The sequence below is a fragment of the Ixodes scapularis genome, unplaced genomic scaffold (genome assembly GCF_016920785.2).
Source record: "Ixodes scapularis isolate PalLabHiFi unplaced genomic scaffold, ASM1692078v2 PGA_scaffold7__128_contigs__length_106722199, whole genome shotgun sequence".
Taxonomy (NCBI): domain Eukaryota; kingdom Metazoa; phylum Arthropoda; class Arachnida; order Ixodida; family Ixodidae; genus Ixodes; species Ixodes scapularis.
This window is the reverse complement of record NW_024609882.1, coordinates 104,221,744-104,293,832: the sequence shown is the minus strand read 5'-3', so window position 1 is coordinate 104,293,832 and position 72,089 is coordinate 104,221,744. Positions and strand designations below refer to the sequence as shown.

The 72,089-nt window shown below is 47.2% G+C and overlaps 1 protein-coding gene and 4 pseudogenes across 1 annotated transcript; 3 read left to right on the top strand and 2 right to left on the bottom strand.

Annotated features, from left to right (window-relative positions):
• Positions 1-10,541: 10,541 nt before the first annotated feature.
• Positions 10,542-11,367, bottom strand: LOC115325734 (annotated as a pseudogene).
• A 2,072-nt stretch (positions 11,368-13,439) lies between these two features.
• LOC120849431 lies at positions 13,440-14,265 on the bottom strand (annotated as a pseudogene).
• A 2,089-nt stretch (positions 14,266-16,354) lies between these two features.
• LOC120849424 lies at positions 16,355-17,186 on the top strand (annotated as a pseudogene).
• A 24,324-nt stretch (positions 17,187-41,510) lies between these two features.
• Positions 41,511-42,213, top strand: LOC120849425 (annotated as a pseudogene).
• Positions 42,177-43,281, top strand: LOC121045489 (tigger transposable element-derived protein 6-like). Its single transcript, XM_040505000.2, has one exon. It carries the CDS (start codon positions 42,277-42,279, stop codon positions 43,279-43,281), a length of 1,005 nt encoding a protein of 334 aa, XP_040360934.2. The 5' UTR covers positions 42,177-42,276.
• The last annotated feature ends 28,808 nt before the right edge of the window (positions 43,282-72,089 follow it).

Here is a 72,089-nt window from a genome sequence, read left to right as displayed (position 1 = left end):
TGCAAACGTAGAGGACGACGACGACCTAAACGAATTCCTTAGTTTAGATGAGTACTTTGAATGTGCGTTGGAAGCTGTCAGCAATGAATTTAAACTAACCAACTATTGCCAGCTACACTACGACTTGGTTCAGCCTAAAGAATGTAATCTTGCCTGTAACAGTGGTGAGAAAAAAGTTTATCATTACGTCCCCATCTTGAAGGTTGTAGAGTCCGAGCTAAAAAAAGTGACGTGATGTGTAGTCTTCTCGCCAGTAACATATGCCGGAAAGATGGGGAGGGTATGACCGACTGTTCCGGTGGAGATCTTTACCGAAGAACTAAACTTTTCTAGAGTGATGTTTTGCCATGTGTCTTCATTTCTACACTGATGAGTCTACCGTAATGAACCCGCTTGGCGCAAGGAAAACCGAATACAAGATTGCAGCTTTCTACTTTGTTACTGGTAATCTTCCTGCGCAGTATCGGTCCCAAATGAGACACATTCATTTGGCTATGTTGTTCAAGCACAGTTATTTGAAGAACCATACTTAGGGGGAGATTCTAGAACCCTTAGTTTCCAAATTAAGAAAACACTGCCGGGGAACCAGGGAATGTGGACGCGTCTTACATCGGCTTTGTGGAAAGATGCTCTGTCTGGTTGAAATTGAGCCGATTTGTGGAAATAATTGTTGCGACCGCCTGTTGGAAGTCCCCAAGATCTTCTGGATAACAATTTTAGAACTGCAGGAAAACTTTTGGACATTTTACGGTCATTTTTATGTCGACCAAGTGTCCCGCCTACCTAAGGCTAACGCTAGAAGTAATTGAACGCAGCGGCTCGGCGACGACCGAAGCCCCTGGCACTCTCTTCGGAATCCCGCAGTGGAGGCACGCTGACCATGGAGGTGACCGTAGAGGGTATTTAAATTACCCCCGAAAAATTGAGAAGCACGGATTGGATCACAAAAGTGGGAAAGCATGTCAGAGCTGCAGAACCTCGCAAGAGGCGAACTGCGAAGAAGCCAAGATGGCGACGCGAGGGTGGGGGGCAGAGCCGAGCCCGGGGAGGGCAAGAAGATAGCGGTGGAGGCGAAAGTTGCGAATAAGAAGCTGCAGCAGAGGATTGCGGAGCGTTCAATTGCGTAACACCTCTCACAATTACCGGTGAACGACTACAAGATAATTATTCGGCCGAAGAACGGGCTGGCACTCGCAAAAGCTCCGACTACCAGACTGAGTCTGGCATGCGCATGGCAGTGCAAATCTCGTGGGTTAAAGGGGAACTCCGCCGACTTTTCGAGCTATGTAAACCACGAGTGTCGTCCGAAAGCTGGTGGTTTCCCGATTCCGAAATGCTACGTGGTTTTCCCATTCACTCTGGTTAATTAAAAAAAAAAACAATTAGTGAGACACCAAACCCAAGTTGCAGTGACCTGCATTCTCCCTAGAGGTTCCCTAGAGGTTCCCTAGTTTTTCCCTACCATCCAAGCGTGACGTTTCGGATGTGCTTACAATTCCCATCCCGCCTGCCCACCACGAGCCGCGCGAAAAGTAAACGCCTTGTCAGCTGGCGAAAGGTGCAAGTTCAGCCGTAGTGATCAAGAATGTCAGACTCGGAATGCAGCATGTTGTGAGACATAGACCCTAGCGACCTGGTATTCGACTTTGACGATTCCCCTTTCGCCTTCGATCCGTCGGCGTGTCCGCGTGATCCAGACGTCCAGATCAGCCCGAGCTGGCAGGTGCGTCTTCCACACTCTGAAGCTGAATGGTAAGAAAATCCCACTGAACTCATTATTGCAGCAAGGAAAAATGTGTCCACTGATCCCATTATATGCCATAGGTGTGACTACGGCGAATGCCAACCCCAGCTAGGAGACGAGGACCTGTGCTGCAGGGAGGTGACAGTCATGGATTCATTTTGTGAGTATGACTCCATCACAAGGTATGAGCTGTCCCGCTCTTGTGCCTTCACAGAGAACAGCTAAGAGTGCGTGTGTGCCACATCAGCCATTACACGCCAACGTACCTAGAGTGCGCCGACGACAACAGGTGGGTCAATCAACTTATTGGCGATTTCCAGCGCATGACTTAGGTGTACTGGCAAACAAAATTGCCTCGCCAGCTTTGCACTCCTCCATACACCGTAAATTTTTTTCATTTTGCTGAAAAAAGGATTGTATTGAGGCGGGTATAGCTGGATGTTTGCATCGATGTTGCGTATATCCTCCCGGATTCGTAAATGTGTGGTGCGGTACTGTCAGCTTGTGACGCGCAATAGAACGAAGTAGACCTAACTACAACCAGTGACGTTCGAAAAAAAAATTGTCTTAAAACGTGTTTTTGCATTAATTTTCAAGATGCTCAGGTACACGGCCTATGGATTGTTGGTACGGTGGGTGTGGGGTTACCTCGGAGGAGGAAATCGCCAAGGTTGCCAGGCTGCGTTCTGAGAGCGATTCAAGAGGCTTTCCCCTCCTCAGAGTACAGGATGTTCTCATGGGCCCAGGGTAAGAAAGAAATAGACCTTATCCTATGTTTATGTATTCCATCTTATGAAGTTGAGAGCCGTGCCCGGGTAATTTACTTTATTGTATAGTATCAAAGTATGTTGTTCATTATGAAAATGTGCATGCCATTGGAGAAACTAAATCTGGTGGCGAATTCGCGTGGTTCTTTCTGCGCGCTCTCGAGCGCTCTTTCCAGAACACACGAAATCTGGTGGTTGAAAGAGAGTGTTGTGGCCTGATCGGGTGGTTCATTCCGAGGGCGCCTCTCCCTCTCATACCGCTCTCTGGCACTCCGTCTTTAGCCGTCGGAGTGCGGAGCGGCGCAGGCGTCACGTGGTAGCTGGACGGTGATCACGTTGTTTTGCTGACGATGGCCGGCAGTGGTCTGTAGTGGTGTGCAGGGTCCAGCATGACGGTGATTGATGTGTGGTTCTACAAAGTGCTTGTGCATTCGACGGTGCGAGGATTACAACAGACGGGACGACATTCGTTTGCGACCGTAACAGGAAAAGCCGACGTGTGAAGTGTTCCCAGTACTTTCACAAGATCGTTCATCTCACGGGGGTGAATCCGCTAAGCCTAACCGACGACGAAACAGCTCGTAGAGCTCGCCGCTGTTTTACCGGATTTTGTAGTCGCCTCAAGAAATTTCTTTTAGGTTTGGTAAAAGTGCGTTCAAAGGTTTGTGTTATAAATAAAGGGAGAGCCGAATATAATGCACTGTGATTTGTGTCGCATTGCGATGCTTGCACGATATTTCGCCGTGAGAAAAATGCGGTTTATTAACCCTTTTATGTTCACCTGCTCAGTCGTACCAATACCAACGCGTTGGTCGTGCGCATGACCGCTATCGCAGCGCTATCACTGTCGAAAACGCGATGAGTTGACAACTGTTTCCAAGCGTTTGCTTTAGTTCCGTTCTGCAAAAATAAATTCGCATACTGTTGTTTTCTGTTTTTTACATGCCGATGAGTAAAACAATTTACGTCAAAACTGTTATTTCATCACGTTGCGAGCGTAAATTTTGCTCAATCGTCCACCGTACGCTGTAAGATCGTGTTGTTTTTAATGCATAACCAATGTCCAAAAATTTCAATTCCGTGACTGGTCTGAGAATCTCGGAGCGCTGTGAAGCCAGCAGTTGTGATCGGCTGAAAAGGATCCCGAGTAGCTCTGGCGGCGAGGAGGGGGCGCTCTGCTGAATCGAGGTCAGAGGAGAGAGGCGACCACCCGAATTCACCATGGGACTGCTCGCACTCTCAAATTATGAAAATGTCTATAGCTACTGTAAGGCTCGTAAGCTGCTCTATTCCAGTGCTGAAGGATCTGATTCGATTATGCCTCAGGTGTGAATGCAAATTCTGCATATGCCTGAGCGATGTAAGAGCCTTGCACTTTAGGTAGAATGGCCAGGTGTGTCACGTGGAGCAATACGGATAAACTGAACGAAAAACAGCGTCCACTGCCCCACAACTGGTTGCCACTTTGTTGCCACTTTTATTGTACTAGCTCGAAAATCTGTTGTGTAATCAACAAACAAGAAAGTACAGAACAGAAACGTAGCATAGGATTCAATTACACTACACAAATACCAATACTGCACAACAAAAATATTCTAAAAAAGTGACACAAGTTTTTTTTTGATGCACCCCCTAAAAATATTGCATATGTGGTCAAAGCAGTAACATAAAAAATTTGATCCTAGAAACAACAGCATACTCGTAGAATTGCAAGTGTTTGAAAACTCGCAAGAATGAAGCTACACAATTCGAAACAATAATGCACAAAGAGATATTAAAAAAAAGTGACAGGGGTTCTCTTTCTGACACCCCCACCCCCCTCCAAAAAAAAAAAAAAGCATAATGTGGTCAAACTAGAAACATAAAACGAGTACCATGGACGACGCAGGAGACAGTTGCACTGATTAAGCTGTGGTAGAACCACCTGGGAGATCTGCGTCGCACGAAGTGGAATGCTAAAGGTGTAGGCCGCAATTGCTGAACAATCTTGTGCGATGGGGTTCAAAAGGAACACAAAAAAAGTACAAAAAGACAAAACCATGACAAGAAGCACAGGTAGGTTTGCCTTTTAGCTATGAAAGTTTCCTCTTTTGTAATCTCACGTAATAGCTAGTGGTACGACGCATGGTTTTCTTTGTATTGAAATTCAGATCACTACAGGGAAACCAGATTTTGTGGGAAAATATGCACGACTTGCACACTATGTTATGTTCTATCGATACTGTCAATGCATCGGGATGTGAGTGTGTACTTTGATAGCTCTCTCTCGTTTAGTTGCCATGTCGCTATTGTCTGTTTGGCAGCTGCAATGCAAGGAATGATTACTCGTTTAAACAAACACTTTGTGAGTCCCGCTTTCTTAATTGGCTTATTTTGCTCTCTTGTCAGAACCAGACTAGAGTTTAGCTCTATTGTTTGGAATTCGCTCAGTGCATGTATGCAGCCATAATTGAGACAGTTCAGAAGCTCCTTTTGGTCGAAGGCATTTTTATAGCCGTGATCTTCTACTTGATAAACTCGGACTGCAAGATTGATTGACCACACCGTGGTCAATCAACATACTGTGGCACCATGATATGTTTGCATAAAATACTTCACAGCAACAACCTTCACAAGCTTTTATGTATAGTGGATTTAAATGTACCTGCTCATTCTAATAGGAAAGTTCTTACTTTTTGCCCACACAAACAACATACATCATCACTCATAACAAGAATGCAAACATGCATGAATAATTTTAGTCATGAAAATCTATGTTTTTTAAAACTACACGCTAATTTCAAATGCAAACTACTCAAGATGGTTTACCATCTTTAGTTGTGCATTTTTACTTTTCATCTGATTGTCACTTGCATACTGATTATTTATAGTTGAGCATGTCTTATGTATGTATTGCTATTTTTACTTGTGCCACATTACAGGTAGGTTGCTTAGGGCACAGAAACAAACACAATGATGAGCTATTTACTTTGCTCATAGGCTTCTTAGCCGGAAGAAGACAACAGGTGCAGGTGGGATGACGTGGACATTCTACTGGGACCTCAACCGTTTCCTGGGCTCCTTGCCTGTGTCATGGAAGTGTCCAGATGTAGCAAAGGGGACTTTGTTGAGCACGTGACCACATTCCTGGGTCAACCACTTTTCTGGGAGCACACAGACCCACAGAAATATAAACTTATTGTGTATGTAACGGTGGATGGCTAAGCTAGTTTGTTGTTCAACGACAGGACTAAAAAACAGTGCAAAAAGACGGGACAAAAAATAGAAGGAGCACACAGGACTTGGCAGTTGGCATCTGTCTTGTGTGCGTTATTGTGAATGAGTGGACTTTACTTTAAGTTGTCCGAGCCACGGTGTGGAAGGTGCTGTTAAGCGGTAGCCACCGTCCGCATGGGTGAAGTCCGGCGTTTTGGGCGTGTCAATTGCCACTGCTGGTGCTAAGGCAAGGATATGTCCATGCAGTCGTTTAGCTGCAGCCATAAAGTAGTTCGCAGGTGTGGTGGTAGTGCAGTCAGCTGTCTCGTTTGTAGGGGATGCAGGGTGCTAGCTGTGTTTGTTTAAGATGCGTGGCAAATTTTGTACTCTCAGAGATTTCCAGTAGGCGAGTCTGTTGTCCACAGATTGTGCCGTGCAGACTTTGCATCCGGGTCGTCCTTGGAGGCCATTTGCAATTGTCTGCTGCTCAAAAAAAGTGAAGTTTGCATTGCTGGAACTCGCAGTGGTAGCCATTCCAACTAAATTACGTTCTCCAATGTAAATATTCCTCTAAAAAATTATTTTTTCGCAGAAATTTTGTTGTGTTATGCCCCAATTTAATTGTTTAAAAAAACCTATTTTCTTTGCAGGTCATCCTTTAACAAAAAAAAAACAAAAACAAAACGTGAGTGGGATTGAAGCTTGTAAAAGGATATTGAATCAAATCAAAATTGGTAAAAGGAATGGGAAAAAGATTTTCCCATAGACCTCAGAGCAGTGTGCCAATGTTTTACCAAGAAACTTGGTGAAATGTCAGCAGAGCCACTTTAGGGCCTACTGAAAGTATTTCTCCTCATAGTTTGACTCTCCAAGATGCGCTTTAATAATCGGAGCCTTCAATACCTTTTTTTAATGCTTTGTGACCTATACAAATTACTGGCAGCAATGCTTGCAATGGGTTCATACACAATCATTGGGTGGCCTATACGAGAGGTGCGCAAACTTTTCAAGACCGCAACACCTAAAACGAAGCCTGCCCCAGTCACCCTTCTGGGCCGATAATACTCATAGTAATGAGCAGCTTCCAGATGTGTCACACATCATTTTAGAGCAAAGTAGAAAAGCTTGCCAAAATAACATTATGCACTGCCTGCATGCATGAAAAGACTCTATGCGACCTTCATTGCTCACCACTTGAAAGGAATGACAGGTAACACGGGTACCTGCAGTTTCTTTGAAATGGCATCAACTCCCGATGCAACATTGCAAATGGCTACTTCGATGTTTGGTTCTACTAAAGCTCATGAATGATTTTTCTGCCTAGTTTGCAGCAGCCAGCATCCCCTTGTCATCTTCTGCTATACAATTCCTTCCCACATCCAGTACACTTCTCAATCACAGATGTCAAGGTATCTTGTGGACACCTTACTTCTGTTTCCATTCTTGGTGTTAAGAAAGTCACTGTTGTGTGCAAGCTGCATACATATATTCATTCGAGCAACCCTGTGCGTGAGGGCACATGGGTCTAAGCAAGACCGCCATGACCACGACGTTGCCGCGATTGTAACCGGACTCTCATTGTATGCCGAAATGCGGCTCCTTAGTATGTAATTAAAAGTGTTATACCAAGACACGACAGTCACCACGGGCCCTGGATTTTTTGTGGCCCTGTGCCCTAAACTGCCTTTCAATATTCCTGAGAAGCATGTGATGCAGTAAATTGTAGAAGGCTTGCTTGTCCAAGCTAATGCTCGAAGATTTCAAAAAGTGGCATCAGCCCTTCAGCTTTTCGAGGCGCCTCAATCCCCCCTCCTGGAATTACATGTCATTAGACATTCAAGCTCAAGTAAAAGAATGAAGAGCTGTACAGGCTGCACCAGAGCTTTCACGCCTACCCACACCAAAGTGACATTAAAGGGAAGCTATGGAGCTTCTTGAAAAAAATGAGTTAGAGGTGAATTCTAGTGGATTTTTACCTTATGAACCCGAACATCCAAACCATTTGCTCCGCAATAATTGTTAAACGCGAGAAAATGCGAAAGACAGTCGCTGTCCGTGACGTCATCGACGGATCTTTAGGCTGCCCAAGGCTAGGAAGGCAGGGCTTCAGCGCCACTTTGAAATTGCTCTTATAGCTTTCCGACGCGTAGCATTGCAATATAATTGTGATATCTGTTATTCTAACAACCAAATGAACACAAATTGTTTTTTTCTCAAATGCAGGAAGGAAGGAGCAGTGGCAGGAGGAGCAGGAAGGAGCAGGAGCAGGAAGGGCAGAAGGAGCAGGAAGGCAGGAGCCCTTTTTTTGCCGGTTGTGCTTGGAGTAGTGTACAGTGAACTGCTGTAAGCTTTGCAGTCATCCCTTTTCCACCCTGGTGCATTATTTTAATCACTATAAATTTCACAGTGCCATAACATGTGCTTTGTGTCCTGCACCACATTGCAGTGCTTCCTTCAAAAGCTATACGACTTTGACCAGCCACTTGAACAGGGTCCACAAACGGAGTCGAGTTCCTTCAGAAAACGTGCTGCTAACCTGTCCAGTGGCAAATTCTGCCCAACTGGAATCAACATCAAGCCTGACCTCACATATTGCCGACCATCTCAGGTTTGGAAAAGGGCCCACAATGTGCCCCTTTACTGGCTGCCACAGAAAGATCACAAAACAAAAGACCTTCCAAATGCATGTTTCCCATTTTGATTATTCGCAGAAAGACCCTTTGCAACTCTGCCAAAGTGCACAGGACACTATGGCAGTGGAAGTGTGTGAATACAATAACTTAGTAGATATCGCTGGAAAAGACCCTGATGAGCATGCCCCCCCCCCCCCCCCCCCCTCCCGAGAAAAGTGCTGAAAAAAACCCTGAAGAATGTCTGGAGCAGGGAGCCTGGCTGGATAGTGCTGAAGAGATCCCTAAAGAATTCTGTGATCAGAGGAGTGTCTCAGACTATTAACTTTTCAGGGGCAATGTAGCTTTGTTTTTACACTCATTACAAGCTGTGGGAGCCTCTGGCTCCCTTTCCCTGATCCGGCCTTCTGGCCGCGGGCGCGACGTCGGAAACCACTTGGCTTCCGACCGGAGCGTACCTTATCGTGGCAAGGAGAGGCAGCCATCTTGGTTGTCTACTCTCGCCACTCCTCCGTCCGCGTCCCTCCCGCTGGGGGGGACGTAGGGAACTTCCCTTTGGCGGGCTCGCCCACCTCCCGGGGACGAGGCTGAAGCCGCCAGCGAGGGAAAGAGGGAGAGAGCGTGTCCTCTGGCCGCTCGGAGAAGGGTCTGTTCTGCTGGACTTGAAACTGTTCGGACGTGCGGCCACGCACTCTGCTGCCCCACCTCCGTCCAGGCTCTCGGGAAAGTGCGGCAAGGTAAGGACACCCTCCCCCTTGCCGTTACTAGTCTTTATATCTTTGAATTTATTCGGACAAATAAACCCCGGGTGTCCCTCTATTCTGTGTGTCCGTGTACTCCCTTCGTGAGTCCCGGCTAGCGGGTGCAGCCAGCAGTCGAACCCGTCGTAGCGGTGACTCTGATCCGCTGCGGGGTGGTGGTTTCGCGGTCGGCCTCCTATCCGGACGCCTCGCACCCCTTTGAGACCTTCACATTCGGGTGCCCAACGTGGGGCCACAGCACCTATCGTTGTCGTGGTTTAGCGTAAACTTTGTGGTTGCCCCGCTGTTAGGGTTTCTTGAGCCATGTCCGCAGATCAGCCCGATTTCGGAGCTTTGATCACGTTGGCGGACGTGGCTACGGGAGGGCAGCCCCTGGCCGCCCCACTCCCACCGGACGGCTACCCGGCCACCGGCTCTGTCGGCGGCCGCTGGTTTGCGCCGCCCTTGGCCAGCGGGCTCTCCCGTGAAGTACGCACCTTGGCTGAGGACCCCCTGACCCAATCCCCTATTAGAAACCCCGGCCAGGCGCGGCCAACGCCCGGCGCTCATTCCACCCTGGAGGGGAACGCCGTTGGCGACGTGAGCGGACCACCCAGTGGTTATAGCGCTCCGTCTCTTCATCCGCGCGACTCGGTGTCCCAACGGGCCGATGTACTGCATGACGACGCTACGCGGGTCTCCCCTTTGCGAGAGAGCATCCGCGCGCGACCCCGTCACTGCTCCCATCGGAGCGAACGCCGCCGGCGACCTCATTGAGTTGCCGGCCGACGACCCGCAAGACCCGCCGAGGCGCAGCATCCCTCCACTTGGAGGTGAGAGTTTGCCAATTGGCCTCTCGGGAGTCTCACCTTTACAGACTTTTCCCCATCACAGCGGGCGTCCGCAGCGACCCACTCGGGCAATGATCTCGCGGGCTCTCATGACGCGCTGTTGCAGGAGGCGACACGAATCATTGAGAGCCTGTCCGGAGCGATGCAGGCGATCTTGCCAGGCCCGAGAGGCATGCGATCGCCTGTACGGATCCCTATCCCCAAGTATAAGGGGTATGGTGACTCCATCAGCGCTACGGACTTCCTTGAGGATCTGCTACACTATCAGCAGGCAATGGGGATGTCCGATCAAGAGATACTGGGTCGCATTCTGCACGTTGCCCTGACCGACCAGGCAGCCCGCTGGTTTCGCCTGGCTGGGCAACACGCGCTCACTCTCCAAAAGTTCCGGCTGTCTTTTCGACAGGAATTCCTCCCCGCAGACTATGAGCGGAGGATGCGACGAGAGTTGGAGCGACGGACTCAGCATCCGGACGAATCGCTCCTCAAGTACGTCTGGGCCATGCAGGAGCTGTTTCTGATAGCTGACCCTGCGGCCCCGAACTCGGAGCGAGTCGAGCGAGTGATTAGGCAGGCGCATCCAACGTTCGCCGCCTATCTGCGCGGCAGTCGGTTCAGCTCCCTGGACGATCTTGCCGTTGAAGCTCGCCGCCTACAGGGCGATATCCTCGCCTCGCGCGCCTACAGGCCTCCGCCCCACCCGTCGGAGTCCCTAGAGCTGCGCTGTGCGTGGAACAGAGACTTCGGGTCTCGAACTCGCCGCCCTGAGGCGTATGCGGCATATGCCGACATGCGGGGAAGGGACACGAGAGACATTTCCGATCGTGGCCTGGGCCCCTACACCTTTGGCGTGCGACGAGGCTCCACAGAGGCGCATGCAACCCAGCGCAATCGGGACCGCCCGTCGGATACAAGGCAGCGCAGGGGGGGTGCAGGTTGAGCACCAAGATGCTCCCAGTGAGCGTCCCGCCCCGTCGAGGAACGTGCGACGGGACCCACCCCGCGGTTCGGACGCACGGTGTTTCCGCTGCGGTAATCTTGGCCATTTCGCCCGAGAATGTACTGACCGGCGGACAGCGCCTCCCAACGCCTCGGGAAACGAAACAGGCCGCCGCTGACGAGGCCGGCGGCTCGGAAGAACGCGGGGGCACCCATGATCGCCCTCGTTCCGTCCGCGTATCGGCTCGATTTTTTACCCGACGCGCCTGCTCCGTTCTTGGCCCTCACAATCGCTGGTCGAACGTTTGCGGCTCTCCTTGATTCCGGGGCCAGCGCATCGTTATTCGGCGAGGAAGTATTTGCACACTTGCAAACGCACTCTGTGCGGTTAAGAGAGTGCAACACGTCCTTCCGGCTGGCCACTGGTGGCACCGCCCAGTCGAGCGGTGCCGTGCGGTTAGTCGTGCGATGGGACCACAGAGTGAGGCGCCGCCGTTTCATTCACCGACCGGGGAGGACTTCGGCTGCGACGACGGCAGTGAGTACGCCGACCTCCCGTCAGGTGACGAACTGATGTTGTTTTAGGCGGGAGGCGGCGTACGGGAACTCTGAGGGACGGCGGGGTTGGCGATTGTTTATCTTTTTTAATGTATTTTTTTTGTGTGTTTTTGCTTTTGTTTCATACATTTTGGGGGTATAAGCCGGCAACCCTTTCTTTCCCTAAAAGGGTGCCAACAGTTTTAAGGAGGGGGGAATGTGGGAGCGATCCGGCCTTCTGGCCGCAAGCGCGACGTCGGAAACCACTTGGTTTCCGACCGGAGCGTACCTTATCGTGGCAAGGAGAGGCAGCCATCTTGGTTGTCTACTCTCGCCACTCCTCTGTCCGCGTCCCTCCCGCTGGGGGGACGTAGGGAACTTCCCTTTGGCGGGCTCGCCCACCTCCCGAGGACGAGGCTGGAGCCGCCAGCGAGGGAAAGAGGGAGAGAGCGTGTCCTCTGGCCATTCCGAGAAGGGTCTGTTCTGCTGGACTTGAAACTGTTCGGACGTGCGGCCACGCACTCTGCTGCCCCACCTCCGTCCAGGCTCTCGGGAAAGTGCGGCAAGGTAAGGACACCCTCCCCCTTGCCGTTACTAGTCTTTATATCTTTGTATTTATCCGGACAAATAAACCCCGGGTGTCCCTCTATTCTGTGTGTCCGCGTACTCCCTTCGTGAGTCCCGGCTAGCGGGTGCAGCCAGCAGTCGAACCCGTCGTAGCGGTGACTATGATCCGCTGCGGGGTGGTGGTTTCGCGGTCGGCCTCCTATCCGGACGCCTCGCATCCCTTTCAGACCTCCACATTCGGGTGCCCAACGTGGGGCCACAGCACCTATCGTTGTCGTGGTTTAGCGTAAACTTTGTGGTTGCCCCGCTGTTAGGATTTCTTGAGCCATGTCCGCGGATCAGCCCGATTTCGGAGCTTTGATCACGTTGGCGGACGTGGCTACGGGAGGGCAGCCCCTGGCCGCCCCACTCCCACCCGACGACTACCCGGCCACCGGCTCTGTCGGCGGCCGCTGGTTTGCGCCGCCCTTGGCCAGCGGGCTCTCCCGTGAAGTACGCACCTTGGCTGAGGACCCCCTGACCCAATCTCCTATTAGAAACCCCGGCCAGGCGCGACCAACACCCGGCGCTCCTTCCACCCTGGAGGGGAACGCCGTTGGCGACGTGAGCGGACCACCCAGTGGTTATAGCGCTCCGTCTCTTCATCCGCGCGACTCGGTGTCCCAACGGGCCGATGTTTCGCATGGCGACGCTACGCGGGTCTCCCCTTTGCGAGAGAGCATCCGCGCGCGACCCCGTCACTGCTCCCATCGGAGCGAACGCCGCCGGCGACCTCATTGAGTTGCCGGCCGACGACCCGCAAGACCCGCCGAGGCACAGCATCCCTCCACTTGGAGGTGAGAGTTTGCCAATTGGCCTCTCGGGAGTCTCACCTTTACCAGACTTTTCCCCATCACAGCGGGCGTCCGCAGCGACCCACTCGGGCAATGATCTCGCGGGCTCTCATGACGCGCTGTTGCAGGAGGCGACACGAATCATTGAGAGCCTGTCCGGAGCGATGCAGGCGATCTTGCCAGGCCCGAGAGGCATGCGATCGCCTGTACGGATCCCTGTCCCCAAGTATAAGGGGTATGGTGACTCCATCAGCGCTACGGACTTCCTTGAGGACCTGCTACACTATCAGCAGGCAATGGGGATGTCCGATCAAGAGATACTGGGTCGCATTCTGCACGTTGCCCTGACCGACCAGGCAGCCCGCTGGTTTCGCCTGGTTGGGCAACACGCGCTCACTCTCCAGGAGTTCCGGCTGTCTTTTCGACAGGAATTCCTCCCCGCAGACTATGAGCGGAGGATGCAACGAGAGTTGGAGCGACGGACTCAGCATCCGGACGAATCGCTCCTCGAGTATGTCTGGGCCATGCAGGGGCTGTTTCTGATAGCTGACCCTGCGGCCCCGAACTCGGAGCGAGTCGAGCGAGCGATTAGGCAGGCGCATCCAACGTTCGCCGCCTATCTGCGCGGCAGTCGGTTCAGCTCCCTGGACGATCTTGCCGTTGAAGCTCGCCGCCTACAGGGCGATATCCTCGCCTCGCGCGCCTACAGGCCTCCGCCCCACCCGTCGGAGTCCCTATAGCCGCGCTGTGCGTGGAACAGAGACTTCGGGTCTCGGACTCGCCGCCCTGAGGCGTATGCGGCATATGCCGACATGCGGGGAAGGGACACGAGAGACATTTCCGATCGTGCCCTGGACCCCTACACCTTTGGCTTGCGACGAGGCTTCACAGAGGCGCATGCAACCCAGCGCAATCGGGACTGCCCGTCGGATACAAGGCAGCGCAGGGGGGGCGCAGGTTGAGCACCAAGATGCTCCCAGTGAGCGTCCCGCCCCGTCGGGGAACGTGCGACGGGACCCACCCCGCGGTTCGGACGCACGGTGTTTCAGCTGCGGTAATCTCGGCCATTTCGCCCGAGAATGTACTGACCGGCGGACAGCGCCTCCCAACGCCTCGGGAAACGAAGCAGGCCGCCGCTGACGAGGCCGGCGGCTCGGAAGAACGCGGGGGCACCCATGATCGCCCTCGTTCCGTCCGCGTATCGGCTCGATTTTTTACCCGACGCGCCTGATCCGTTCTTGGCCCTCACAATCGCTGGTCGAACGTTTGTGGCTCTCCTTGATTCCGGGGCCAGCGCATCGTTATTCGGCGAGGAAGTATTTGCACACTTGCAAACGCACTCTGTGCGGTTAAGAGAGTGCAACACGTCCTTCCGGCTCGCCACTGGTGGCACCGCCCAGTCGAGCGGTGCCGTGCGGTTAGTCGTGCGATGGGACCACAGAGTGAGGCGCCGCCGTTTCATTCACCGACCGGGGAGGACTTCGGCTGCGACGACGGCGGTGAGTACGCCGACCTCCCGTCAGGTGACGAACTGATGTTGTTTTAGGCGGGAGGCGGCGTACAAGAACTCTGAGGGACGGCGGGGTTGGCGATTGTTTATCTTTTTGAATGTATTTTTTTTGTGTGTTTTTGCTTTTGTTTCGTACATTTTGGGGGTATGAGAGCCGGCAACCCTTTCTTTCCCTAAAGGGGTGCCAACAGTTTTAAGGAGGGGGGAATGTGGGAGCCTCTGGCTCCCTTTCCCTGATCCGGCCTTCTGGCCGCAAGCGCGACGTCGGAAACCACTTGGTTTCCGACCGGAGCGTACCTTATCGTGGCAAGGAGAGGCAGCCATCTTGGTTGTCTACTCTCGCCACTCCTCCGTACGCGTCCCTCCCGCTGGGGGGGGGACGTAGGGAACTTCCCTCTGGCGGGCTCGCCCACCTCCCGGGGACGAGGCTGGAGCCGCCAGCGAGGGAAAGAGGGAGAGAGCGTGTCCTCTGGCCGCTCGGAGAAGGGTCTGTTCTGCTGGACTTGAAACTGTTCGGACGTGCGGCCACGCACTCTGCTGCCCCACTTCCGTCCAGGCTCTCGGGAAAGTGCGGCAAGGTAAGGACACCCTCCCCCTTGCCGTTACTAGTCTTTATATCTTTGTATTTATCCGGACAAATAAACCCCGGGTGTCCCTCTATTCTGTGTGTCCGTGTACTCCCTTCGTGAGTCCCGGCTAGCGGGTGCAGCCAGCAGTCGAACACGTCGTAGCGGTGACTCTGATCCGCTGCGGGGTGGTGGTTTCGCGGTCGACCTCCAATCCGGACGCCTCAAACCCCTTTGAGACCTCCACAAAGCACAGCCTCATGTTCCTGCAGATACAGTGCAGTATTGTGGATGAGGTGAACAACCTTCAGCAGCTTAGGCAAAAGCATGTTGAAGAAGAACTAGCCAAAATTATTCCTAGTGATATGCTAGGTTCAGTACATTCCCATTTTCAAATCAACGAGCTTAAGGCTGTGTTGTCTGGTAGTCCAAGATCTTCACAACTAAGGCACAGTACTTAAAGAAGCACTTTCTGTTTGTCAAGCCAGTTGAGATTATTTTGGGCACCAACAAGCAGAACTCTTTTTTTGTCTTCTACTTTGTGCCCGTGCATGAGTTGGTGACATTTTTATGTCCAATGCTCCCCCGCAACCTTGCAGATCAACAAGTACGGCAAATTTTTACAGACTTTAAAAGTGTGAATAATTTTAATGTCGGATGACATTGTACAGGTCATATTGTATCAAGATAAACTTGAATTGGCAAACCCTCTGGGGTCTGCGAAAGGGAAGTTTAAGCTGGTGGGCATGTATTTCACTCTTGGCAATTTGCCACAACACTGCGGAGCTTATGCTGAAAGTGTGCAGCTGGTAATGATTTGCCTCAAAAATATATAAAAGCACATTGGTTGAAGAAAGTTGTTGAACCACTTGTTGATGACCTTTGTTATTTAGAGCATTCAAGGCTGGAGGTGAATGAAGAGCTTTACAGAGTGCATCTGAGCTTCATTGTAGGTGATAATTTAGGGAATCATGCGGTTGGTGGCTTCACTCAAAATCAGAGTGCATCTGAGCTTCATTGTAGGTGATAATTTAGGGAATCATGCGGTTGGTGGCTTCACTCAAAATTTCAGCAGATTTGTATATTTTTGCAGATTTTGCCTTGCAACTTGAACAGAGTTCCATGAAGATCCAACTTTGAAAGGTGGAAGACGAACTGTACAGAGCTATGATGCTTGCATCAGACACAAAGATGAAGGCTCCGACATGATCGGTGTTGCGAGTGATTCTCCATTCAACAAGCTAGCCAATTTCTATGTTTGCCAAGACGGCCTGCCACCTTGTCTTGGCCATGACATCTTTAAAGGCATGATCCAGTATGACCTGTCCTTGTTTGTTAAGTACTTTGTAAGCAAGGGCTGGTTTTCGTACAACTATTTGAATACGAAGATAATGAGTCTAAAGTAGAATCCTCGTGATCAGAGGAACAACCCATGCAAGGTAAACAGCAAGAGTAAGAAGCTTGCAGGCCATGCCATGCAAAACTTGACATTTTTGAGGCTGCTACCATTGTATATTGGGGACAAAGTAATTGACTCAAGTGACCCTGTATGGCAGCTTACTCTTGAGTTGATGGAAGTTGTTGACTTGTTAATAGCTCCAAAAATAACTCCTGCACAGCTGGCGTATCTAAAGGTACTAATTCAGAGCTACCTTCACAACCGCAAAAGCTCTTTTCCCTGGGGTCAAACTGAGGCCCAAGCATCACTATATGGTGCATAATAGTAATCTGATTCAACAGTTTGGGCCCTTGTGCCATGAATGGACTCTGAGATTTGAGAGCAAGCACCAATACTTCAAAAACTGTACTCGCTCGATGAGGAATTACAAAAATGTGACGGAAACATTGAGCGAAAGGCATCAGTTATTTCAAGCGTTTTTGGCTTCTCGGTGTCTGTTTGTGCCAGATGTTGAGCTTGTAGAATAGGAGGCTTGCAAGCATCCAAAGGAAGCTTTCCTGCTTTCTGATGCCATTGCAAGTAGGGAACCAACCAGAGATAAGATATTTTACACAAAGGCTGGAATTAAGGGAACAACCTATTGTATTAATGACTATCTCCTTATTTCGGGTAATCATTCCAAAATCCGGTTTGGAATTCTAATTATTAATGAAAGAAATGACTCAGGTGAGGTATTGTTTCTGCTTTAGTATGTTGTGGCAACTTTCCTGCCAGCAATGTGTATGTACAACCTGCAGACCGGAACTCGGGACGTAGTTTGTGACAGCAACAACGGGCTTCTTGATCCTACACATTACCAGCCATATTTTCTTGGACTTAGTGCAGTGGTAAGACTCGATATTGCATAACCCGAGAAATCTTGAGTGTTACTTTTTGACTGCTTACTCTAAAAAAACAATTAAAAGCTGTATATATAATTACTGAAAATAGTTGCTGTACCCTCAAATAAACACTTAAGTACTCCGGGGTCTCGCATTCTATGGTTTGAGAAAGGCTAACAGAAGTATCACAAAATATCACAAAGCACAGTGTATTTAAGCTACTTTACTTCAATATATACTTGGCACCGGTGTACTTATTACTTGACTTGATGAATATCACTTTGTTCTTTTACTTCAAGTAGTTTGGAGATGTAAACTGCACGATCGACACCGTTAACACAAACAAGCCATCACTGGTTTTTCTCGTATTGCCTTCCCAAATACAATTCTTCCACCATAATTACTTATGTGGTGAATGGGGCTCATTGGAGGTTACCAACTTAGGTGGTTAAACATTCCTACAGTCAATTCACTGTTTGGGCAAAACGCGAAACGCGCCAATGCCGTGTTCGCACTAAATGTGTTTCAGTGTGTACCCTGTTGCGGTGTACTTTACCGAACACTGGTTGTATGCGATTATCCTTTACCAAGCTGGCCCCAGGATGCCATCCAGTGCCAAGCTGGTCTGCCATTGTGTATTGGCCATGATTTGTTTGAAGGTGGTGTTCAGTGTAACCTGCCCTTGTTTCTTAAAACACTGTGAGCAAACTTAAGCATTGAACTCATGACTATCTGAATCCAAAGATTTAAGCCTTGAAATGCAGCCCATGAGACTTATAAAAAGGGCCATGTAAGGCGAGTGGCAAGAGCAAACAGTTTGCATATGCGCCATGCCATGCAAGAGTTAGTTATCATGGGTAATTTAAGTTTTAGTAATCCAGGAAACATAATATGTTGGGTCCGAAACAGACTGAAAAAGATAGGCAACAATATCTAAAGTTCACAATTGTTTTGGTAATGGACTAGTAGTTTACAGATCATGGTCAACCAGCTATAGGCAAGCATAGTTGATGTTACTAAAGTTGGCAGTGTGGAAAGAACCAGAAAACAGAAATACTGCAACAGTTCCTTGCTCTCTCTCTTCCATGACAAAATGCTCCTGGTGAAGGTATAGAGCGCAGACACCTCCAAACAAAAAATTGAAAATGCGGCAACAATGAGTGACATCCTAAGAACTGCTCTGTAGAAAAACATATGCCCCTCAGAAAATCCAAAGGTATGATAATTGTTCTTATTACCTTAATCAGTTACTTTCATGGTTGGTTATTTGGTTTTACAGGTCTTTTTGCAGGACTGGACAGAACTGGACGAAGATGTGTTTGGTGAGCTGCTCATGCAACTGCCATTTGATCTAAGAGTCTTCATTCTGACGGATAAGCCACTCTGCAAAGCAATTGAGGAACCACAATCAGGACTGATACTGTTTTCTATGCACCATACTGCGCAATACTTGAGACCCTCCTAATCATATCTTTACTTACCAAGCACTGTCGACTTGAAGCTGTCATTGCAGGCAGCCGGAGTTGTCTAGTTTATCTATACATTATTAACTAGATGAAGTTGTAGGCATAAGAGAAGTCCTTGGTTCATTCTGCCAGAGCACTGCCTTTGTCTGCAGTTAGGAGCACTTTTGACGGTGCTAAAATGTCGAGCCACATGCGTGTCGATGAGCCTGTGCAGCGGGGAGAGAGGCGCTGCGAGCGCGAGCGACAACGGACGCAAATCACTTGGGGTCCGCTGATTTCGTGCCTTCACCCCGCATATTGGGATCCTAGAGTACTGTCATCGAAATTATCGGCTTCCTAACAACGAGAGGAATCCAGAGACACCAACCAGAAGTATGTACGACAAGTTTTTGACCATTTTCGGTCAACTTTTCCCCCCCGCACGCCGGATGCCTCGCTAGGCCTACCGCGCTCCGCCGAAGGCTCCGAGCCGCAGCTGCATTCGCCAGCTGCGCCGCGCCGTCGACCGAGCCCGCGCCGTTGTTCACCATGAGGGTCGCCGTAGAAGGCATCCCCATTTTTCGGGAAGAATTAGCAGCCAGTGAATGGTTGACTAAAGTTAACAAGCTCCGGGAAGCGCGAACAACACCAGGGCCAGCCGTACCCGATTTTCCCGAAGACAAAGCAGGCCGGACCAACCGTCCCAAATCAACAAAGGTCGGGCCTCGAGTGTACCTGCGAGGAAGATGGAAACCGAACCCACGCCTCGGCAGCGAGGACGCTTACTAGCCAAGAATTCTGTAGCTTTGAAACAGCCTCGCTTACCCAGCGACGCTCTCAAGCTGATCGTGCGCCCACGCGACAGACTGCAACTTTCCAAGATTTCAATCTACCAACTACTTGAAGCGATCTGCACGGCTGCTCACTTCATCAGGGACGCCGTGCGTCAAGAAGACCTAATACAAGCTAACCTGCTTCAAAACACCTTCTCGTACTCCGCCCCAGTCGCCGAAAGAGCTGAACGGGTCCTACGACTCAAAACGATCGTCGTCGACAACAAGACGTATGAGGTCTCGGTCTACTGCGTTCCAGACGATAGCTCGGGTCGCGGTGTGATTCGCGGCGCCGACCTCCGCCTGGATCGAGATACAATTCAAGCAGAGTTACAAGACAACCGCAACCCACCCATCGTGGACTTTCGGCGGCTGGGGAACACCACCGCAGTGCTCATCACGTTCGCTCAGCCCCAAGTGCCGACTTGGGTCTACTTCTGCAACAGTCGACACAGATGCAACTTATTCAAGAAGAAGTATGAAGTGTGCTATCGCTGTGGCGAGCTCGGTCATCGAGCTGACGTCTGCGCTAGCCCAACTACCAAATGCAGAGGCTGCTTGCTATCCGATCCGCCAAACGACCACATGTGCAAACCAATCTGCTGCCTGTGTGGCAAGGAACATCTCACGGGCGATAGTCGCTGCAAGGAAATCTTCAGGACCCCTACACGGTCAAGCGCAGGCAGTGGGAGCACACTCAAAGAGCCGAGGCAGACAGACTTAAGACCCAAGAGCCCAACAGGCGGGTCACGCTCCAGCACACCAGCCGATGGGACCGGCAACGCTCCGATAGCCAGCAGAGGCAGCCCCGGGACCGATCGAGCTCTTTTCCACCGCTCGAGTCTCCCTCTACACGGAGGGGGCCTCGACATACCTCCCGGACCAGACCCGAGCCACCTGCAGGCGTCCAGCAGACTCGGGCCTCTCCTCAACTGCTGCAGCCACCCCAGCCATTACTATCAACGCCAGTCCAACGAGAACATCACCAATCGGTAAGTACGCAGGAAGGGACTCCCAGTACTCCAGACACAAAAAAAGCGATTAAGGAACTGACAGCAGTCATCCAACAACTCATACTCCGAGTAGAGGCTCTCGAAAAACCAACCGCTACACTCACTACGTCTCCTTCTGCTCCACAGGTTTCAACTGTGGCGCAACCTATGGAGATCACACTCTCCAACGGACCCACACACAAACGCAAAGCCATAGCAGATAACGACTCCCCGGTGGAGGATTGGCCGACACGTTTCGCCAGAGTCGAGGAAAGATGCGAACTCAGCCACACTCGCATCAAATCTTTAGAAGAACAAATTGATCGCTCACTCTACACACTCGGCTCACAAGTCAATCAACAGCTCGAGACCCTGAGGGAAGCTATAGAAGCGCAGGGCAAACTCCTTGCTGTCGCTGTACCCGCGGCCTCTGCGCCGGCACTTGCTCCAATGCCAGAACTTTCTAAGCTCAATCATGGCGATCAGGTCGGGCAACACCACCATCTGGCAGTGGAACTGCCGCGGGTTTGCGCGTAAGCGTCCGGTCCTCCAACAGCTCCTCACCGCGCGCGATCGCCCTGAATTAATAGTCCTCCAGGAAGGTGGCAAGAACACGCAACTCGCCGGTTTCACTACCTACTTATCGGAACAAGAAAAGCCTCGAGTAGCCACTCTTGTCAAACGAAACCTCACTGTTCTCCACCACAAATTGGATCCCACTCTTCCCAAAAGTTTTTTTAGAAATATTGCCTCGACCTTCGCGCAAACGTCACACTAGTCTGTTTGTGATTAGTATATACAGCCCTCCCCAGGCCCATAAAGACGTCTTCGGGCCCCTCTTCCTCAAAGCCCAGCAGCTAGCGCAGGGGCAACCCCTCCTTATCCTCGGTGACTTTAACGCGCACCACCGTGCTTGGGGCTATCACTACGACTCGACTAAAGGCAGACGGCTCTGGGATGGCTGGCATACGCACCAGCTTACCCTCATCACGGACGTCTCCTACCCCACTAGACTTGGTACGGGCCTACACCGAGATACGACGCCGGATCTTGCCTTTACGAGCTCCGGAGTCAAAGCTACCTGGTGCCACACTCACGAAAACTTTGGAAGCGACCACTTCATGCTCGAAATTGTGATACAAGAGCCCACGAGGCAACGTACACGGCCGGCTCAGGTGATCGAAATTTGGTGGTGCTAGAGGTTGAAGACAAAGTTATATAAAAAGAGTTGTCAGTCAGCGCGGTTTGTTTGAATTTTGCTTTATTTTTTGTGTGTAAGGTGTGAGTGTTGCTTGCTGTAGTGCGCTGTGGTGTGTGTAATCATGTGCAACCAACTCGCCCAAGCTGCTACGTTACGTTACGTTGACTGGGACTCCTTTAGGGTGCATAGGCAAGAGCAGGACACACCTCCCATCATTACTGACATCAAAGCATGGACAACCCAAATTGTCAAACAAGTGGCTCACGCCACGCAAACCGTCGAGCTAGAGGACACGGTCCCTCACTGCGACCACCACTATGCCCATCTTTGGGAGTGTAAGAAATCACTCGAAGCTCTCCTCGCCACTCGGAAATGGGACCGCAATATCCGCCGTCGACTGGCGCGCGCCAACAAGACCATCGAGAATTACGCAATTGAACTAACTCGCCAGAGCTGGCACAACATTTGCGACCAGATGAACAAGACTCCAAACACTCGTAACACGTGGAAACTCCTCCGGCATCTACTCGACCCGGCTGGAGGCAAACTCCAAGCACACCAACAGCTCGAGCGAATCTTCCACCAGTATCCTGGCACGCCAGAGGAACACCACGCCGAGAGACGGGCCGACCGTGCACGTCAACTGGAGAAACGCTTCAGCGGACGTCCGGACGTCACGTATACCGACGCTTGTTACCACCACTTGAAGCAAGCAATGGTGGCGGTAGCCCTCGCCCCTCACCGCAGCTGGCACACAGCCTGCAGCATTCGCAACGCAGAAACGGTCACCGTAGCAGAGGAAGTCGCCATTGCACTAGCGCTAACCGACCCTATTACCAAAGTCGTCATCAGCGACTCACAACAGGCGATCCGCAACTACGATGCCGGCCGTATCTCTCGCCACGCATTACACATCCTTCTTTCTGCTCCACCTTCTTCCTCCTCCCGCTTACTCATTTGGGCTCCAGCCCACGAATCACTCGGAGGAAACGCCGAGGCGCACACTCTCGCCCAAGAACTTAGCTGCCGAGCCGAGAGAGTGACCCGCCTCCCCGCTTTCCCTGACACTAATAGCTCACGTGCGTTTATACTCACCACGTACACAGACATCCTCCAGTACTACCGACTCGGAAGATGCACGTATCCTCCCGCACACCGCGATCTAACAAGACGCGAGGCCGTCCAATGGCGCAAACTACAAACAGGCAGCTTTCCACACCCGCTTTTATACAATAGAATCTTTCCACAACAGATAGCACCCAGGTGCAAACACTGCTCAGCTCCGGGCACCCTCATACACATGGTGTGGACATGTACACACTACAACGCAGACAACTTAAACACCCCAGAGACGTGGGAGTCCCTCCTGCGTACGTCCGAGCCGGAAGACCAACGCCGGCTTATCCAGCACGCGGTGAAGGCCGCGACATCCCAAGAGATCGCTGCCGACCTCCTCTAAGCGAGCGCAACCGGTCCTGGGACTGGTCCCCTGTGTTTATGGGAGAAATAAAGAGTTCACCACCACCACCTGTGCAGCGGGCATGGTTCATGGCTCTCACATTGTCCATTGGCAATGTAGTTTGTAGTTCACACTGGTAGCCCCTCACCCCCTCAGCGACAAGCACCATGGCTGCCTTAAATAATGTGGCCAGTGGCAGCAGTATACTTGGAGACACCCAGTTAAGTATGTAGAAATCCTGTTTATTAAATAAGGTGTTTTCTTTTGTTAGAAAAGTTTACCTTTCCAGAGTTGCGTCGGTAATGTTGTTTTTTTTAGCTTTCTATGTTGGTGTCGGCATTTGGAGGGAGCATTGGCGGGGGTGGAGCGGCCGAGAGGTGGGAGCAGTTCCCCTGCGGTTGTTAAGAAATGCCTTGGGTTTCGGGAGTCTGCTCGGACAGATCCTTGGGACAGCCCATTCTTTTAGCTGTTTGTGGCTGTTAACCGAGTGAGCCTGTGTTTAGAGGGTTTCACCGCTTAGTGTCAAATTGTCGCTTTTTGCCTGATGTAATAATTTAGCTGTTGGCGCCAGACAGACAAGGAAAAATTCAGAAAACGCCTCTACAAGGAATTTGGTTTTGGCGGTCGAAGCGCCAGGCTGACAGCTCGCCGACCGTTAGCTAACAGTGTACCACGTGTGAGTGGTGGAATTTGAAGAGATTGGTCAGTCCTTGAAGGGAAAGGAGGCCGCTAAAAGCCTACGAAAGGAGTGCCGAGAGGATCTTGGGGGATCATGGGATTGGATTCAATTGAGAGAAATTAGGGACAAGGGTCGAGACTCTAGACGAAGCAGAATGGTCTCCCAAGTTGGAACTTGTAACTAGTATAAATAAATGCACATAGGTCTCTACAAGCAGGGAGTCGACCCGTCACTCAACGACGTTCGTGCCACCACGCTCTAGACCATCGGTGCGAAACCTGCCTCCCACACCACCGGGAGGACCAACAACATAACTGGCACAGACAACAGGATGGTGGCGCGATTTCCGGTGAGATGTGGCGGCAACCTGGGGCGAAGTATGTGAGCTTCGGCTGAATGGCGGACGAGGCAGCATCCCTGTGAGAAGCCTCGTGGGCTCCGGCCCGAAGTGACCAGGATGATATCTTGTGAGAGGTCTTGGTGGGTTTCAACCCGAAGTGGACAAGGCGACATCCCTATGAGAGGCTTCATCGGTTTAGACTAGTAGAAAACGAGGTGACATCCCCGTGGGAGGCTTTGTGGGTTTTGACCCGAAGTGAACAAGGCGACATCCCTGTAAGACGCCTTGTGGGTTACGACCCGAAGAGAACGAGCGGACAAAGCAACATACGCGAGAAGCTTCGTTTAATGTGCATCGACGACGCAACATTGACTATGTGAAAAGTTGCGTGGGTTGCGACCCGAAGAACGGACGAGCCGTGCCCGAACCCAGGACCCACTCCGACGGGGGACATGGAGTGACACTGGAGAGACATCGCCTCAAGAGCGGTGCACTGACACAGGTGGGACTGATTTCTGTTTCCTCCAGGTTTCGCATGTCAGTGGTGACGCGGTCAATGACTAAAGGAGCTCGAGGTACAGTGAGTGAGAACGGTGGTAAGAGCACGGCGATGTTGGACGACGTATCAGAAGGGGGAGGGAGCGAAAGGGAGATGTAGCTTTGGATTTTGGATTCGATTTAGGGAGACCACGGACTGGGGCCCACGCTCTAGACGGGGCATCATGGTCACCAAAGTTGGACTTGTAACTAGTGTAAATAAATGCGCATAGTTCTCTACAAGCAGCGAGTCGACCCGTCACTCAGCGACATTTGTGCCACCAAGCTCCAGACTATTGGGGCGGAACCTGCCTTTCACACCACCGGGAGGACCAACAACTTTACTCACCCGTTGCTCTAAGCCTTGTTTTTCTGAAATGCATGCAGTGATAGCTAATCGTGCTCAGCTGGCTCAGTGTCGACCTTTTACTGTGATGCTGCGCTTTCATAAATTTTCTTCAGCTCCTCGAATGTAGTGGTTTGAGTCTTCAGAAAGTGCCAACCAATTGCCTTGATAAACAACAGTGATGGAGCACGAAATGTACCTTCAAGCGGGTATGCCGCCTAGCTTTAGCAGTGTTTACCCAGGAAAAGTTGATGGCAGATCATAAACTTCTGGTGGCCGTGTTTGTGCGACAGGAAGAAGTGGGAGAGCGCAATTGAGAGAATTGACAGAGGTCATAAGGTGCGTGCAGCAAGAACAGTGGCATGAAGGCATTAGCTTTGCAGAATACTTTGCTCAAGTGGATGCATAAGAATGGCACTTCTGAGAGCGATGCGCTCGTACCCATTCTGCTTTGGTTGCACGCAACTTGTTAGACGTAGTATAAATAACTGATCAGAATGTTGGGTAGCCACTGGAAAAGTAACTGAATAAGTAAACTGAAACCTGATCATAAAAGTTTGTAGAACTTATGATCAGGAATAATCTACAGAGTGGTTCAAAATAAAGTTTACTCACAAAACGACCTCCAAAATGCAGCGACTGTATGCAGCAAGTTGTACATTTCCCAAAATATGTTGTTTACTTGTCACATTTTAGGATTAAAACTCAACTAAAAATAGAACAAAAATAAAACCAGAAAATTTTATACATTTTTTAGTACACCATTAAACAATGGCTTGTGGGCTTATGTTAAAATATAGTGTCATCAAAGCCGGATGGGGCTTAAGAGCCTTTGCCACTTTCCGCAAGCATCAAAGCCTGGGGAGAATCCGTTGTCCATCTTATACAAGAAGTCTCGATTAATCCGGTGGCTGCCGTCCTAGTCGGAATGCCCCATGCCAGCTGTGCCCTTTCATTTTGGCAGCTGATCGTATTTCGAGGCTGGGCAACAACTTTCTTCAATAATATTAAACAATGTATTAACTGTAAAGCTCCTGACGTGATATGTATTATTAACTGCACGCTCTGCAATATGCAAAATGTGGGGGAAATTAAATTCGATAAAGGAGCGTTTTTGTAGCCACTAGTCTGATATTGTAAAAAAAAAGGAAAATACACCAGTTGCTAAACTCGAGTCTGACGTATACCATAAGACTAATGCACATCAAAAGAATTACCATCGAGGAAAGTAATTTTAAGATAGATATAACAGATAAAAATAACGAGCCATGTTACATATTGAAATCTAGTTTGATGGCTCCACTTGGGCATGAACATTCTAAAGGATAAGAAATAAAATGAAGAAAAAAAAACGAAAAAAAAAGGGAGAAAAAAATTTTAAAAAATTGTTTGTAACGGGCCGAACTTACTCAAACTTGACTCTACCAGCAGGGCGCGATCTGTGTCTCCACGCCGCTGGCGTGTCGAGTTACACTGAGAAGTGTTTTATGGGTTCCTGTGTTTGTTTCCTAGGGATAAAGGGAATGCTGCCTTTCACTATATATGTTTGCGCTGCCTGTAATCGGTCACAAGTCAAGAGAGGTTTTTGAGGGAAAAGAGGGTAGAGGAGGAGGGGGTGGGCAGGGTGTTGAAGCATTCCGTCTTCAGCCTTCCGTCTGCTTCCTCTTCCCCGGCCAGAAAACTGCCAACACCAAATCCTTTTTTTTTTTTTTTGATGGGTTTGTAATGTTGCAAACATGGCTTGCTGTGTGTGGGTTTGTTTTTGGTGTCGAAGTGAATCTTCAAACTTTTTTTCCCCTCCCTCTCTCTTTCAATCTCCTGAACATCTTACAACTTGTATTCTCTCTTCACTTGAAAAAGAGCAGGCTCTGCTGAAAACAAATGAAAGCTTCTGCTGCAGCTCACAATTTTTTCAACAAGAAATTTATGACTCAAATATTCACTGATATATACATCATCCACATAGTCTCTCGCCTTTTTGTGGTGTATGACTCTGCTAGTTAATCGAACATACTGCAACACACTCATTTTTCAAGTCAGGGACTGCTTTGAGCTTAATTTCAAAATATATAAATGCAAAGAATTGTTATGCAACTTTTTATGAAAAATGTTGCTGTTGGGCAGTGCCACAAGAGCAGTTAAAAATTAACCTGGGAAACAATACTTTACTACTGGGCTCAAATCTCGTGCACTAAAGCTTGACGTATAACATGATTTTTTTTATAAAATCTAAGGTTGGTCAAGTTTAAGTAGGGAAACATTAATTATAAGCAATGCTTTCATTAGTCATAGTGTGTATAATTTTTTTGCAGGACACATTTGCTAAGGGGCTGCAGTCGTGCACTGCCAGGCTACAAGACCACTTTGCTCAGCACTCGAGCAGGATCACTTTGCTGCAGATCATGCAGCAAAGCAAGGCAAAGTGATGGCAAAGGAAAAAAGCATTGCTGCCACAGCTCAGGCACGTCAGCCAGGGGGAAGGGGAGCGGTCCGGTGACCGCGAAAGAGATAGGACATGTGTCGGCGACTTCTCCAATGCTTCCCCGATCTTGGCTCTCCGAAACCCCACGTCTGGCAGGAAAGGACCTTTCCTTTCCTTGCTGGCGCAGGGGGCATTTTGGATGGAGACATAGTAGTTTGTAAAGTAGGGCATTTTGATAAATGCTCTTCGACTATGTCCTTACTCTGGTACGTGTGTCTTTTCTTCTGCTTCATTCAAGACAGTCGGACAAGGTGGTCGATCAACGGCACCGACAGAGGTAGTTTATCGAACCAACCTGCGGCAACGTGGCCTTAAACGACCTCTACATTGCCACGTGATGGGGGGACCGCGCTATTCGGATTGACGCCTCTTTCGAAATTGACACCACTGTTGAGATAATCCTTTGGTTCCTCTATCTGTTCCTTTGTTGGTAGCTAGCAAACCCCACACAAAATGTGCCTTGCTGATCAAAAGGCGGTCGGCCACCAAGAGATTTATGTGGCTTGTGTTGGTTGCCGACCCTGTTTGGAGACACCAACTTTTCCCCCGGTGCACTCACGTCGGCCCGCAGGCTCGTCATTTGTCATTTCCGTTTTAGAATTTCTTAAAGTCTGGCCGACCAGGACCTTGCTCGTATCTCCATGACACCCAATACTCGCGGAGGGGAGCGGCCAGGGATGGCGGGCCACTTTGTGATTCTGGAGACCACCCATCCCATTGGAGGCGTTTGCCAGAAGCCATCATGTCGCCGACCGTGAAGCACGCTGCGTCATCGTCGTCATCACATTTGCCGCCATCGCCATCAGGCACTTCGGCCAAGGTTCAGCGCTGCCAAGATCGCCGAGGCGGGCCGAGAGTGGAGCGCTCACCGCCATCGTCGGTGTCCCGGGCTAGAGATCGACGTGGGCGGCGTCGCCGGGATCGTCATGGTGGCCCCGGACAAAATCGGATCCCAGGGGTGGACGCTGCTTGCCTGCACCACCTACGGCAACTACAGTCGGGCCCTATCTGCCCACCTGGACCTCCCAGGACGGCACTGAGCCCCCTCGATTCTATGTGTCAAGAAAGACCTGGGGGGACCAGAGACGACCAGAGCCAGGGCAGGCACTCAACCTAGTCCCCTGGTCTTTCCGTGGCCGCACAGTGAGCGAAATATACACTCTGGCCCACGGCACCTGCGTCCAATCTTGGCCAGAGGATGTCTTTTGCCACATCCGTGGCGGACTGTATCTCCACGGCGACGGGCACGACCAATCCCTGTTCTATTGGAGTCAGGCTAAAGGCAAGAACTGCGACATCATTGAGCCCCAGTGCCTAGATGACCAAAGAGAACATCCAGACGTCATCCGGTGCTTCAGCTCTCGGCTGACCCGGGACTTCGGGTTTGCTGCCGCCGCCCTGCAAGCAGCCGGACTACAGGGGTGGCTGCTTCAACCTCGGCAACTGTGCCACCAAGACCGCCAACGCCACCCACCAAAGACTAGGCCGGGCCCAGCGGACTCCAGGACCTGATCGACATGGACATTGACCTCGGCCTGCTGTGACCTGGAGACCACTGGGCAGGGACAACTTTAAGCCCTTTTGGGCTCGGGAAAGCCTGCTGTTTCTTTTTTATTATTATTTATGAGAGCCGGTGGGCCTTCCTTTTACATCAAGTAGGCCCACCAAGCGTTTTAAAAAAGTGGGGACCGTTGGTCGACCTTCCCCGATGGCTGGTTTAACGGCCGTGGTTCGGAACGTTCGGCCTTATTGCCGCGAGTTCCAGCCTGTTCGTGAAGCGTAGGAGAGCCGCCAAGCTTGGGGAGCTCTCCTCTTCACTCTTTCGGGGGGACCTTTTTCCGTCCCCCCGTTCACCCGGGACCCTAGTAGTTGTTTTGGGTGAGAACGACACCCGTGGGGGGAGGAGGTCGACGCGCATGCCCGACTTCAGGAACGCAGGGACTCCTCCTCCCGCGTAAGCAATAGAGATTGGACGTGCGGCTAAGGACTTCCTAAGCTCGCTCTGGACTGCGCTCTTGGGTCAGTGTCGACAGTGTGAGCTTCTCATCCGACCTTGTCGGCACGGGAGTTTTGGGACAGTGTGTCTTTTGGTGTTCTAATAAACACCGTTGGACCCAGTCCTTCTGTGGTATGTGCTCCTCCTTTTTAGAAAAACGATCGGTTGTGCGGCTAACGTTTGGACCTGCCCGTAGCGGTATTCTTAGAGAGAGAGCAGCAAAAGTGGGAGTGGGTTTGGCGTCTCCCAATAAGAGGCCACCGCTGTACCCTAAGGTTACCACCACCCTGGCCATCCCACAGGTGGTATCTATAAAACCCAAATATACATAATATGTTTGTCTGTCTGATGACTTTGGCAAATGTTTATTACATACATAAGGTGGTGCTAGTGCTCAGAAGAATAAGTCCTACTTAGAGAGGTGGCTGACTTGTGAGATGACTTGTGAGATTTGGACTACTTGTATCTAGAGTAGTGCAGAAGGTACTAAGCCTATCAACGGTTAATAGCTCAAAGAAAATATACTAAATCAACTAGTAGTTTTCACCGAGTTTCTTATCTAATTTATTCATGTTTATGACAATCAGTCTCTTCAAACAGTATTGAAAGAGAGGTCAACACATGATGCTGTGGTTTACATAAAAGGTTTTCCTTGAGCACTTTGTCAGTGAACTTAAGGTAAACAAATAAGAGATTGCAATTTTGCTTGGGACTAACTAATCCACCTAGTTGGTGGGTTATAGCCCTCTTAAATATAAGCACTTCGTCATAGCTTATTATACACTAACTCACCTATTACGTCACGGCGCGGTGAAAGGTGCGTTGGGCGCACTTCCGGTCTGGGACTATGGACGGAAATCCCCATGTGAGACGTGCATTCCTGCGTTGTTTTGAAAGGAACCAGACAAAAACCTGCCTTCTCAACAAAACGCCGCAACTGGGGCTGTACCAAAAGAGTCGAGAAAGGTTTGAAAGTCAGTTTTCATGAGCTCAGCTCGTCCGAGAACGTGGATATGTGCCGCGAAAATGAAAAACCAGACGCCGTCGGACCACGATTGCTTGGGTGGGAAGCACTTTGGGTTGAATTCACAGATACTTGGGGTCATCAGATTTATTTATTTTGTCCCAACATAAACGCCAGAAAACCGTCAAGTTGTACGGACCGCCTGCGAACTATGTGCAGTCCGTAACGGCCCCCTGATGGTTTGAATTGTCATCTGCTCTTTCAAACGTTTTCTTGTCGTCTGCTCTTTTATACGACACAGGCCCGTAGACAAAACTTGGGCCCGGTACTTGCGATAAGAAGTAAGTGCAGGCCTCATAAGGCTTAAGTTTGAAGGTTCGTAAGCAGGCTCGAGGTAAACAGTAGATACAAGGAGATGTAGATTATTGTTACCAGCGGCCATCACTAACTTGTTATGCCCGATTCACATGGTCCGATTCTGCTTGAGATTTTCAGCATCGACGTCGACCATATCAGCTACGGTTCACGCTTTTGTAGCCCGAGCGACGTCACGACTGGAAATTGCGAGCGAAATCTTATCATGCGAATCAGGCTTTAGCGTATACAGTCAATTGCCGCTACTACAACATGCTACTACAAAATAGCCTGTACAACGGAGCATGTGATTAGGCCTGGCCGGATTCCTACCTTCCTTATGTATTGTGAATTTGCGCATAGGAACGAACGGTACTTTTTAGAAATTTTTACAAGCGAATAGTAACCTTCAGTAAATTACTTTTTCTTGTCGATTTCAGCTGCACAGATGGGCGCTAAAGGTTACCGTTACATAACAAGCATTCAGGTCCCGTAGGCAAAAAGTCATTGTGTCGGAAGAAGATTTCAGGGATGTGTTCCAGATTAGTATCTGTTTATTTGCTCGTCACATGTATTTTGCATTTGTATTTAATTACAAATTGGGTAATGTATTTGACTTGTGTATGTAAATACTAAAACGTGGGTATTTCAAGTACAATTGTAATTAAATACAATTTTGTGGGCGAAAATACATCCCTTAAGTTTATTGTCACTGTCCAGAGCGGGAAGAAAACTATGTTCTGCAGCGAATGCAGTTTCTCTCAATCAAGCACAAGCGTTTAGTGACTTTGTGATTATGGTGCTAGTCCAGGGCAAGAATAGTGACGAAATCGACGTTCGCAGGCAGACTGGCTAAATAAGTGCCTGTGACAACTTGTGATGCTTTCCAGCCTGGTTTCCATCCACATTTTTGCCTGGAATATTCTAAATGCACGGGTTGTCCAGATTTTCGTAACTGGTGCGAGTTGCAACAATAAAAAATTCTCTAGCTAGTGCTGCGCGTCTTGGTCGTCTCGGTTCTTTGTTGGTCTATACAAAAATGTAATCGACAAAAAAAGCTGCTTGAAGCTCTGTACTTTTTTCACCTATTACGTCCAAGCTGATTGCGTTTTTTTGCGATTATATTTCCATTGCGTTACTAGAGCATCACACACTAACTCCCGAGGGTGCGATGCAAAATTAAAATGAGATACCCAGAAACCCGTTGCAGGTGCCCTGAAGTGGCTGACGCAAATTTTGAGGAATGTATTTGGAAAAGTATTTGGAGGAGACCAAATACATTTGGTTATATTTGTATCTTGAACTTAAATGCTTTTTTGGAAATTTAATTAGATTTGTAATTAAATACATTTTTGACAAAGTATTTTGTATTTGTATTTCAATACATATTTGCACGTATTTTGCCCATCCCTGCTCCCAACTATGAATAATTCAACTCTCCAGGGGTAAGGTAATAATACTTTACACCTTTGAAGCACCTCTTGCATTGCATGGTCTAATCTGAGAATGTGTGCTCTATAGATTTCTGGTCCTGATTTTGCCGAGTTTGAATGAGCAATTTGCATTATAACTATGGTGTATACTTTCCGGTGTTTATTTATGACAAAAATCGGCGGATGTTTATCGGTGTTCATATATTTCTAGAATACCGGTGCTTTTCAGTGAATTGTCTCGTGCAGATGCTAAAAACGGTGATTATCGTGGGGAAAAAAATTTGCGAATGGAAACGACCACTGAGGACGAAAATAAGTTCAAATTTTATTTACATCTTGTACACGATCCCTTTCACACTTGATTATTGTAGTATATGCACACATTCTTCCCCGCAATGAACAGCGTAAGATGGAATATTGTATAATAGCAAAGAATTATTCGAGAGAACTTTCCTATATAAGCCGGCACTGTTATTAACAAAGCCAACAACTCCATTTTTGCCATTTATAAAAGATATGTCAAATGGGTCAGGGACTACATTTTCAAGATTTTTACAATTAGGATTATCTTGGATTGGTCGTACATCCATCCATATAAAAATACAGCTCATCTGGACATGCATGACCTTGTATTCAGGCTTCTTGATATTTTTACTTGGGGGTAATGACACAAGCATGATGAAGAACCTTTAGTTGGGACAAAGTGTTGTAATTCAGCTAATTCTGCATTGCATCACCATACTTCCTAAAACACGCACAGTCGTATAGTTAGCGCATCAAGGAATGTCGGGACTTGTAAGAGGCACGATGTGCATTCTTTACCTAGGAATTTTACTAGTTGTACCACTGTGTAGATGTAAAAAAAATGTGTGAGATGCACTGGTAGTTCCAGACCAGCTGATGCACTACACTGTCTAACTCCCTGTTTACTTTCCCTCGGAGTTGGCAAAGTATGTTATGCTATGTGACTAATACAGAAAAGAATAGCTTCCTGAGCAGCCTCACAAACACGTATAGAAATAGTGCTCAAGCATGCAAGAATCATTCAAGCATTTCGTAAAACCTGCCTTATTTGTGAGCAAAACATTTGCAATGATAGTAGTATTCAGTTTAAACTACACCTCTGGTTTTCTTATCTGGCATTAGGGCTTTCTTATATGCTAATAAGAGCCCATGAACATTCCTAAAGCAAGATTGGCTTTTGTACTTCATAAAAAGATACCACATACATGTGTACTTGAAACATTGCAAAAATTAAACTTGCTTGTTCAAAACAATGAGCATGCCAATGTGCTGTCTTTATGGCTACAGGTCTTCGTCCAAGTTGTCCACATGCTGACAGTAACAGTGTGAACAAATAGGTGTTTTGTTAAAGGTGTAAGCTTCACTAAACCAGCCCCATACTTTTCTTTTAACATTGTCTCACTTCAGATCTGGCAACAACAACAGGATGAGCTGTTTGGTCAACTGGTAGGTCAAGAGGTAGACCTGCTGGGGGCAAAACGACTCGCCTGGCTTCTGTGTGAAGTATATGACATATTCTTTGCACGTTGCTCACCTTAACAAGATTTTGCACTCTGAGCAGGAGCAAGTTGGGGAGGTAAGATGGCCTTGTTGTTAACCAGGTTTTTTTTCCTCTCCAAAAGTAAGCAGAGGTTAAATCCAGCACCGCCATGGAGAAGCACGGATTCATCAAGTGCCTGGAGAAGGTGAAGGGGCAGGGGCTCAAGCTCGCATCTGTGACCACGGACAGACATGTCCAAGTGACAAAGTACATGCATACAGAGGAGCCCACGATCCGATGCTACTTCGACGGCTGGCACATTTGAAAAGGTAGATGGCTTTCAATGAGCGACTATATGCTGGGGTTTGAGGCAAAGCTTGGGCATGCCCAACTTGGGCTGCCCATATAAAACCTGGTGGGGCCCACCTAGGCTCCACACGGGCCAAAGGCAATGATGTGGGCTCCACAGCGGCTAAGCGTGAGCGTGCCAGCTAACGGGAAATTTAGATTCAAATGATTCATATTTTGTTTTCAAGGTTCCACATCTATTGCATCATGTTTCTAGCTACCAGGATAGACAGCTCCCACATACACCAGCTTACCGAGTACTTTCTCTCTTGAGTCACACTTTCATGACCACGACAACAGGATTCAAAAGAAACAGTGGAGAGCACATTACCCACCACATTGTTTTAAAGGATATGACAATCAAATTTCCACTTACAGGAGCAGATCAGCAAATTTTATATATAATTTGAGCACCTAGACCTATCTCTTCATAGTCATTGTTGTATCATGAATGTAAGAGGCACTTTCGATTGTGTTTGGTACAATGAATTCATACTCATACCTTTTAAGTTGACTTTCTATTCTGTTACGAGGCACCTTTTCATGCTTTCACTCCCCTAAGTAGCACAATAGCTGAGGCCCACATGGGCAATAGGGTCTCCGACAGCCTTTACAAAATCCACGTTGGTCCCGCGTAGGCGCAGCGAGGACACGCCCAATATGGACTGCCCATAGGGTGCCACGGTGGGTCCCACTTTGAATATGTGAGGTTGGGCAGAGCATGGGCAGGCCCAGATTGGGCTGTCGTGGGTCTTACCTCGGCAATGCGGAGGCAGAGTTAGCGAAAACACGGGCTAAGCGTGGGCGCGCCCGAGTTGGGGCTGCCAGTGTAGAACTTTGCACGAGGGTACACTGACCACCGGCATTGTGGAACAAATGCCCAGTATTCCTTGACCAGATTAATAGGCTTAAAAAATTGGGTATCAATAAAATATCCAAGCCCTCAGTGAACAGCACACCTTTCCGTTCCAAATAACATGGCGGCCAACCCCAAAAATTTCCAGATTAAGAATAAAACGAAATCAGCAAACTTCCTAAGTATCTTTGTTCAAAATCAAAAGTGCAAACATTAAGGAAAAGAAGAGGGGACAGGACAGAGTGCTCGAGACAGAGTGCCTGACAACACCCAAGGGAAGAGGAAAACGAAACTGTGAGAAGAAAACACGGCCGGCTACGATACCCTCCATCCACGACATATCTCACAACTTGAAACGAATAGCCTCAAAGTATGAAGTATCGGTGGTATTATCAACGCCGAACAAACTAAAAAATATATTTCCCAAGGTTAATTCGCTAAATGACAATACCATATTTATTTGAATACAAGGCAAGGTTTTTTTCAAAAATCCGTAGACTCAAAGTCATACTCCGCCTTATATTCGAAGCTCAGTATAGCAATATGGCGATTTTGGTGCAACAGTTTCAGTTTCCGCCTTTCAACCATTTCCATGCTTCCAAAAGAGCCCCACAACACTGTTGGAAATGTAACGCAGATATTCAAGAATAAAACGTACAAAATGTTACACCCCCCCCCCCCCCACCCCAACGCAGGTTACAGATAGTAACTACCGAGTTTCGGCAGCTGCAAGTGTTTTGAATTAGCTCTCGCGATGCAGCAGACGCGATGGCTGCAGACGCCTTCGATTATGTCAACGAGCTGAGCCAGCAGTAGCCGCTTCCAAGCAAGTAGTAGCCGCAAAGTTTGTAAATAAGTCGGGACGCCATTTTGCATTTTTTGTTGGAGTGCCTGGAGTCTCTGCGGCAGGATTTTTTCAGTGCTTGCTTTTTGTTTACGCAACCAGTGCAATGGCGAGTCGTCATTGTCACTCTGACGCAGCCTTCAAGAGGAAAGTTATATCACAGGCGGAAGTTACTAGAAACTGCGCGGCGGTCGAAAGTTTGGTGTTCCGGAGAACAAAGTGCGTCATTGGCACAAACAGAAGACTTCGCTCTTAACCTGAACAACGACGAGAAAGGCTTTCCATGGCCCATGAAAGGGAGCGTTTTCCGGGGTGGAAAGGTGCTGACGGACTTCATCAAAGAGAGAAGAGGCCGTGGTTTGGCCGTTACTGCCGGCATCGTGCAGATGAAGGCACACGAAATCGCGAGAGCGTGGCATCCCCGCTCTCAAGTTAAGAGCTAGCCGGGGCTGGGTGCAAAAATTTATAAAGAGGGCTGGGTTTTGCTTGCGAAGGCGGACCTCCGTGATGCAGAAGTTGCCCGGGGATTACGAAGAAAAACTAATTTCTTTTCAAAGATATGTTATCGGTCTGCGACGCGACCACGACGTTCTACTCTGGCAGATTAACAACGCCGACGAGACTCCAATTTTTTTTTTTTTACATGCCGTCGGCCCAGACTGTTCACCGAAAAGGTGATCGCCAAGTGAGCCTGCGCACTACAGGCAATGAGAAGGCTAGGATCACCATTATGTTAGCCTGCCCCACCGATGGACGGAAGTTGCCCCCCTTCATCATCCTGAACAGAGACTTTTCTGAAGAACAAGGTCTTCCCGCAGAACATCCACATTCGTTGCCAGGAGAAGGGGCGGACGACGGAAGAGCTTTTTCTGAACTGGATTGAGCCGGTGTGGTGCTGAAGATCAGGGGCACTGCTCGCTCGGAGGTTAATGCTGGTCCTCGACGCCTTCCGCGGACATCTCACGGAAGGTGTGAAGAAGCAGCTGGTAGGCAAACGCACGGAGCTGGTTGTCATCCCAGGGGCATGACAAGCCAACTACAGCCGCTTGACGTTTGTCTTAAAGGGACACTGACAGGGTATTTATGCTCGCCGAGGTTTTTAGTTGTATGTGACGTATGAGATGCCCAACTACCCAGAACAGAATTTGCGGCTCGAAATTAGGTTTCTTTCCGCCCGAAAACCGCCGATCAAGAACTGGCTGGTTCGAGTCTCGCTCACTCTCTTTTCCGCGGTCACGGGCCGTTTCCTAAGGTATCGATGGGACCACCAAATTTAATCAAAGTCGTGGGTCACTGAAGGCACACACACAATATTAAAAATAGAAAAATATATGAAACCCATTTCTTGTGGCTTCTATAAAGCTGTGAATACGTTGATTGGAAAAAAAAGTTCCACAGACAACCAAAAACATTTTGTGCGTTCGTCGCTTCGCGTATCGTGGGACTCGCGGGGACGGCGATGACAGCGGACGACGGGCGTAAGAGCTCTATTTCAGAACTGTCGTTCGCAGTACCGGCGAATTCTGTCTACCGTTAGAAGAGAAATTTGGGACTGATCAAAAGAATTGGTATTCATCCCGTACGACACGCCCGGCCACCAAGCCGATTTGCGCGAAGACGTCGCCGAGCCGTCGCTCCGTTCTCGTGGCTGAAGACATCGCTCGCGCAAACGTCAAGCACGACGTGTCTACTTCGAGTTGAATATGCACGCGTACGATTTCTTCACTAGGTGCGAATGTCCCCAAAGCGTGGTGCTTCCCGACTTCGACCCGGGAGTGCTTTTGCTAGAGAAAAATCGACAGCAAACTTTCCAACTTGCAGTTTACCGGTTGAATTATTACTAAGGAAAGAGATCCACCACAAAAGAGATGCCCCAGTAGCTCAGTGGGAAAGACGTCCAGTCCACACGCGGTAGGACCGGGTTCGATCCCCCGTGAAACTTCTTTTTTTTTTTTTTGCAAACATTTTTTGATGTTTACATATCTTTTTCTTTTTTTAACAATCATCACTGAAGAAACAAACAAAAAAATAACAAACAAATGTTGTGGAAGATACTTCGCTGAATTAAATGGTATGGGATTTCCGTTTTGACACCTGCGAACCTCAATGTAATCACTTTCCACAAAATGCAAGGAGCATATAAATCAAATAGCGTCCGCTTTCCGAGGTGCCCGTATATGTTCTACAGGAATTGCAGCCAGCCATTGGTCCCGATCCCGTTGATCTTTCGGAAACTCTGTCGCACAATGCCACCTTTTTTCGGATGCAGGACGTGTGAGCCAGCTCTTCATGCAACATCTTGGGTGTATTCTTTTCGGAGCCGATCATGGAAATTCACCACAGGCACTCACTACTGATCTCCAACTCCTCAATGTACAAAACAACTCATCTTGGAGTACAGAACAACGAGCGGAACAAACATAACTGCAACAGAATCGCACGGCGAGCAGTTCCCGCACGCCGCACCGCACGCCGCATATCGTGTCGTCTGCTACCAGAGAGGAGAAAAAAAACACACAAAAAAAAAAAACGCACGGTCGGGTGTAGCCACGTGACTTCCGACACTCACTCTCTTCTCTCCACTTCTCCGATCTCCGTCGGGTTTCGGTTTCGGTTTCGAGCAGTTGCGTCTTTTGGCTTTATTAAAAAAATAAGCTAATCTGTTGCAAAATATTAATTGGGTAGTCCTCCGACACCATAATAAAGCGCCTGGCAAAAAATAAAAAAAAATTTTGGGGGGGTGTCAGTGTCCCTTTAACAAGCCCTTAAAGGCACACGTCAGATGACTGTACAATAAATGGATGGCGTCTGACACTGTGGCCCCGACGTTGTCGGGACGTCTAAAGGGGGCGTCCTTGTCCATGCTCGCCCAGTGGGTGGTCGATGCTTAGGCAGCGATCCCCGAAGCTACGGATGCGGCATCGTTCTGCAAGAGCTCATTTCCAATGCTCTTGACGGCACTGAAGACGCTGACCTCTTTAAGTGCGAAAGTGATAAGGATGATTCGGATGCTACCACCTCTGAAGAAGACAGCTTCTAAGTTTGTCTTCGTCTCGCTCCGAATAAATACCTTTGTGTGGAGTAGTTTAAATACTTGTGTCTGCTTTGCTGAAAGGTAAGGAATTTAAGTGCCTTCTTTCATTTCTTTCACCTTATATTAGTGTGCAAATTTTTTTTTCTTTTTCTTGGGTCCTTCAACTGCCCCCTCACCTTATAATTGTGAGCGCCTTATATTCAAATAAATACGGCACTAAGCAATGCACCATCAATCGTACACATAAGTATGTCATCTGCAACACCAACGTAGTGTTTGAATTTCCGTCCACATGTGGGGAAGTGAACGTTTGACAATCTGGCCGCTGTGTGAATAAGGGACTTCGAGGGCATCACCTTCCTCTTAAATCATCACCATCGGGGCTTCTCACCATACACGTCCGGGACTGCCACTGCACACCTATATTACAACAGACTGAAATCCTCAAGAGTTACCATAAAAAGAGATCCAAAGAACTCTATGAGGCAAAAACCCTCTTGTCTCAAGGGGAAGGTTGCATATGCACACCCTGAATAGCATTGTGAGAAAGAGATGGGGTACCTCAACCTTTTTTCTTAACCTGGGTCGCTTTAATGTTTTCTAGCTTTATCTTTGACCTGGTTGCTTTTGTTTATATTTCTAAATTTTGTTTTTTTATCGTGCTCTCTTCCTCTCTTCTTTTTTTGGTAGTATAAAGGGGTGAAGTCACATTTAATTTCAATTTCTTTAATGCATCTATAATCTATATCATTAATTTTCCTCCTCTTTCTACCTTCAAATACCCAGTTTCTTCTTTTATGTCTTTCTAGGGGAATGCATTAAACACTCAGTTGGAGTAAGTGCTCTGTTTTGTCGCCTGTTCTTTTCCTTAATGTTTATGCTTTTGATTTTTAACAATGTATAGCCAACTAGCCCAACAGTTAAGTTTGATTCCCTAAGTATCCTACAAATAAATTTAAATCATTCATATGTGGCTCTGAGCACCTAAAAAACAATCAACCCAACCTTCAAAATTAGATCTCCTGCATCCAGGAACCATACTATGTTAAAAATGAAATATTAGGTTTCAGAATCAAGGATATAGTTATCCAAGGCAATGACAGACCACGATCGGCACTTGTCATTCATAAAAAAAAAAGAAAAAAGGTAATCTGCCCATTGAAAAAACTGACAGAAATATACCATATTTACTCAAATGTAAAGAGAGATTTTTTTTTCAAAATTTTTCTCACCTAATTTAGGGGTTCGTGTTATAATCGAAACGCCTCAAAATATGCCTTGGCGGTGTCGCGGCACACACTCTTTTAAATGGCTACAACAAATCTCGCAATCTTTCAACATATACATGCTGGCAACATCCAATCCAATCCTATTCTTGTTTGCGACATGTTTGCAACTCATTGTGCCCGTGTTTTGCGACTCGAGCAAATGGCAAAGCGACAAGCTCAGTACGATGGCCGCTTTAAAAGAAGTGCAATTCTGATGGCTGAGGAAATCGAAAACTCTGCCGCAGCTCAACAGAGGAAGAAAGCAAGGAAGAGGGCTCGACCACCAGCAAACGATGGCGATGAAAGCGACGAGCGAAATTCGGGGGGAACACTTGATCACCGACGGCGAAAGCAATGAGTGAGCAAAATTCATTTTATTTTTAGAAACTGACAGGTGTTAGCCACTATGTGCAACAAATAAAGGTACTTTTTTTCCCTCACTTTACTCGCGTTACATTCCTGCTTTTTGTTTTTTTTGAGTTGTGAAAAATTATTTTTGCATTAAAATTATGTCGCGTTAGATTCAAGTAAATACGGTACTTGCAATCCCTTTCCACAGAAAAAGAACCAGAATCACTAATAAACGCTTATGCAACACCTAAAGACGACAATAATCAGACTGTCAATGGAAACACGGAAAATCCAGCTTGGGGGGAGAGCGACTAGATGAACGGGGCGAAAGCCTTGGAGGCTCCGCACTAGAAGCCAATTTGTTCCCTATCAATGATTCGGACTCACCCCCCTCATTTATTTCAACTACTGACAAAAGTTGGATTGATGTCACACTAACATCACAGAACCTATTTGACAAAGTCATATCATGAGAAATCCTGGACGAAACACCCACAAGTGACCACAATTACATTCAAATTAAACTTAACACAATCCAAACTAAAACTACAAAGCTCACAAAAGGAGAAATAAAACTAAGGTGAAATACTTGAGGACAAATCAATAAAAAGAAACCAAAGCACGAAAAATCCACTCCATTGAAAAGCTTTATACACATAACAATCAGAAAACTCCAAGAACTACAGTCAAAACCCGATTTAACGAAACCCAATTTAACGAAGTTCCCGATTTACCGAAGATATCTCGATTCCCCAACAGACGCCCATAGGGTTCAATGCTTTTACTAACTCGAAATAACGAAGTCAATTTCGTGATCCGTCCCGATTTAACGAACTTTTTTTCGGGAAATGAGGGTAAAAAGGTCTTATTTTAAGTCCGTGTTCTAGAGAACTCCCAAAACTTCATCGATTACGAGCCAACGGCAACGTCGCGGAGCACGCGAGTCCCGCTCTTTCCAAACTGCACGCGCAATACGAAAGTTAAAAATCTGAGTTGAATTCGCCAGATGGCACCAGCAGTAAAAAAGAAAAGCATCGTGTCGCATGCCATAGATGGCGCTGTTGCGATTCGGTGATCTCGTATGCTTCAACTTGTTTTGTGCAATCAGGTATCAGGTCGCTATCGTTCTTCTGCGGATATTTCCCGTGCTTTCGTCCCTCTTTTACGTCAGTTCCTCATTGAGCGCAAGTTACTTTTGCAGGCTCAAGTTGTTAGGCCTGTAGTCAGCCTAGCCTTGCTGTCTTGTGGACGCGGACGTGGTGGGTGCGAGCAAGCGCGCCGCTAGGCCTAGTGACTGGCGTGTTCGACAGGTTGGACATGGAGCCCCAGAAGAAAAGAAAAAGGCTTACTCTGGACGAGAAAGCGGCCATAATTCGTGCTGTAACAAGTGGACAGAAGAAATGTGACGTGGCTGCAGCACATGGCATTCCAGCCAGTACCCTTTCTACAATATTGAAGGGGAAAGACGACATCCTCCGCGCCACTTCGTCTGGGAATCTCGCGCACAAAAAAGCACTGAAGACTACCCCCCATGGCAAGGTGGAAGAGGCCCTTTTCGCATGGTTTACGGATGTGCGGGCAAAGAACATTCCCGTCAGTGGTGACCTGCTGCAACAAAAAGCTCGCTCTTTTGCATGCCTGCTGGGTGATGACGAGTTTAAAGCAAGTCCTGGCTGGCTGTCGCGCTTCAAAGAACGGTACAGCATCGTCGGGAAGGTGCTCAGCGGTGAAGCGAGCTGAGTGAACATGGCTGTAGTCGGCGACTGGCTGTCAGAAAATGTGCTCGACATTCTTGGAAAATACACTCCCAGCGACGTCTACAATGCCGACGAGAGCGGCCTCTTTTACCAGATGCTACCTAAAAAGACTCTCGCGCTGAAGGGCCAGACGTGCCATGGCGGTAAGCACAGCAAACAGAGGCTCACTCTCTTGCTGTGCGTTAACATGGACAGCAGCGACAAACGAGACCCCCTTGTTATCGGCAAGAGCGCAAGGCCGCGATGCTTTAAGGGCACGAAAAGGCTTCCTGTGAAGTACGTTGCAAACTCAAAAGCTTGGATGTCGCGTGCCATTTTCACCACATGGCTCGAAGAATTTGACAGCGACATGCGCCGCCAGAAAAGGAACGTCTGCCTGTTGCTGGATAACTGCACCGCCCACTACGTGCCAGCGGTTGAACTCACCAACGTGGAGCTCCGGTACTTCCCCCCAAATGCTACGTCCGCGGTCCAGCCTCTAGACCAAGGGATTATTAATAGCGTTAAGTGCGCATACAAGCGTCGAGTCGTTAAAAGGGTTCTTCTGAACCTGGACTTGAAGCGCGATACGAAGATCGACGTCTTCATGGCGGTTGAGATGGTGGTGGCGGCTTGGAGGGCAATGAGGCAGTCGGTAATTGTCAACTGCTTCAGGAATTCTGGCTTCGGTACGCCAGGCCGCGAAACTGCCGAAGCTGCACCGGACTGCGCGGGCGCCGTGCACCAGCACGAAGATGCCTGGGAGCGCCTTCGCTTAGCGGATGAAGTGCCGACAGGGATGAGTTTCTCCGACTACGTAAACGCTGACGCAAACGCCGTCACGACTGAAGTTCTGGATGACGGGGACATCTTGAGGCTTGTTGGAAGCGTGGAGGGAGTGGCGGCTGACGATGTTGACGATGACAGTGAGGTTACCGAAGCTCCCGTGCCGACACCAGGCCAAGTGATGGATGCAATTGACCTGCTGCGGCAGTTTGCTGGAGCACACGAGGGAACCGAAGATGCGCTGGATGCACTTCAGGCCTACGAGAAGTCAGTCAGGCCGCTGCTCACAAAGCGCACGCAAGCAAAGATAACCGACTTCCTTGCTGGAAAATAAACGTGGTCCCCTGTGGCCCTCTTCGTTGAGGTAACAATTCTCGTTCTCTTTCTTTACGTGCTAGCGATCTCGGTCGTTTCGGTAGGCCGCAATTTTACATTTTCAGCGCATTTACGCTGCACAAATATGATGCCACCGTAGTTTTCTGGATGCCGCTACGCTACACAATTGATTGTGCCGAATTAAATGTTCGAAAAATGCCTCACCCGATTTAGCGAAGTTCCCGATTTAACGAAATAATTCGCGTCTCCCCTCGACTTCGTTAAATCGAGTTTTAACTGTATACAAAAAATATGTCGGGACTGTTGTCGAATCGACCAAACAAAATCCATTGTCACACCAGAACACGAAATAGAGAGGAAAAAGCTAGAGCATTAAGACATAGATACCAACACTGCCAAACTAATATGTGCAAAACCCACAAAACAACCTACCTAGAAGAACTATAAAATTAACCTAAAGAAAGCTAAAAGTGGATCATGGCAGCGGTTGTGCAGATGCCACAAAATCAAACATATTCAACATTCCTTACAAAATAGCTTTCAACGAAATGAAAAAGCCAGTCACTATACCTTGTGTAAGTAAAAGAGAAGGCAGCCCAACCAAATCACTTACAGAATCAATAAAAGCAATACTCAAAGCACACTTCCTGACTGAAAACCCGTATCAGTACACCAACCTCCAAAAACAATCAAACAAGATGTAAGCCAACCCCCCAAAACAGAATGTGATATTCCATTTGTGATGAGCGAGATTGAAAATGGTATAAAAAAATATACCAAATGGTGTAACTCCTGGACCTGACAATCTAAAAGTCACAATAGTCAAAGTTATATTTTAAAAACATAAATAACTATTCCCCAATATCTTCAATGGATGCCTAAATTATGGATACAGTTAAACCTCGATGTAACGAAGTCGGTAAAATTCGCAATTTACTCCGTTACATTGAAATTTCGCTAAATCGAAATTTGGCTTTAGCATGCAAAACAAAATTCCGAAACATTTTACGGGTATGAAAACTCACCGAAAATGACATTTATTTAGGGGCAAAGCAAAACGTTTGCTTTCCCATCTAAAGAAAGAACTTTACGTTTCCTTATGGCAGCAAGCACGTGAGTCATTTACGGCTCTGACGTGAGTGAACCGCCCGGTTGAAAAATAAAGCTGATAAGGCTGTTTAGTTTAGGCCACTGATTGGTTTAGGCGGTGCCAATGTTTCCAACCTACACAGCACTCTTGACCGCACAGTTTACTAGCCCCCTTGCGCCCACAGTGTGCTTGCGCCAACGAGGTTGGCTTACGCCTTTGCTTTACATCACGCTCGCAAGACGATAATCAGTCTTTTCGGTCTTCTCCTAGATGGCACTGCCCGTGCGGTCGCGCCGTCGCGCCATCACGTCGCTCCCCCGCTAAAGTGGCTAAAGTTGGCTCCCGCGCTACCCGCGGTACAGTGGACTATGATGATCAGTGAAAGTCAGTGGTGATGCTGTTATGCCATGTTAACTTTTTGCTCGCCATTTTCTGGCCAGCCCCGCGGAATCCGCTTTGCCGCACACCTCGCCGGCGCTACCGGCGCCGCATCCTCGGGCAGCCTAGGAACGTTGGAAGGCCTGTCCCCGTGAAGTAACCTATCAAGCGCTCGCATTTGCGCATAATTTTTTTTTTAACCACAATTTTTTTGCGAAGTTGTTTTGCAGAGTCTATTTATTTATTGCCTTCTATGGCGATGGCGCTTCGTTATATTGAAATAGCAGCAAAATAGACTTCGTTATATAGAGACTAAAAATACATGGGGTCTATGGGCAAGAAATTATGAAAAATAAAATACTTCGTTAAATCGAGGATTTCGTTACATTGAAGTTCGTTATATCGAGGTTCGACTGTACTACCCAAAAAATAGAAAGAAACAAAAATAATCCTTTTCCCCAAAAAAACTACAATCAACGAAACTGGCTCATACCGCCCAATCTGTATTAGCTCCATGTTTGGCAAAATTCTTGAGAGGCTACTAAACAACAGAATCTATCACTATCTTCATTTGAATGGTCTACCCCATCAAAAACAATATGGGTTTACACACAGAACTTCGGCAAACAAAGCTCTCCTTAAAATAGAAGAAATATTAAAGACTATTAAAGACTAAAGAAAAATCAATATTAATATCATTCGACATATCCAATGCATTCAAAATAACTTGGATACCCCGTGTCCTACAAAAACTAAAGGATAAACACCCGCAACATTATATATATACAGGGTGTTTCATGAAAGGTGGACAAATTCAATATTGCTAAAACTATGCATCGCTACAAAAGAAGGCTTGAGTCGTTTTGGTCCTGGGCCAGGGGCATATTTAGGAAAATTATTAAAGTCCGGGATAATTAGGTTGTTAATTATTATTGCATATTAACTTTCTTAATGTGTTTAAAGGCATGGTTTCAATTAGAAAATTGCTCAGCATCATCAAAAAAACACTAAATCAACAAATTGCAGAACAATAGCACACGAAGCATTTTACGGCTTTCTGAAAAACCACGCAAATTCGACGGGTTTTTAAGTTTCGGTTTGCTATCGGAGCGCATCTTGGCCCCGGCAGCACCACACCCCGTGGAGAGAGAGTGCAACGAGCCTCTGCTGCATCGCGCAAAGACAGCGCATCCTAATTATACCGGGCTTTAATAATTTTCCTAAATAGGACGCTGGCCCAGAACCAAAACAACAAAAGCCTTTTTTCTTGCGACGCATAGTTTTTGCAATATCGAATTTGTCCACCTTTCGTGAAAAACCCTGTGTGTGTGTGTGTGTGTGTGTGTGTGTGTGTGTGTGTGTGTGTGTGTGTGTGTGTGTGTGTGTGTGTGTGTGTGTGTGTGTGTGTGTGTGTGTGTGTGTGTGTGTGTGTGTGTGTGTGTGCGTGCGTGCGTGCGTGTGTGCGTGCGTGTGCAGATTTGCAGGGTCAGCACAGGTTGTTGCATTCTGTTTCAACGATTCAGTCTTGCGACGTCAACTCTCAAGCAGACATCTCGATGTCGTTCTCCAAGCCGTCTGCAAAACGCAAAGCTGAAGACGAGAAGCGGCTCTTTCAAGAGCAAAGGGAACTATCCTATTTCTTCACGGAATCGCGAGACAAGGTGCTGTGTTTAATTTTTCATCAGACTATAGCTGTGCCAAAGGAATATAATGTGCGACGTCACTTCATGTCATGCCATCAAGGGAAATATGAATCCCTCACCGGAAAGATCCGCGAGAACACTGTGTCCCAACTTAAGGCATCGCTGGGCAAACAGCAAGACCTCTTCCAAAAGGCGGTCAAAGCAAGCGACGAAACGGTGAGAGCTAGCTTTATTGTTTCCGAGCTTATCACTAAATCGTCCAAGCCATTCACAGATGGCTGGTTCATAAAAAAAGTGCCTGCTTGAGGTTGCTGATGCTGTCTGTCCTAGCATAAAGAAGACATTTGAGAAGGTAAGCCTTTCCCCGAAACACAGTGGCAGAAAGAATTAATGAGCTCAGTGAAAACGTCGAGAAAGAATTATTCACCCGATGCAACGGCTTCAACGCATTCTCAATCACCGTCGACGAGAGCACTGATATTACTCACAACGCTCAGTGCGCCATTTTCGTAAGGGGCGTAAACAAAGATTTGAACGTCACAGAAGAACTCTTGGACCTAGTGCCAATGAAAGGAACAACCACAGGTGCTGATATTGTGTCCGCCCTTGAAAAAGTGGTTGATCGTGCCGGGCTGCCATGGGAGAAGTTGGTGTGCCCCGCAACCGACGGCGCACCGTCGATGGTGGGAAAGAAAAGCGGCCTTGTCGGACGATTGAGGACGAAACTCACTGGACTGGATATCAGCAAGCGGTTTGCAGCAGTCCACTGCATTTTACACCAAGAGGCACTCTGCAGCAAGTCACTGCAGATGAAAGAAGTCATGGACATTGTGTTTGGTGCGGTAAACTTCATTCACTCCAGAGCATTAAACCATCGACAGTTTGTATCTCTGTTGGAGATCATTGGCAGCGAGCATAGCAAAATTTTGTACAACACTGAGGTACGGTGGCTGAGTCGCGGAAAAGTTCTGAAGAGGTTTTTTGATCTTCGACACGAGATTGATACCTTCTTGAAAAGCAAAAACAAGGCCGTTGCTGAACTGTCCGACCCCAGCTGGCTTTACTCCCTCGCATTCCTCACGGATATCACTGAGTACCTGAACTGTCTAAATGGGAAACTTCACGGGAAGGACAAACTTATTACGACAATCTATGATGACATCCAGGCGTTTCAATCAAAGTTACAGCTCTGGGAGCACCAAACGAGGCTGCTCAATCTCGACCATTTTCCAACGCTCCAGTCGCTAGGGCACGCGAGCCAAGAATCGTGCGACACCTTTTCGGACCTCCCGCGTGATCTCCAACAAGAATTCCAAGAACGGTTTCAGGACGTGAGTTTCCTGTCAAGAGAATTTAAACTTTTTTCTTTGCCCTTCTCGGTGCGAGTGGACGACGTTGCACCTGAACTGCAGATGGAGTTGCTTAAACTGCAAGCGAACACTGTACTCAAGCAGAAGTTTGAGGACGTCGGAGTCCCGAAAGTCTACAAGTCCCTCGATGAGGCAAACTACCCCTCGCTGTGCGAACAAGCAGTAAGAATAATCGCCGTGTTCGGAAGCACGTACTTGTGCGAGCAATTGTTTTCCTTGCTAAAGGTGAATAAGTCGACACTTCAGTCAAGGATGACCGACGAACATCTGCGATCGATCATGAGGATCGTGTCCGCACAAGGGTTAAAAGCGGACATTGATTTTCTCGTCGTCGCTAAGCGTTGTCAGGTGTCAAGCCAGTGTTCATAAAATTTTAGCTCCCATATTTGTGGTTCATATGAATAAATATATTTCGGCTTTCATAGATTGTTTTGGACATTATCTTTGTAATACTGCAAATTGCAACATGATTTACGCAGGTAAACTTTGCGGCAATGAATTGTAGCATGGTTGGTGCAGATTTCGACTGTTGTCAAAAGCGGTGGTGGTATCTGGCATGAACCCCGTGTTGGCCAAAATCAGGAACCGGACGTCACACACTTCCGAATGGCGACAATTGCAAATCCTACCCCCCACCCCCGCTCCGACGTGCCGGCCCTTGCGAACCTAGGATTCCTGGATGCGGCCCGGCTCCTAACGTGAGTTTGAGACCCCTGGCTTAGAGGAAGGTCATTGCCAATTGTGAAACATGTCATTTTATCACGCACTCGAACATGATCCTACAAAAGCACATTCCGCCATTGTTCTAAACGCACTCACCGACCTGAAAGATGGGGGCAAAATATCAACGCCAATTTTTGATCCTCTCCAACCAAAATATCCTAAAGGTTCCTATATGCTCCCAAAAATACATAAAGAGGGAAACCCGGGCCGCCTCATTATTTCTGGCACGGGTACACTAACTGAACCTATCTCAAGTTTCATAGACCGCCTTATTAGTGGAATTCCACTGACATTTGATTCTTTTCTAAAGGACACTAAACACTTTCTCTCACAAATCTCAAAGGTCGTAGTTCCAATTGACACTTTCCTGGTAACATTAGACGTCTCTTCACTTTCCACAAATATCCCCCATGACGACGGATTAGACCCTTTACGAAAGTCAGCCAAGCAAATACGAGATATCGAAACCGCCACCATTACTGCGTCGTTTCGGGAGCGAGCGATGGCAGGTGCTTGTGGCAGTACTCCCGGTACCTTTGGCTACGGTCCTCAAGGGCGAGTGACTTTGCCTTCCCCGTGGAGCACTGACCTCACCGCAGTTCCGAGTAGCTTTAACAAATGTAAGGTAGAGACGTACCACGCCTCAACACTCGCTTCGAGCAGCCAAGTTGCCCGAAGCAACAAGTTCGTCACCGAGGCCTACGTTGATCCGGCGTCGGTTCAAGTGTTGAGGTAAGCACTGTTACGAAAATTAAAAAGTGCAAAAAGCACAAAAATGGGGAGCTACGCATCGGGTCATGCGTAGCTCCCATTTTGTGTGACATTTTTCTTTCAAAGTGTGACAGGGGCATATTCCAGGATTTGACGTCCTATCCAGTCGCACGTATATTCAGATACGTTGACGACTATCTTGTGCTCATGACAAAAATACCTGAAGCAAACGACATCACCATTATCAAGAACATATTTCTAGGTCAGGCCCAAGGATTGAACTTCACCCACGAGACTCCGACTAACAACAACCTCCAGTTTCTTGATATGCGACTCACCTTTCAAAATGACCACGTCTGTTGGAAGTATTCACCTAGATCCAAGAAACGAATGCTCCAATATGAATCTGCACACTCAAAACTAGTCAAAAGGAGCATTGTGTCTAGTTGCTTGAGCGCTGCCCTGAAAAAGTCTTGCATTCATTCAGCAAAGGAAAGTTTTGACGCGCAAGTATCAAGGCTCAAGGCGTCAGGCTACCCCACCTCCACCCTGTCTGACGTTGAATGCATGGTAAAACCAAACAGAACAAGCAAGAAAAGTAGAGAAAGAAGAAGCCGACAGGCGGTCGTCCCTTATATACACCGCATCTCTCATAACTTCAAGAGAATTGCCTCTAAATACGAAGGGCCGGTTGTGTTTTCAGCCCCCAACAAGCTTAAAAAGCTCTGCCCCAAAGTCAACACCCCGCGCACAAAGCCTGAAAAATGCAGTGTTAGGCATGGCAACAAATACGTCAACTGTTGCAGCGGGGTAGTGTATTTGATCCCGTCCACCTGTGGGAAGGTATATGTGGGACAGTCGGGAAGATGTATCAACGTAAGGCTCAGACAACATGCGCTATCTCTAAAATCCTCTCCGTCGGGGCATCTCGCTCTACATGTGAGGGACTGTAGATGCGCCCCACTACTGTCCAGCACAAGGATCATGAGGAGGCGTCCAGGTAAGCGAACTTGAGAAATCCTTGAGGCTGAAGTCATTGCGACCAAAGGAGACGCCTGCATCAGTCCTCCTTCGGTGACTTTGTCATCAAAAGAATTAGAGTACATGAAATATTTTCCTTAGAGATTCTTAATTTGCTTTACCTTCCTCTTTCTTTTTCTTAATAGATTTACTGTCATTTCTTTCACTGCTACTTTAATCATGCCCACCATTTCCTATTGTTTTTACTAATTTCCTTCTTTTTTTTTTTTTTCAATTCTCAGTCTTTTCAGATCCTTTCACTCCTTTCTCATAAATATTTCTATTTTTTTTTTTTTATTGATGGAGTAAAAGGAAACCAGAGAAATTAGCCGGGAGGTATCTCCTGACTGGCTACTCTGGTAAGGGTGGGGAAGAGAGGTAAAAAGATGTGAAGAAAGTTAAAGACACACACACACACACACAAAAAGGCAGCATAAACTTATTTTACATTAAAGTTTCTTGATGAGGCCAGTCGTGGTCAGGAATCGCAAAAGGGACTTTGTCGCAAGTGTGGCAGTGGCTTCGTTTCTCCACGGTCCCATTATCTTGTCGAGGGTGAGGTCTGCTTGAGGGGATAAGTTGATATATGTTCTTAGTTGTGTCCGTTCAGTTTCATAGTCAATAACATTTAAAGTTAGGGTTCTTCATCTTCCGAATTAAAACGTCAGTTGCGAGTAAGCACTTGTCCTGTGTTCTCTCCCTCTTGTCCTTGTGTTTTGCGCTTTTCAATTTTCGTAATGTTTAACCAACTAGGCCAACAAATCATTTTGGTAAGCACTGTTCTTTCTTGTCGCCCGTTCAGACCTAAGAGTGAGCCAACCCAAAGCTACAAGCGCGCGCATCACGTTGTGAACATGCCTTTTACATGCAGGCAAACTTGTGCCGTCTGCCGCAGCGCCGTGCACAAGGAAACGCCAAAAGAGGCCTAAAATACTCGCGCATCTCTTCGGCCTCTTTTGCATGATGAAATGAAATGTAATATTTTCCGGCTCGTTGCCTTCTCACAGCTTGAGATAATGTTGTGAAACTCAGTGGCGTACGGACCACAGTGTAGGAAGGCTTTTTAGGTGTGGAGACTCCGCTCTCCGCCGCTACCAGATAATGACACCCTGCGCGCTTCGCTTCACGGAGCCACCCCAGATGGTGCCGTAAGTTTCAGGCCATCCGGCAGCGCACCGGGCCGCCTGTGCTAGCTGCCTCCTCGGCGTGCAGCTTGCTTTCCGGTGGCTACGGGTTCGCGTACAATGTGGTATGTAGATGGGGCCATTCAACTATCATCTCTCTCAGCACACTGAAGTTTTCATAACCCGAAAAATGGAAGACGGGCAAACAAGAGTAACTCCCTAATACCAGCCGACGCGGTAGTCTATGAGTGAAAAAGAAATATCCCTCTCCTGTAGATAATTTCCAGTCTAGCTTACATTCCGTCGTTTGTTTCTTCAGTAGCGCAATACTAACGTCGGTACGCATTTATAAAATTAATAAACTCTGATTGTACCGCAGGTGAACGATAACTTGAGTGCGAACGAAAGAAAAAAAAAAGAATGCATAAAAATAAAGGATGATTAACACAAACCTTGTTAACGGATAATACTTAGAACTGAATTGTTTTAAGCACCGTTCCCATGACTTTTCTAAAAAATATATATATATATATATATATTGGGTTCGCAACATCCCGTTGATTGAACTAGACTATTAAAAAAAAATTTTGTTTTCAACATAAGGGGCAGTTAACGTGATTATTGTTTTACATTTTAAGGCAGCCTTTGAGTCCTGTTAAGTTGAACTGCTGGCCGAATTGGCACGAAGTTACATATTTTGCACGCAAAGGTTCACTTTGCTAGTACACTTAAATTTGTGTGTAGCAGATTGCAGCAAAAGTTTATCGTAACCACACTCGTCAAGGAAAGCAAACCGGTTTTATTAATGGCACTTCTGATATAAGTATAATAATAATATCATTCCAACTTCAACAAAAAATTTAAAAAAAAAATCGCTGTAAAAAAAAACGCTGTAGAAAAAAAACAGAAAAACGCTGTAAAAAAAAGGAGTTAAAACATTGTTTAATGTATGACACACTCTATAGCTGCTTTTGGAGTTCTTTTCCACATTACGAGTCGCACAGTCGGGACTCTTTCTTCTTTTCTCGTGACTGCTTCTTTGTATCTCGGCTTTTTCCTTTGCAGTTGGGTTCAGATCGCATTCTCATGCGGTCCGAACCCTTTTGCACGCTCGACCGAAAACGGGAAGCGTCTGTCTTCCACGGAGGCATCTGTATTGCACGAGAACGCCAGACAAAATTCGAACCTGAACAGATGGGCAGTCTGTTGTGTCTGCGTCTACCGCATGCAAGACGATCCCCTACGAGGCTCCTTCAATTTGGAGAGAACAACGACCGAGCATCGGGGCCGAGAGGAGGTTGCTGACGTCGAGGCCAGCTTTTGAATGTGACACTAACCGACCAATGGCACGGCAGCTCCAGAACCCCGAGTTGTATTATATAAGAACCTGTCCACTGCCCATTCGATGCGCTCCTTTTGCCAATATGTTACATGATATAACCACGTAAATAAACTAGTCTTCCGTCCTGTTAAGATTTCCCGATCTGTTTCCCCGACTTTCTGGCTAGGACGCTGTTCACGAGAAAGGTTGGAAGCCAGCGAGTTAGCCATGCTACCCGAGAGACCAGACTGGGCGTCGACTCATAACAGGACAAAGCACAGAACGACATGGAGGAAGTCTCAAACGGAGCTACAAACTTTATTTGGGGTCCCACCCTTTCTCTCTTCTTTTTCCCAAAACCTCTACCCCCTTTCCTCTTCCTTTTCCCAGGCTCTCCGTACATCCAGTCAACAATAGGCTCAGACAGCGCCAACACAAAGCTGCCGACAGATCCCCTGTCAACACACACACACCGCGACACCCCTAGGTCATCCCGGTTCTCTCAAACCAGTCAGCCACAAAATTTTTTTGGCCTCTGTACTTAAGTGGACGGACGTGTGACTGATGCATTCGGCAGACGTCTTTATCCTGATAGTCTCTTTTACTAATATTTTCATGTCGTTGTTTTCCCTTTCTAAAATGTTTATGTTTCCCTAGACTGGAGAGCAGTCGGCGCATTGATTCAAATGTTTGGCTATTTCCGAATTCGGATCCTTGGTTTTTACATTTCTTTTATGCTCAATTCACCATTGCAAAAAAAAAAAAAAAAAAGAGTTGGAAACAATTAGAGGCGGCGTAAGCAATGGGTGACTAGCCCACATTCCGGCGGAGGGCCGGCGACCGGACGGCCTGAACGTTTTGGCGCCCTCTAGGGGCAGGCGGAGAAAACAGGAAAGGAGGGGACATGATGTGTTTGCCGTTCTGACGGGGCGAAAAGAGGAGTCTCCACACCTAAAGAACCTTCCTACACCATGGTACGGACTAAAGAGTATGAGGCGGGTGTGAGAGCAAAACAGAATCATTCTTGTGTCGTGCCGGTGAACTTCGCCTCTGTAAGCCGTGCTTCATAGTTTTTTTTTTAGCAAAGGCGCCTTTTTGACTGAATTGCTTTCTGTGCCGGCACGTTTCAAGTTTACGGTTTGACTTGTGTCCACTATTAGCACGAGCATGCTAGCTCAAAAGTTAGGACAAACCAGTCCTCACTTTTGGCATAGTAAAAGCTTCCGGCGTTTAGTAAACGAATAATCGCATATATGACGCGTTTTTACTCACACATAGTGAGCACTGCTAGGATTATGCCTCTTACTTATTTGAAAAAAAAGGTGGGTGAACACATAGTATGCTTGTTCACTGTACAATCTATGCAGTAAACATAAGTAAACAAGAACGCCACATTATTTCAGATCCATCACCGAAGTGCTCATCAAAGCAAGCTGCTTCAGGAGCCAGAGGAAAGCCAAAGTAGAAAACCTGGGAGTAGAAATATTGCGGTTAGAAAAAATGTGGTAGTATAACTTAAACGATGCAGACGGAACTTTGCAATAGAAACTTGTTTCCGTTGGGCTGTTCTACTGGTTGTTTTTAAACAGCCTTCTGTCAAGACACAGGTGTGTCTCTTTATCCCTATTTGTTTTGTTCCAAGCTCTTCAAACGACCTTAATAAAGCCAACTCTCCTATGCATCCCATGTTCACGTCTGTTTTACTCTCCAGTGTTATTCCCAACAACAAACCGTTCATTCATTCATTCCATACTTTATGTTGTGGCAGACAAATATGCTGTGTGATGTATTGTATGGCATGCTGTGCCGTTTGCGGTTGTGATCGGGTGAGTTCTCTGCTCACGGACAAAATACGAGGTAATGTGGTCAAAGCACTTGAAGAGCAGCTCTAGCAGAACGTTGCGGGGACAAGCAAAGCAAATCGTTCTCGGAGGCCCGATACCGCCTCGGGCGCGCGCTTGAAAACATGTTTAGAAGTTGCAGCACGAGCTCCAAATACAGGCATTAAAGCGACGAAATACACCTCTCCGTGCTAGCAAGAGCAACCATGCAATGCCGATGTCGTGAACGCAAAACAATGTTCTATCGAATTCTATGTAATGTCGTGACGTGCGAGCACTCCTTGCGCTAGCACGCAAGGAGTGCGCCTTTTTTTCTTTTTTTAGCGCAAGTGCTGGTGCGGACGAGGTATTATCCGAAGCTACGTGCCCATACCTACTAGGAAACTTCACACACCTTGTGATCGGACACCAAAACGCAACGTTGTCAGAAATAAACTCTGAATACTGGTCAGGAGTTGCTCACAGCTACGAGATCCATCGCATGATTACTCGTGCAGTTCAAATGCATTTCGAAATGATGTCGCGTGGACAGGGGTTATCCTCTATAGAGTATTTTTATTTGTGCTAACTTTATGCTTCGAAGCGGTGAGCACGCGCTCGAAGCTTCAGAAAGCGTTGAGGCAGCAGCGGACAGGCCAAATGTGATCGTTGCTCACTCCACGCGGATCTACATGACCCAATTTCTTCGAATACTGGTGTTTTTAACGTGAAAAAAAAAAAGAAAGAAAGAAAAAGAAGACGCGCCTTGTGTTGTTTTTTATCTTTTGGCCCTCTTTGGGTACATTGAGGGACGCAGCAATGGTTTGGCATGTCAAACGCTATCACCACTGCCGAACGCAACGGAATGGTTCAGGTTGAACCCCCTCGATGCTTGACGACGCAGTAATGGCGGATTTTGTCAAGTTCGTGCAACCCACACTAGAGGCGCTGACTTTCGTAAAAGGTCTATTGCCTCGCTGATTGGTGCGTACGAGAACGTAAGGCGCCACGACCTCCCTGACTGTGGCACTCTGGCAATACTTGCCCGCCTTGTATTAGAACAAAATAGCTTTGAATTCAATGACAACTTTTTCTCGCAAGTCAGTGGAACCGTAATGGGCACCAGAATGGCTCCCAACTATGCAAACACCTTTATGAATACACTAGAAAAAAACATTTCCTTTGGACAGACCTCTGCAACCCTCCTTCTACAGACGATACAGTGCTGACATTTTTTTTAATATGGGAACACACCGAGGACCAGCTTTTGAAGTTTATCAGGGATTTCAATTCGGCACACCTTGCTGGTAGAAGAGACTTATTTTATTGTGGTTTTGCTTGAACCAAACCTACTTCAGTTTGCCAATATGATTTATCATCAAATTGAAGGGTGTCCCATGGGAAGTCCTGTTTCTGTTCCCGTGGCAAACTTGGTTATGGAGCATGTTGAAACACAGGTTTTCAGCTCACTACCTTTTCCTGTTAAGATGTATTGTAGGTATGTGGACGACACATTTGTAATTTTGAAAAGGGACAACCTGCATGACTTCCACGCGACACTGAACATCGTTCACCACGCCATTCAGTTTACATATGAGACAGAGAAAGATGGTGTTTTGCCTTTTTTAGACATACCTGTGCACCGGGGTGGTGACGGCTGTACAGAGACAGCAGTGCACCACAAGCCTTGCGACACTGGTAATTTTTTGTCTTACAATTCCCACCACCCAACGAAACATACGCGGTCTGTGGTGAGAAGGTTTTTATCTTATTGCAATGCAGTGTCCTCAAATGAGAGCCTCCGAAAGCAGGAACTAAACAACGTAGTTAATGCTTTAAAAGAACGCCACTATCCAAAGACAAACGTTTATTGCCGATGCTCAGAAGCGCAGGCAGAGCGGTAGGGAGAGTGTGCCACGGGAAAAGAGCGCATCGATTGTGTTCATCCTATATGTTTGCGGCGTGTCAGACGCAGTAACGAGAGCCTTACGTCCGTTGGGTATACAAACGGTGTTTAAACCTCTCCGTTGACATAAAAAATATTGATGTAACCCAAGTAGATCACCAGTATTTATTTGTCAAAGTTCGTCAACAATTAACCGAGGGGGCGTTTTTGGCATTTTAACAGAAAAAAGGCAAAACGCCTATAATTATTTCATGGTTTTAGGGCGTTTTAAATGTGCTCACAGAGTGCTTGAAAAAAGTTAATATAATGTGGACTGAAAATCCACGGTGGCAGATCGAGCGAAACATCCAACTCGCGACGGATGTGAAAAACACTGCTTTCCGCTGCGGCCTCTTTTAAAATTTGTAAGTCGAGAACAAAAAATCCGACGAACTTGCGGTGTGTGGCTACTGCGTTTTTAGAGATGGCGCCATAACATATATTTTTTTAAGCGAAATTAAAAATTCTACCCTTTCTTGCCTGCACGATTTGAGATGAAACCACCCATATATATATATATATATAGGACATTCCTCGAGATTCGCAAAATCATAGATAAACGGATTCAACACGCAATGCATGCGGAGACACTTCAAATTTACATGGGAAAGAACAACATCCCGAAGGGCTTTCAATTATCGATCCAGCCGTCTCTAAACACCTTCAATGCAAACGAGCGCCAGAGGTGGGACGACACCCTTTCTGAGGCTTCGCTAATACTTATGGATATTACAACCCAACACCACACTAGGATGACGTCGGAGAAGGAGCTGGAGGAGGAGGGAAGGAGGGCAGATGGCTTGCTTGCCACTTCAGAGAAAGATGAGCTCGAACGGTATGAACAGAAACGGATCGGCGAAATTCGGGCCCTTAAAGGAAAAAAATTTGTTTGTGACAACATTTCTTCTCAGCATTCACAGCGTGACACACGGACAGGCGCTGACTCGCAACTGTCTTCTATTAACAAAGGGCGCATCCCACCAGGAACATCAGGTGATCCCACACTGCCCGAGGGAACTTCGCATTCACACCTCAGGAAAATAAACACCTGTGCTCGGGGCCCACGCATTGCTGCACGGGCGTCTCCAGCCTCTTTCGCTGGCCGAGAAACATCCTCTGAACAGAATGAAATTGGAAGCAATATTGTAAATCTGTCAAGCACGACACTCTTACAAGAAGAGGTAGCGATTCTTTCGAAGGGCCTCAGCTTCTCCCCTGCAACCGGAGGGTATGACAAATTCCAGTTATACCAGGACGTGGACAACTACTCCCGTAGTCTACGTCTCCGAGAATATTTTCACGAGCGCCCTAGTGATGGCGGCTGCCCCCTTCCCTCAAATCCAAAAAAGCACTGGACACCAAGCAACCAAAGGAACAAATACTTGGATATGTACATAGAGGTGGTACAGCAGGAAATTTTAGAGTCATTTCAGAAAAAACGGGCTTTGAAGTACGATCTTTCACTCTCCGAAAACAAATGCATTAAACTTCTTGGCTCCAGGACCGACACTGTCATTAAGCCAGCCGACAAAGGTGGTGCCGTAGTTGTTCTCAATACGCAGGACTACATTAATGAAGGACTCCGACAACTAAATACCCAAAATTTTACAAAAAACTTTCAAGTGACCCAACATTGCGAATCAAGTCCGTTGTTCTCAAAACGCTGTCCCACTTGAAAGACAACGGTGCCACAACTAAGAAAATGTTCCACTGCATTAAGCCCTGGCACCCCAGGCCCGGGCGATTCTACACGCTACCTAAGATACACAAGGAGAATAACCCTGGAAGGCCAATAGTGTCTGGCATAGGAACAGTAACCGAAAGAATATCAAGTTTTATTGACACTATAATTAAGGAAATCCCCCCCACGTTTCCGTCATTCTTGAGGGACACGAACCATTTCATCCAGGATATATCCCAGCTAACCATACCCACAGGTTCATTTCTGGTAACATTGGACGTAACTGCGCTGTACACCAACATTCTACACGATGACGGCATCGCAGCGGTAATTGGAGCGTATGTGAACACCCGAAACTCTTCAATACTCGATTGTCAGTCCTTAACAAAATTGTTACGACTCGTGCTTGAATGCAACCATTATGAATTCGAAGATGAACATTACCTCCAAATTAGCGGAACCGCCATGGGCACAAAAATGGCCCCAAATTATGCCAACATTTTCATGGCGGAATTGGAGGGTCGGTTCTTCGCAGATCGTCCGATTCAGCCATATTTCTATAAAAGGTATATTGACGGTATTTTTATGATATGGACAGGCACCGAGGAAGAACTCAACACATTTATTTCGGAATACAATTCGGCTCATTCGTCTATTCGGTTCACCCACAACGTATCGCAGCGGACAATTAGTTTCTTGGACGTTATCGTCGAAATTCAGGATAACAAACTTTCCACTAAACTCTACAGAAAGCCCACGGACAGGCAACAATATCTTAACTACGATAGCTGCCACCCCCGCCACTGCAAAAATGGTTTGCCCTATTCTCAGGCGCATAGGTACAAACGAATATGCAGCAACGAGAAAGACTTCAAACAAAACGCAGATAATCTAACGAAAGCACTCATTAGGCAAAATTATCCTCCAGGCGTCATAAACAATGCTATAGAAAAGGCTAGTAAACTAGACCGCACGACAGCCATTAACAAAACAAGCGTTCGAAACTCCGAGAATAATCAGTATAATTTAGTGCTAACCTACGCAAGTAACCTCCCCAACATCAACAACATCCTATGCAAAAATTTTAATATTCTCTCACAAAACCAGCGCCTCCAATCTGTCTTTCCGCAGGCTCCACGCGTCGTCTACCGTCGAGGAAAAAGCCTTAAGGACATGCTAGTACGATCCAAAACCACACATGAGGAGTTCCTGGGATCTCGGCCATGCCGGGTGCCGCGGTGCAAAGTGTGTAGCCACATGACGGAATCCGTGGAGACAAAAAGTACTAATTCGGACTTCACCTTTAGGATAAACGGAAATTATAACTGTAACTCAGCTAATGTTGTCTATCTATTGCACTGCCGCGTATGCAACACGCAGTATATTGGACAGACCAATCTCCCCTTCCGTCAAAGATTTAACAATCATAAGTCCCACCTTAACACACTCCCCAAACTCCCGCTCTCCAAACATATGCGTCTCGATCATCACCACATAAACAAAATATTTGTAACTATACTTCAATCGGGATTTAGTACAGCACGCGAAAGGGAGGAAAGGGAATCGTACCTAATTAAAAAATTTAACACGCTTCGCGCGGGCATTAACGAGAGCGCCGGCCTGCTTAGCTGCTTACATCTAGAGCGGTTCACCTCCTTGGAACCCCCCCGTCGACGGGAAAACGAACAGACGGAGTCCCCTGCCTAGAGTTTTCCCTGCGCTGGACATCATTACGACCTCGAGGAATGTCTTCGCTCTCGGGTGCGAGATGGGGAGGCGGGCGGTGCGAAAAATAAAAATAGGGAAAATGGAAGAGGAAAAGAGGGGGGGGGGGGGGGGCATGCTTGCACGCGAGTGTGTGGGTGTTTGGGTGGGGGGGGGGGGGGGGGGGGGGGGTGGAGAGGGGTGTTTGGGTGTGTAACTTGAACCATCGCGCGTCTCGGTTCGCGCCCAAGCTGCTCCTGTGTCTCTGCTGGCTCTTCTCGGCCACCCGGGCGCGCTTTTGGGCTCACTTGATTTTGTTTTATTCCCTTGTTTCGTTCTGGACACTGCCGAGCCCCAACGGCGCCTAGCGGAAGGTTGTTTGGGGATGCATGCGGGGCCCCTTCCCTGGCCGCGGCCTTCGTCTACCCATGGTTGGTCCTGAGAAGTTGTTTTACTGCCTTTCCTCAATGATTTTTTTTTTTTTTTTGCCGCCGTGTCAAAGTGGCGAGCTTCCAGCTTTTACTGCAACATTAGGACCTGATGAACAGCGGTCCCCGCTCAGAACATCGTCCAATAAATATGTTTTAAAGCATTTACCTTCATTTTACGGGAGATAGATATATAGATATATATATATATATATATATATATATATATATATAAAACTGAGAAGAAAAAAACCCTTAGTGAAAAACAGCAACAACGGACGATTTAATCTTCGACGTTTCGGCCGGAGTCCGGCCGGAGTCAGGAAGGCCGGACTATATATATAGATATAGATATAGATATAGATATATATATATATATATATATATATATATATATATATATATATATATATATATCTTTCTCCAAGCAATACTAAGCAAACACACGATAAAATACAACATAATATCAATGGATACTGAAATTAAATCATCAATTTGAACTCCCCAGGATTCATCATGAAGTCTGCTCATCTGGAATGTTTTATCACAAGCCTTTTAAACTTAAGGCTGGTTCACACTGGGCCGTTTCTTACGTTAAGTTACGTTACGTTACGTTACGTTCCGCTTGCGTACAGCACGTTCACACTGTTCCGATAGCAAACCACCTGTATTGTCCGAAATTAGCCAACAGCAAGCGAGCTAGCCAGGCAAGATTGAGAGACATGGCGGCCAGCGAGCGTACGGTCGACTGTCATATGGTCTGTGCCGGTGACATGTCTCCTTCGAACTGCAAAAGTCCCAATATGCTGCATGCACTGTTTTATCAGTGCATCGAGAGCTACGCTGCTCAATCCGGCAGCGACACGGATTGGCGAGTTTCATCACCTCGTTCGAGATATGCGTCTGGACAACAGGAGCGACTTCTTCCAGTACTTCAGGATGACGCGGCAAAGGTGTGTGTTCCTCCCTAAGAATCACTTGTAAAACGAAGCCAGCCGCGCACACAGGAGCTGACTGCTATTTTGTGCAGGTTCGACCAGCTACTTGCTCTGGAACAACTACGAGAGGCTCTCCATGGAAAGAAGGCCATCCCCCCAGAGGAGCGGCTATCGCTAACAACCGGTAAGCCAGGATACCTTATAGGAAGTACATACCTTGATAACATTCAGGGGATTCCAAACATATTACCACGAATATGAGTTGCAACAGTTAATTTTGCTTTTTGCTATTCGTGCGGTAAGCTTTATTATCTCTCCATCTGCGAAAGAGTGGGAAGAATGGTACCTGAACTTTTGTATTGCAGCTCTAATATATATCAAAACTTCTCCTGAAACGGGCAGAGATATGTACGCGAAAGCATGAAGGGCTATTGTAGCTCATATTGTCCGTGATACTACCTCAATGAGGTGCTGCTGACGAGGTTTTTGGTTGTTTTGCTTGCGGGGCACTTTTCTTCAATATTTCTTAGAACGCCTTACCCTCGCAAGGGCAACAAACGCCCTCCCCCTTCCTCCCCCAATATTGAAATATCAGTTGTAGAGATTTGATAATTGAAACTTATGCATGTGCGGTTGCATCCCTGAACATTTTGTCCACGTAATAGACCTGTTTCTGTGCTGAAGTATGCATTAGGCGGGATGCTCCACCTGTATTTCACTTTGTCAGAACACCATAGCAGTCTTGTGTTGTACCATACTGAAGCGAGGAAAGGCCTCACTTGAAGAGTTTGTTTTTGTCATGTTTTTCTGATCGTCACCTTGACACAATTCTTGACCCGCTTTAGTCTCCTTGAAGGTTACTCAATGGTCTTCCTCACCAAACAAGTTCAATCAAGAAAGAAAGGTAGAAAAAGCGAATAACAGGATTTTATAAATGAACTTTCTGTAAACTAATTATTATTTAAAATCCCTTGGGAGGTAAGCAAGAAGATGGCACGACCATTACTCTCTGTGATTTTGTCTTTTTTTATATGCTAGACTACTGCTCCCAACTACTGGCATAGTTTTTCAGTCCACTCTTCGCTCACCAATATATGCAATTGGGGGCTTATTGAAACTTACCACCGTAAGGTTGACTTATTAGGCCACCTTCTTGTTTACTTGTGCTTATGGTGGCTATCAATTTCAATGTTTTGGTACCTGGCGCATGGTACCAAAACATTGAATCTGCGCGTCCTGCTACAGGATCGGACGCTCACTGACCTCCCTCATTATTAGGGAAACCTGTCGGGCGCTGCATAGAGTGCTTGACCCACTGTACAGAACTGTAAGCACAGCACTTAACTGTGTTACCAGTGCATGAGGCATGTGCAGCACAGCCCTTCCTTATTGTGTATGCTCCATAAGGCAAGCATAACATGGCTCGCGTCTATACTCCATCTCAGTAGTTCGGTGCAGCAGTGTGGGATCTATGGATTTTCCCAGCCAACGAGGATCCTTGTCTGCTCACGCAAGCTCGTGGCAACCGAATGCACGACGAAGCCGCGAGGCTATCTGCTCCAAACGTCATGCTAGTTCTTCCTCTGTCCCCGTCATTTCTTACGCTCCTCTTCGAATTAGTTTTTGTGCTCGTCTACCAACGCTGGTTAAACGCTCCAGCTCTGCCGCCAAAAACAGGCAAGTTTTGCCTGCTTCACCTGGTGAGATGAGCCTGCTCTGCCCATGGCTCCAGCAAACTCGGGAGGCCTTTGATGCCTAGAGCAATTTCACGGTGATACGGAACTTCAGGTTTTGTGTCACTACAACCAGAGGTGAAATGAAACTTAGCACTATTATATTCCTAACGAGCATGTTGGTAAGATGTACTAGATAACAGAAAGTATAAAACAGAGAAAAGAAATCAGGAGGGCAAAGCTGTACACGAAGAATGAGAACAGAGTTGGCTTACTGGCACGTATCTGGGTCAGCCGGAAAAGCGCCCTTCGTGTGCCTGCGTTATATCACGAACGGAACAATGTAACCCTTTAAAAGGGTGAAAAAGTAGGTTAAAATGCTGGTTACTATACGGCAACAGTCCGTCTAAACATCACTATTGACAACAATCCGAACACCAGTGAGGCTAGTTTGTGACGGCATATACGTTTTTCGCTGCATTCATGTTATTGTGCGTCTCCTTACGGAAGCTACAGATGCCCTCGACAAATTAGGATAACGAATGCCTCCTACAAGGTGTTAATCAGCGCCTTGTCGTCTCCTCCAGATGCCCGCAGCCAGAGTCTTAGAAGTAGCGATGAAACGCCTTAAAAAATAGGCTTTTGCTGAGCCATGACTGCTTTGCATACGCGATTTTGCTCTATATTTCTTTGTCTGCTGTTACCTGAGCTCCTAATGTTGACTCTGACAGCTGCTGTTCCAAAAAAACACATGCTTTGGTGAGGTAGTCTTGTCAAAGCTACCACAATCTGCACTCAATTGTACGCCTACTGCCTAATCAGCTCAAAAATAGAGTTTATGCTGGGCCGCGACTACTTTGCATGCCAAATTTTGCTCTATATTTCTGCGTCTGCCGTTTCCTGAGCTGCTGAAGTTGACTCCGATAGTGGCTGTTCCAAAGAAACACATCCTTCTGTGAGGTGCCGCAATCTGCCCGCAATGGAATCTCTACTGCTCAGTCAGCTTGAAATCATGAGTATATGCTGCGTGGTGCACATCACCCTCGATTAAAGTCTGTCACAGAAGTTGGCATCCAATATTTTCGTCATCCGTGCTTGTGTCATTAGAGCTCGTGGCGTCTTCAGCAAGGCATGATGATCAAGGGGCGGTGATGATCGACAAAATCGTTGATGATGTGGTCCGTTTTTCTCATAATTTCTCGGCTGTCACTTGCTGTATCCCCTTCCAGACAAGTGGCTCCAAATCCTTCATTTTGAATGCAGTGTTTGCAGAGGCAACGAAGCATTTCACATAAATTTAATTGGGTAAAGTTGGCAACAATACGGTGGCAGGCGTACCACAGTGTGACCTGCCTCGCTGGCGATCCTGTCGCCAGCGAGGCAGATGAATTGTTTCATTTACATATCTTGAAACGTTTCATCAGCACTTACTTTTCCGCAGCATTTCAACGGCTGCTTTTAGCTCTGGCATGGCCTCGTCCCAGGCTAGGGTAAATTACTTTTGCGTTAGATCGACCTTTGCAATCCACATAGCAAAATAAGCCTTTTGTCAACATAGTCACGGAGGAGACTTGGTGTGGCCTCCATCCATCTCCCTGTATGTGTTTATTTAATCGGCTAAACTAATCAGGTACAGTGAATGCCCCGTGACTCGCGCTTTTAGTATGCATGTTCGAGGTCGTATGTGTGAGCTTTCTATTGTGCTCAGACCTAAGAAGAAACTAAGTATATGGCGAGTAGAGACGACGTGAAATATATTCGTACCTTTTTGTTTCCTTCTACTTTTCTAAATATTAGGGCTGACCAATATCAAATTATTTTTATACTCTGCTTTAAGCCCATCCTGGCGCACTTATGGCGCAATTTTGAGCGAAAATTACGCTTTGGCACGAGATGTAGCAGACTTTTGTTCATGGCGCAATTAGGCACAAATGGCGCAGCACTTCCATCACTGCCATTACTATGAGAACCATCGCCATGAGAAATCTCATTTCCTCGTCGTTCTGGCCTGCAGCACTGATGGCACCAATCTACCTCCCATGGTCATATTCAAGAAAAAAGCGATGCCAAAAACTCCCTTTCTGTCTGGAGTTGTCATCCAATGCAATGTAAAATGCTGGATGGACGCAGAAATAATCAGGCTGTGGCTGGACAAATGGTTCTCGCGGTGATTAGATGGATGTTTCAAGACAAAGAAGGGCCTTCTTGTGATGGACAGTATGAGGGCGCACATCACCGATGTCATCAAGACAAAAGTCAAATCAAAGAACTGCATCCCAGTGATAATTCCTCGCAGCATGACAAAGATGCTGCAACCGCTGGACACAGCCGTGAACCGCAGCTTTAAAGCTATCCTGCGACATTTGTGGGAGACATGGATGACAGACAGCGAACACAGTTTCACAAAAACCGGCCGTATGAGGCATGCGTCATTTGACGAGGTGGCCGAACGGGTCAGTGAAGCCTTGAACTCTGCCTCTCTAGCCACTGTAGCCGCAGGTTTCAAGAAAGCTGGCCACATTGAATCTGTACCTGAGAGCAGCGCAGCTGATATCAGACTAAGCAGCAGGTCCGAGGATAATGAAGAGGAGCCGATCGCACTAGATCCATGGACCGCCACAATCTTGCAGACTGACTCGGAAAGCAAGGACTCTGACGGTTCCACCAAAAAGGATTAATGTAGAATAGAGCTTCTGAAATAGACATTGCTAATTCAGCAATGGTTCTACATTCTTTTGCTTTAGTACAGTGTCACTGAAAGGGAAGTGGACCGACTGGTATACACGCATTGCAGAAACTTTCCTAATGTCTTAGTTTTCGTTTGATGAACTGTTTTTCTGCCACACCGCTGCATGTAAAGAGAAGAATTATGGCTAGCTTATGTTTTAGCGGTACCGAATTATCAGAAGTTCGTCAAGGTTTATCGACCTGCTGTGCATTGATGCTAGTGTCGTAACCGTGGCTTGGTTTCGGCTAGAACTAGTGGCCCAAAGCTTTGCTGAAGAGTTTCTGCCATGTTAAAGTTCCGTTACTCTCAGCATGTGTACGCTTGAACAAAGCTGACTACCTTCTTATTTTCCAAGTTTTACACCCTTTCGCTGTGCAACACTTGATTGCCCCTGCAAATAGCGTTGTTCTAGGGGCATTTCTCGCGAGTCAAAACGTCAGCGTAGTTGCGCGTCAGACGGTACAGTGAACTAACCGATGATGCGAAACTATGATTTGGCAATTCGATGCTCGTAAAACAAGAAAGTTCATCGCATGAACCATGCAAAGAGACGCGACTTATATATAAACTTTTCTGAGTAAACAGCTCAATATATGGAAGCGTGACTTATATAAAGGTGTGACTTATAGTCTGGAAACTACAGTACTTTGTATTTGTGTCACGGTGACATAACTGTTGTGCGCAACATCAAAAGGACATTTTTGTTCACGCAAGTTCACGCAAGTTCAGTGCTGAACTTGCAACTTGTTGCAAGTTCAGCAAAAATTCTGCTGAACTTGCAAAGCTTGTTCCTAAGCTTCTAATTGCCCACTTATGAGCTCTATTAAATTTAATATACCTATATTTATAGACTACGGCCTCAGAAAATCAAATACCTACATTGAGATGAATAACAAACAACAGACTTGACATAAAATTAAACCTACAAAGGAGCCCAGCCGTACCTAATTGAGGGCATTTAGAAATATTCTTGCTCTATGCAAATATTTTCTTCAATTGTGAATTGGAAAAAAAAAAAAAACAAGCAAAAATGATGAACACAGGTTGTTCGAACATCACTCCAACGCCCTGTAGGTGGTGGGGCGGTATTTCCAAGATGGCGCGAGAGACGGGGATAGACTCTCCAGTATTTCCCATGCGCCTGCTCGCTGACCCTGGTCAGCGTGCTGAATACGATTTATTTGTCTACAAATGCGATGCGATTAGGACAGGATCATATTACTGGTGACGGAGATGTCGATGGACGATAGGAAAACGAGCATGCTGATATTTAAAAGTTGCAGAAACCTAAACTTGCGAAGCTTTGTGGTAGGCGAGCGCATTTTAGGCACCGGTCACGTCACTGTTTGTGGCAGAATATTTTTGAAGGTAATGAAGCTATTGTGTTCGCGCTTCACCTTGCCATTAGTACTCTCAAAAGTGAGCCTCGCACAATGAACATCAAGCTCCGGAACAGAAGTGTTCACGGTATTGATGTCTTCATGTGACAGGCTCGCAAGTCGCTGCTCACCGCCTCGGTTTTAGTGTATTGCAACACGTGATCCAACTGCTCTCTGGTTATTGATAGGAAGTTTGTTACTGCAGGCTACCGTGCGGTGTAGCATTACAACCGGAAGCTCGCGCTGCGCCTTTGAAGCAGAATTTTCAGCGCGCGCCAGGAGCGCTGCCTTGCTCACTGTAGCCTGCGGTAACGCTATGCTAAGACTGCCTATTGCCATAATCGGCGTGTTTAGAGGTTTAGTGGTTTTATTTATTGCTCCACCAAAAATAAATATTTTAATATACCGTGGATTTTTTTGTACCGTGTTATTTGCAAATTGCGACCCCTCTCGCCAGAACTGCCAGTAGTAGGATCTTGTCACGAATGGCTGACTAAAACAGACGTGCTTATTATTAAAATGCTTCAAACATTTTTTTATTTGCTTTGTAATTACCTGAAAGCAAGTATGTGTATTCCGTCTCTTGAAAGGGCTTGGAATAAATGGTCACGTTCCTTGCCTTAAAACACGAACCCATTCCCGATGTGTACTGCTCGACATACCGTTGCGCAACGAGTTTTCTCCTACTTACCGTAAAATCCCGAGAGATAACCCACCTAACATCAAGAGCAAATAAGGTGAAAATATGGAGTGGCCTAACTTTCGGTGTACAATGGAGAAAATTTTAAAACATTACTATTTTTAGGTCATGTTCCTTTCAAGCTTGTTATGGTGGCGAGGGGCAACGAAACAAAGATAACTGTACTTCCCAGCTAGCAACGTTCGTTTATATTCTGCCATAGCTAACTAGCCGCATTTACCCCGAGGTCATCATTGACCCCAATACTACTATTACTAGAAGTCGGGTATCTTTCGGTGTTTAAAAAAAATAGCAAATCAAGCCAAAAATAGGGGTGGGCTATTTTTCAAGGTTGGGAATCTCTCGGAATTTTATGGTAGCAAAAGTAAAGTGCCCCTACAAGCTGCGTAATGCTCCCTTGGAGTCTGTAGCAAAGGACAAAGGCAGTTGTATAACCCTCACCGACGACGGAGAGCTCGCCTTAAAGGAAGCACATCCATATCAAGTGCAGCTGCAAATGTTTGTGTGCAACGTGACGTATGCGGACTTCGTGCTCTGGAGCTCGTAGATTGACGTCCAGCGAATTCTCCGCAGCAACACATTCTTGTGCGCTGTGATTGACCATGCTGCACGATTCTTCACGACAGTGGTGCTGCCAGAGCTAGTAGCAAAGTGGTTCACTCGTACACCTGCGGTGCAGCAACAGGACCATGAGGCACTTGCATCGACGGCAGCTGTGTCGCACCAGCCAAAAAGTGATCCAAAGCACTGCATGTGTGTTGGCCCGGAAGAGGGCAGCATGATCGCATGCGACAATGAGAACTTCACCATTGGGTGGTTCTATTTCAAGTGTGTGGGAGTGAAAAAGGCATCGCACAAAAAGACGTGGTTCTGCACCAGATGCAAAGATGAAGCACAAAAGAAATAATTGTGTTTGTACTAGCCAACTCTTTGTGAAAACAAACCTCTGGAAACAGAAGGGTGGTTTCACTTGAAATCGAACACGCTTGTCAGGGTGGGTGTTTCGATTCTTCTTTTTTTAAATATATGTAATTGCCCCAATTCTAGAAAGAACAAAACCACTTTTCCAAATATAAAAAAAAAAAAAAATATTTCGCTTCACAAAAAATTATTGAGTGGAGCAGGGTAAAAATCTGTTTTTTACTCCGTGACTTTTCGACCCAGTTCTGTACGTTGGTATGAATACGAGAAGCATACAAAACTCACAGTAATTTGTTGTGCTTTTGTATGTTATTTTGACTATCTCTTAGTTCAAAGGAAACTACTTTTGTCTTTTTGTTTATTGAGGTAAAAAATGTCAAACATTGTCTCTTTGACAATCCGGTGACATTTTCAGAGCCTTGTAACTCATGAGTTATTATATTTGTCACTTATTAAATACTATCCGGGTGTAGCCCTATACATGGGCTATCGACGGGCATAAGTTTAGTTTATTTTATTTTCACTGAATTTTTTATATAAAATTTGAAATATTGTCGAAAATGAAATTAACCGATATTTTGAACCCACTTTATCGAAAAAGGCCATTATTTATTTCGTTAAATCTTTTTTATTAATGCTGCCGATCATATGAAATTTTAATTGGCTAGATGCAATTTCCCCCTTTTTTGTTGTATCTTCTCTAGAAGTGATCAAAATCAATCCCACGTTCTCAGAACAGCCAAATGCAGTTTCCGCAGACCGGCTTCGCTGCAGCAACTATACTGCTTATTTGTGTGTTCAAATGCAGCGGTTACATTCATTTTGAATGAGAACACTCGTGCTTGGCTACATATTGTATTTTCTTTATTTTTAATGATGGCAAGCCAGGGCACAAAGGGCGGAGAAAATGGAACGAGCTCTTCATATAGCCAGACCGGGGTCATATATCTGTTTGTGCTATACACGGCTTGTAAGGCACGTACAGCACGCCCGCCCGGCCTTTCGCGCTATATATAGGCCCATCTCCGTTACACCCAAGAAGCATCCGGCACAGGCGCCAATCTATGATGCGTCATGTCGCGTGCGATCAAATAACCATGTAATTGCCTGTTCTATATTGTAAGCGTGTATATCAAAAATATGTAATATCACCAGCAACTAGGTATGGCATTGAAAATGAACCAAAGGCGATTGATACATACACAGCACTCGCCACGGCAGCGCACGACGAAGTCACCTTCAGGAGGCCCGGACTTACTATCGCACAAGGACGCCCGTTCATTGCAGCTACTCCTGACCTGCTTGTGGATGGCAGCTGTTTTGGGAAAGGAGTACCGTAAAATCCCGAGGTAACCCACCTAACATTAAGAGCAAATCAGGTGAAAATATGGAGTGGCCTAACTTTCGGTGTACAATGAAGAAAATCTTAAAACATTAATATTTTTAGGTCATGTTCATTTCAAGCTTGTTATGGTGGCGAGGGGCAACGAAGCAAAGATAACTGTACTTCCCAGCTTGCAACGTTCGCTTATATCCCGCCATAGCTAACTAGCCGCATTTACGCCGAGGTCATCATTGACCCCAATACTACTATTATTAGGAATCTGGGGGCAGAGCTGGCAGTAATGTAATTACTGTAATGAAATTACAGTAATTTAATTACTTGTTCCAGTAATTAGTAATATAATTCATTACTTTTTGCAGCAGGTAATTTAGTAATGTAATGAATTACTCCAGCGACGGTAATTGTAATTAAATTACCTAATTACTTTTTCGCACCACGCATATTTTTTGTGTCCACAATACACAAGAGCACTTTTCTTTTTATTTTACTTTTTCTTTTTCCTCTACACCTTTCCAAAAAACGCTCTTTGGCCGCCGTTATGTTGCTGATGCTAATGCGGCTGGTGCGACTCTCGCGCCCACTATCAGCTAGACATTTTCTGCCACTCTCTTGAACTGTGAAAACCCGCTCAGCGAGATTCTCTACCTATGTTTTGCGGTTTTGCATTCGACGTTTTCTGGCCCCTCTTGAAAGTTTCCGCTTACTTTTTCTGATGCATGCTGCGTACCCTCTCTGTGTTATCTTCCACTGTGAAAAATAGGGCTGGTAAGTGCCTGCCATTCTAGCTTTTCTGCTCGACATTCTCGGGAAACGAAGGAGGGGAAGTAGGTCGAACTAAGGCCCCTGGTGGAACGACCCTCGACGCGATTTTGCGAACAATGACAATTGTTCTCCCCCCTCCCAGAGATAATCCATGTAGGAGTCATCTCCAAAAATAGTTGTGCGGGTTGGGGTGGGAAACGGATCAGTCGCGTGCGTTCCTCTGTCCATCGGTAAACATGTTATTTGTGAGCATGAAAAATGCATGCCTTTCGGCTATCTTCTGTTGTAAATTATTTTCAACAGCTAAACGCTTTGTCGTTTGACACGCGGCTAATCGAACGGCGCCGTCAAAACTTACCGTAAAAAAAAAAAAAACTAACATTCCAGTCGCATTTGTTTCGTTGCACGCGTACCTAACAAAAATAGTTTACTGCTTTTTTTTCAAATATGGTACAATGTTTCACAATGTCCTCGGGAAAATACATGCACCATGAAACACAAAATGCAGTGGGAAAACACGAGAATTTAGCTGCCAGCAGTGTTTGAAACTGCGCCTACACAGGCTGCGCCTATCGAAATCACAGTCCACTCTGTTAAGGTTAGCAGGGACGCCGGTGAGAGTCTAGCCTCAAACCCAGTGACTGGGCTCGAAAACGGTTTGTTGCCCCTGGAAAAGGTGTATAGTCTGAGCGTCTCCGTTCACCCCTAAGCTGGCAGTACGGTGGAAGCTAAATGCTCGCCCGACCAATCAATCTCCTGCCGCTTAGTGCTTGACCCCTTTCTCCTCACACGAGTATAGGGAGAGGGTGTGATCACGAGAGGGATTTTAGGCGCAAAAAGAAATAGTAAAGAAAAAGAAAAAATATATTAGGTGACTCACGGAGGGGCGCATCCTCAAGATAAGAGACACTTCGGGCTGTTGGAAACGCAAAGCCGAAGAGGAAATTGGGACAAGGCGAACACTCAAGTGCCTGGCTTTTGTTCCCAGTGTTCCACCGTTTACACAAACTAACAGGTAAGCGCTGTGTTCAACGCTGGCCGTAGGGGCGGTGCGAACCGGACGAACAACCCGATCCTTGCTACGCTGATCAGGACATACCGTTTCAACAGGGGATTAGTCAAGTGGTGGAGTACACGCTTCAGAAGAAAGGTCTTGCAATAAAGCAACCATCAACCAGGTTCTGCTATTTTTTTTTTCTAGTACAAGAGCCGACTTGGCAACTGCCGTTTTCTTATTTTTCTTTTGGGACGAGTATTTTTGGGAAAGCGGAACCAAGCAGGCAAGTAAGAATACAATAGCCCAAACACACAAAATGTGTGCGGCATACGTGTATCTCCTAATACGATACTTGAACGGTAAGCGTTCTGCCATAGGATTCTCGCCTCCTCTCCCGATTAGTTC

Coding starts and splice junctions, on each gene's coding strand:
- LOC121045489 (XM_040505000.2), top strand. CDS start 42,277: ATGCTACCTAAAAAGACTCTCGCGCTGAAGGGCCAGACGTGCCATGGC.